Here is a 72,089-nt window from a genome sequence, read left to right as displayed (position 1 = left end):
GGCTGCTGATCAGCAACAGTAAAGCTCTGGCGGCTGTATGATCAGTTTAAAGCTAGTCGAAGTAATTGTAAGCATTTCATTAGGAATAGATATTTACAGTATATGTCATTTCCCAGTAATGTGCACAGCTAATGTGGAACTGCACACTCACACCTGCCTCCAAATATCAACCTAGAATTCGCCTTCTTTTAGCATCTTCTCTACAAATGACCCTATATTAAAATGATCATCAGTTGCCACACCTAGAACCAGGCCAAGTTGTATTGGTGCCCATGATATGGCCATACGACCCCATTCACTAGTCGCTCACTTGCAGCAGGTTTCTTACCTCCTCTCCACGTTGATGGTTATCATCCCCACAATGGTTGCTAGATCACTGCCTCCCAATAAAACTCAAGCAATATGTATCAAGAAGGTGATAATTCCACCTAATTGCATAATTCTATAGCTGCAATACATTTCATTGGAGTTGTTATTGTTTTGTCTTAGAGTAGTTCGACACATTGCAACCCTGATTTGCTATTGTAAGAGCTTGAACGGGGTGTCCACTAACACTGAAATAAGGGGTCTAATGGCTCTAAAATGCAACCTATGCTAAAGGAAAACCCAAGTCAAAGCAACTGGGGGTGCCAATTTGTTAGGTACTTTGCACAGGCTGACCCAGACATCGCTGCACCTCTTTAGACTTGAGTAGCACAGATGTGGCTCTGAAAGTCTAACTTATTCACAAGATATTCCTGGGTAGGAAGGGGAACATGGTGCTGGCTGACCTGCCCAATATCCACCCATACTCTTTCCACTACTTACACCTCTTTTTTATGCTGTTTCTTATGTCCCCTGTTTTGTATATTTGTGTCCAGTGTCAATAACGTTTATTGCAGGTGGAGCTGGAGCATTGGTCATGGCAAAAAAACTGAATAGGGAGAGCTGCCATGACAGGTAGAGAGTAGGCTGAGAGTCCTGGCTCTCTCCAGCAGAATTCTGCACTGAGATCCATTTCTCAAAAGAGCAAACAGATTTTTTAATATTCAATTTTGAAATCTGACATGGGGCTAGACATATTGTCAATTTGCCAGCTGTCCCATGTCATGTGACTTGTGCCTGCACGTTAGGAGAGAAATGCTTTCTGGCAGGCTGCTGTTTTTCCTTCTCAATGTAACTGAATGTGTCTCAGTGGGACATGGGTTTTTACTATTGAGTGTTGTTCTTAGATCTACCAGGCAGCTGTTATCTTGTGTTAGGGAGCTCTTATCTGGTTACCTTCCCATTGTTCTTTTGTTTGGCTACTGGGGGGGGGAGGGAGGGGGTGATATCACTCCAACTTGCAGTACAGCAGTAAAGAGTGATTGAAGTTTATCAGAGCACAAGTCACATGACTTGGGGCAGCTGGGAAATTGACAAAATGTCTAGCCCCATGTCAGATTTCAAAATTGAATATAAAAAAATCTGTTTGCTCTTTTGAGAAATGGATTTCAGTGCAGAATTCTGCTGGAGCAGCACTATTAACTGATTCATTTTGAACAATTTTTTTTTTCCCATGACAGTATCCCTTTAATGACTTTTCTTTCAGGACCAGTGAAGAAGATAAAGAAATTGCTGCTGCAAAGGCGGAATGGCTAACCCTGAGAAATGGGTTAAGACTGTCACCACAAAAAAGAGAATTTGAGGATTTGGGTAACCTGTAGCCCTTCATTTGATTTTAAAGTAGAGCTAGTAGGCTGTCGGGAGTGCTGGGAGTTGTAGGGAGTGCTAGGAGTTCTACAACAGCTGAGAGGCCTTAGGAGATACATACAAAGCATCATCACACCTGCACTGACATTCATTTTATAGATCTATATTTGGTGTGTGCCCCCTGTTACAGTGGTAAAAGGAGTTTTAAGCCCACAGGCTGGGTAATGTAAAAAGTAAAAGTGTCACTGTTGCCATCCTACTCCACTTCCACTCTAAATACTGTATTAACTGCTGTGTCACACTCTTCCTACCTACCTACCTGCTCAGAGTATTCCCTTATCCCCTAAAGTCAGCTGAATATGGAGGATACACTAAACTGGCCGTGGTAATACCAGGCTCCTATTCACTAGCCATGCTTGTGGCCCCATTTTATATGAATCCATTATGATCCAGTAACTTACATGTGAATATTGAAAGTAGCAAATCTTCTTTCCTTAACTAGTGCACAGTCATTACCACTAGATGGCAATATACCCTTGTGTTTGCTAATCATTTGTATATTGTGGATGCAGAATCAATAAAGGTTGCATATACAGTATCCGTTTATAGATTACTAGCCACAACACAGAGGTCCACACCAAACAATGTAAAAGAAAATGCAAAATAAGCAAAAAATATTATTATATATGTAAAATGTGAGTAAACCGCTTACTAGTGCTTTTTTTTTTTTCAAAAATGACTTTTCCCCTTAGCATCTGTTGCAAACTGTAACGTCCTGAATGTTACATTGATCCTGTAGGGTATAGTCAGGGCAGAAGAGGCAACTATCTAGAGAATTATGGGATTCCCCTATTTTCAGGTGACTTATTTCTGTCCAGTTTACCCAGAGTCCTCTTTTGTGGGAAGAGTAGGACTGGACTCCACATTCCATCTCACTGGTCAGTGGCATCTCTTCATAGGCAACATGTGGAGTGAAGCAGCAGGCAAAATATTTGTATGTGAAAGTGGAATATGAAGGGGTCAAGGTTGCCAAATTGACTAGAGCCAGCATTGACTAGAGACCATAGCTCATGTGCCTTAAATCTGAACTCTGGATATGTTACTAACATTTTTAACCTAGAGGCAACATTCAGACAGTAATGTTTATTATAACTAGAATACACAACGTTTCAGCTGAACTACACTACAGAAACCCTGGCCGATGCTCCTATCAGCAGAAAACTCCACCGGCCCGGGGTTATTCCAGTGAGCACCATAGAGCGATCCTCTTCCGGCTTCTTCTTTCTTCAAATATCCGAGGGCAGGCGCATGCTCTGTTGAACGAAATAGCCAACTTTCTAGTTAAAGTTCAGCCTTTCGTTCTACTGAGCATGCGCAGCCATGCAAAAAAGGAGGAAGACCGGTGGAGTTTTCTGCTGATAGGAGCACCGGCCCAGGGTTTCAGGTAAGTCAATACAGTCACTTGGGGGTGCCTAACATTTGGCACCCCCAAGTGCAACACACCTTTCCTTCTCCTTTAAGCTAAAAGAAAAAATATATATTATATATGCTATACATTTTATGCAAAGACCATGGCACCAGTATCTTAGAAAATGAAAAGATTTTTTTAATATTACGTCTCATTTTTGTTTTTGTTGGGTGCAGGGAATGATCACTCATGTGAGCCCACATGGTTATTGGTTGCTAAATTGAAGGATTAAGGTGCAGCAGGTGAACAAAATGCAGAAAGTGGAATGCAGATCCGTGGTACTCATAAGCAGTGTGCTGAGTTTAACATGGTCTGGCAGTTCATTTGTCACTGTAATGCTACTGTAAGTATTTCTTGTATGTTCTTAAATGTCAATCCTACCTCCCAACTGTCCCCTTTTTCACGGGGACAGTCCCGGTTTTGACAGCTCAACCCGAAGTCTCAGGATTGTTACTGAAATGTCCCAACTTTCTCTTTGATCTCCTGCACTGAACAACCAGAAAAAGATACAACGTTTCTAACTTTATTGGCTTTTGGCAGAGAGCCCAGAATAGTGGCAGGTGCACTTTTGTTACAATTTAAGATAAGCAAAGAAACAATTGTAACTATGTAATATAATCAGGTCTTTTGGGGAAAAAAATGTGACTTGCCGCTTAAAGGGCAATTCACCTTCATTAGCAAAACTGTAATTACACATAGAACCTGACCCTAAACTCCCCAGAAATGTGATCAAACTTTCCATAACCTGCCAAATTTTGTAAAATGGTAATTAGGGGGTGTGGGCATAACATGGGTGTGGCCAAAAATGTTGCTGACTTGCACACAGAAAACCTTTTGTCCCTCTTTCTAGTTTAAAAATGTTGGGAGGTATGTAATATAGTTTGTGTGTAAGAACAGTACAAACTAGTGTGGACCTTAATGTGGCAGTTTGCTATATATGAGATTATCCAATGGCATATACTACTAGTAAAGTTTTTTTATCAAAGGATAAGATTTATGTGAAACAGTGTTTTACATATGGTGATTTGATCTAGACAGGATCAGACTGGACCGGTGGGACACAGGGAACTAGGGATGCACCAAATCCACTATTTTGGATTCGGCCGAACCCCCGAATACTTCGCGAAAGATTCGGCCGAATAACGAACCTAATCAGAATCCTAATTTGCCTATGCATTTTTTACTTCCTTGTTTTGTAACAAAAAGTCACAGATTTCCCTCCCTGTCCCTAATTTGCATATACAAATCAGGATTTGGTTCAGCCGGGCAGAAGGATTTGGCCGAATCCGAATTCTGCTGAAACAGGCCGAATCACGAACCGAATCCTGGATTCGATGCATCCCTAGAAAAAACACAGTGGGCCCGCTGACCCATACCTGGCTATTTTTCTGATGGCCTGATCAAAGATACCATAAATCTATGCACATATTCTCTTGTATAAATCCCAAATTTAAAGGATTGTGGTCCTTATGTGGGTGTAGACTATTTTTATTGCATTATAAGCACTTTATTTTTATGTTGATGCTTGGTAAATCACATGGGCATTATTCTGCACAAGGAACATTATTTATATGCAGTTTTAATTACCGGTACATGGGCACTCTTACATGGAACGCTCATCGAACAACGTTTAGGGCTCTTACTGACGAGCGGTTGAAGCTGCGCTCCCCTGCATTCCGTTTTTCCTGCGTCAGCCTCAGGGGAGCGCAGGAATAGACGCATTTAGCTTTTTTCAATGGGGCTGTACATGCGCCTGTGTGAGTACAGCCTGTTGCTTTTGAATCTGAGCTGCATGCGGAGGATCAATTGTAAACTCACTGAACAACAAAGAAAAAAAGAGAAAAGAACCCCTCTTCTATCAGGTACCCCAATGGTCCGTTTCTATTGATCAATTTCCAAATTTAACAATTTAATTTCCTTATCCTCTTTAAATTACCCCAAATTCACCCCAACTAAGTTTATACTTAGTCAATTAAAGTGCAATTGTTATTAATTCAATTCATTAAAAATATTAATTGAATTCCATGATTAAAACGTATAAATTAAGGTGCTAATCCATTAAGTTCATGTAAAGGCAGATTAAATTAATTCTAATTAATTATCTGCCTCCCATTAAATAAATCACCATTAATTGGAATGAAAGTGAACAACTCCTAAAGTGCGTTAGTGTTAAGTTACGATAAATTAATTGTTAAAAATACGTAAATTGCAAGTGCATTTGTCCACCATCCAGGACTTATTACAATTAATTGGTGTTCGATAGAAATTGATAAGAGACCAAAATTAATTAACAGGATAAATCAATTCCCCAGCAGCTCAAACCAGATGTAAAAGAATGAAAATAAGAGGAGGTGGAGTTGTCCCAAAACGTTCTACCTAATATTTTTCTATCCCTGGGACACCACAAAGCAAAGAAAGGCAGGAAAACCAGGACTGGGGTCTCGATTTTTAACATCTGCCTTTACATGAACTTAATGAATTAGCACCTTCATTTTTCAGTTTTAATCATGGAATTCAATTAATATTTTTAATAAATTGAATTAATAACAATTGCACTTTAATAGTATAAACTTAGTTGGGGTAAATTTAGGGTAATTTAAAGAGGATAAGGAAATTAAATTGTTAAATTTGTAAATTGATCAATAGAAACGGACCTTTGGGGTACCTGATAGAAGAGGGGTTTTTTTTTTCTTTGTTGTTATAAAGCTATACTGATTCAATCAGACCTCGTCTTCTATTGAGGGGATAAATCATAATTAAGGGTATCTTCTCATTTATCAAACTCACTGAACAGTTATGTCCCATGTGGCCTCCCTTAAAGTTGCTGACTAACTCGGAGTTAGAGAGCTGCAAAGCAGGAAGTAGTGTTCTGGCTATTATGTTACACATCCAGTCACTCCAGCCTTTATACATTTTTGGCTAACTAACTATATTAGAAACATTTTTTATTTTGCATAGCCTATCTATTTACCTAGTTTTTTTTTACACTGAACTGTTCCTTTAAGGCCAACAGCTTTTTAATGAGTGCGACAAAGATATTTCCACAAAGAATAATCATTTACCCTTGAGTTAAACAAGCTGAATGTTTATTTGTATTTGAACTAAAGTAATGGTACTGATGCAAAACCTAGAGAAATATACAATGACAAAAGTAACACAATCACAAAACAAGATCATGAAGAACAAAGTGCAAAAAAAGCCGCAAGCCATTTACAGGGGCTCCTTTAAGCTTACGAGGCAGCACAGATAATCACAGTCATGAACCAGAATTCAACAGTATTTCTTTTTTCAAAGATCAATCAAAACAATTGTTTTTGTTGGGTTTTTTCTTTTTTTATGGGGATGTGAAATATACAATTTTCACGCAAATATCAAAAAGCAGTTACCAGTGGTAATTATATAAAACTAACATGTAACGTGGTATTTTTTTTTTTTTTAGTTTTTTTGTTCGTTTGAATATAAAAAGTGCACAAACACCCTTATTAAGGCACAGACATCTGCTATACAAATCATTTTACCTTTCCATTATAGAAGCTTCTAAGTTACAAATAATGACATTCATTGTACAAACGATTGTCTTTCTGGAGAGTGGAGAAGAAGGAAGTGGAGAAGAAGGAAGTGGAGAAGAAGTAAGTTCACCTCACAGCGACATTTGCTTTCAGAGTTATACCTGCTGAGATTTGGCTTGGCAAAATGGAGGCGCAATCTATCAAAGACCCCCAAAGGTTAAACCTCAAGAGTGACTGACTGTCAATAGGTGTCATGGTTTTCTGTGGATCTGATCACATGGAATATATGTAATACTATGAATTATAACTACAGGCACCTGTTTGTAACCAACCTCATGCAATGAAATTGACCACAATTCATATATTTATCCCTGTATTAATATTATAAAAATGGTTTTCCAGCTTGTGGGAATACCCTTTCCTGCAGGCTTTCAGATTTAATTGAACTCCCTGTGGCTTTTAGAAGATGGAAGAGGTTGTTGTTGGATATTCTTAGCCAAAGAGATGATAATGTAATGCCCATGCATACCTGATCAGATACCAGGCCAATTTTAATTGGCCATACATATACTTAGACCAGTGATCCCCAACCAGTAGCTCGTGAGTAACATGTTGCTCTCCAACCCCTTGGATGTTGCTCTCAGTGTCCTCAAAGCAGGTGATTATTTTTTAATTCCTGGCTTGGAAGCAAGTTTTAATTCCATAAAAACTAAGTAGAGAGCCAAGTAGAGCCTCCTTTAGGCTGCCAATTCACATAGGGGCTACCATATAGCCAATTACAGCCCTTATTTGGCACCCAAGGGACTTTTTTATGCTTGTCTTGCTCCCCAACTATTTTTACATTTGAATGTGGCTCATGGGTAAAAAAGGTTGGGGACCCCTGACTTAGACCATTGTATGATAGAAAGTTGTTAAGCTGGCCATACACGGCCAATAAAAGCTGCCGACAGACCAAGGGATATATTTATCAAAAAGTGAAGTTAGAGATCGACACAGTCCTTTGTTTCAATGGGATTTTTAAAACAGTATTCATCAATGGGTGAAAATGAAAGTTCATCCTTTGATAAATGCGCCTTTCAAAATCCCATAGAAATTAATGGAGAGCGGTGGAATTTCACTCTAGCGGATTGTGGCGATCGCTAACTTCACTCCCCCAAGTCAGCAGCTTATTGGCCCGTGTGTGGGGCTCTTCGACGGGCTTCCCCGATCGATATCAGATAGTCAGTCAGATGTTGATCTGTCAGGGGTAAAAATCCGGTTGGATCTCGGCTGCATCTGTTCGTTGATGTGGTCCTGCAAAATGACCGCCTGTATTGCCTGCATTATGATCCGCATATTGAGGAGAGAAATTGGCAAACGAGCAGATGTCTGTGTATGGCCACCTTAAGGGCAGAGACACACACACTCAGATTCAGGAGATTTAGTTGCCAGGTGTTAAATCGCCCTCTTCTTTGGGGGCGTAATCTCCCCGAACTGCCTCCAGCTGGCTAGAATCAAAATCAGCAGCGGGATGGCACTCAGAGCGTTCTGTTTTTTCGGAAAAACGAAGCACACCGATTGCCATCCCGCCGGCGACTTAGATTCTAGCCGGTGGGAAGCAGTTCGGGGAGATTAGTCGCCCCAGAGAAGAGGCGATTGTTCGCTGGGCGACTAAATCTCCCTAAATCTGAGTGTGTGTGTCTGCCCTCAGTGTACAGTGGCCAGACAATCCAGAACAATAAGTATGTGTCATGGGTACTAGTTCATAGATTGGGTAAGTTTGAAAATCTCATCTGCTGATACACCATGTTGTGCAGTATATGATGTATTGGTGGATGAGGAAGCAAAGACTTGGCTGTCTGAATGGAACAACTGTATAGAAGTCAAACTACCTGTGGGCCCCCTGTATGATGTCCATGTTCAGCTGCATACTGTACTGTGTCTGCAGAGTATGGCCTTTTTCGACAGACTAGAATCTGATGTTGCGTTTAATATTAATAAAAAAAAAGTGACAACTGCAACATTTTCTAGGTGGTCTGCCATGCATAAGTGCTGGAAAATGTATTCATTTCCATTTTGCAGCCCTTTACCTGAATCGGCAGAAAAGACCCAAGTCAAGGGCTCTGAAAAAGGTCAATCCTTATAAAAAGCTGAAAATGTTTAAAAAAAATGCTACTATTTTGGGCTGCATTCCTTACACTATTCGGCCCTCCCAAATCTACTGCTTTTATTAGGATACAGAAACACATTGATTTATGCCTTGATTCCGTCTTTATAAAATTCGATTGCTTTAGATCTCCAGCATAGAGAGAGAAAACCATTAAGAAGAGGTGATTAAATCTACAGAGTATATAGCTCTATAAGGCACCATTGTTGTGCCAATTTTAGTTAAAAAGAAAATCCTGAGGTCTTTCCAGAAAAGCCTTATGAGCTGGAGTTCCTGATATCTTCACCGCAATTCCTTAAAGTTCCGATGCGTTCCAGAATACAATGCACTGTATATAACATTTCCAAAAGCAACAACGTGATCACAAAAGGAAATCTGTTTTTGAAAGGATCCAATATGGCAATAATACTAAAACAACAAAGTACAACAGAACTGAATGTCAGCTTTTCACATAAGGTGACTCCATTAAAGTCAGTGCTGTGTTACTAAACATATCACAACTTGTAATGTGTTCTTCTTCAAAAACAACAGGCTACCAGGACATTGTTTAAGCAAAAAACTTATATTATTCCATAATAACCCTGTGATTATAATGTTGGGGGAAATGAGGGAGATCAATAAATAATTTAAATATATTTTACAAGTAGATTTCCTTCACTAAGATCCACATTAAACACCATATAACATTTACATTGCTAGCGAACCAAAAGTCACCTCCTGTGCTGCCATATATCTAATATTTGCCTAAAGTTCCTCAAATTTGCCAGATTTTTGGAAAGCTGTTTTTACAGCCAATCCAGACTTACCATTTAGAGAGAGACACGCTCAGATTCGGGGAAATTTAGTTGCCTGGCAATAAATTTGCCTCTTCTTCGAGAGACTAATCTTCCCGAACTGCCTCCCGATCTAAATCGCCAGTGGGATGGCACTGGGATCGCTTTGTTTTCCAAAGTCACCCGAAGTTTCCTCGTGAGGCGACATCGGAAAACAAAGCGCACCGATTGCCATCCTGCCGGTGATTTACATTCTAGCCGGCAGGAGACTGTTCTAGGAGATTAGTCGCACCAAAGAAGAGAAGATTTATGGTTGGAAAAGTCCCAAGTATAGCAGCAGCAACAGAAAACAATTCCCTACATACTTTCATAAATTGCACGGCTATCATAAAGCGATGACAGTAAAAGTATTTACCCTTCACTAAGTGAAATTCAGCAGACACAGTATAGCCCCTATTTAAAAGCTGGTTAACATTTACCATTCTCCTTTATAGACGTTTATAAATGTTTGGTTATTGGAGCATAGTTTTGTCATTATCTAACCTATTTAATATATCCATATCCAGTGGAATAAAATGATGGAGCGGATTCTATAGTATAGAGTTAACACATGTTTTTTTCGCTCTGCTTGCTTAAGGCAATGCATGGCCCAAACTTCCTATTTTTGTTGTTTTTTTTAAAATTCTATAGACACTAAAACCAATGGTGAATATTCCTCAATGCTCTTTGATTTTGTCGTGGGTTTGAAAACTGCCAATTATCTTCCAGAGAGGACTCCCATTCGGCCAGCAGAACGTAACAGAGAGGGATAAGATAGCTTCCTTTATTAAAGGAGAAGGAAAGTCGTTTCACATCTGGGGGTGCCAAATGCTAGGCACCCCTAAGTGAATGTATTTACTTACCCGAAACCCCAGCGAACACCACGGAGCGTTCCAGCTTCTTTTTTCTTCAAATTTCCCGTGGCAGACGCATGCGCAGTAGAATTAAATAGGCGGCTTTTTAGTTAAAGTTCGGCTTTTCACTCTACTGCGCAGCCGCAAAAGCAAGAAGAAGACGGAAAAGGATTGCTCCGTGGTGCTCACTGGAATAATCCCGACCCGGTGCAGTTTTCTGCTGATAGGATCACCGGCTCAGGGTTTCAGGTAAGTCAATCCATTCACTTGGGGATGCCTAACATTTGGCACCCCCAAGTGTGAAATGATTTTCCTTCTCCTTTAAGCTGCCGTCTTGCACTGCAGCCTCATTCTGCTAACCTCAATTCACATTCTTCAAATCTCTTCTTTTCCGTGTTCACTTGCTGCACCAACCACCCCTAGACCTTCTTGCCTGAAAAAGCCACAGAACTAGACTCACCGAGGTTTCTATTAAAACATCAACTACAGACTACACAAGAACACAGAGCTACCTACCAATGTTCCTACTGAGACACATGAACAACAAGAAGTCTCATTTACACCATAACTATTAAAATGTCCCTCGGAATTACAATATTATCTTGAAAAAGAGGTTCTCAATATTCTGGCCAAGAAAGGGCATATGTCCTATTAGATTGGGCTGGGGGGCCTTCTTCTCTTCTCAAACCAAGGCCAATTAAAACCTGGATACACAAACCAGCCTGAAATGGCCTATAAATCATTTTAATACAACTGCTGTAAAGCCTCTGTACAGGCTGCAGTTCATTTGGAATGAAGGATGGGAATAATATCAGCCTCAAAGTAGCCCAGAGCAAAAACTATACAAAAAATCAACTGCCAGCTGAGTTCTTTTCTATTATTTCTTAGGATTAAAATTTACACTGTGCATATAAAAATAGCAAATGACATTACTGAAGGGAAATCACAGCAATATGGAAAGCTGTATTGTGGGTAACAGAGGGGTGTATCAATTTAAACCTGTATTTCAAATGAACGTAATCATTAAATGAATAAACTATCTATATATATATAAATATACAGGATATATGGTATTGTTTATGAGCTACAATATTTTTTTCGCAAAGAGAATGGGGGTCATTTATAAACTTTGCGCAGGGCAGATTGGTTCGCAAAGTGAATATATTTGCCCTGCTCATGGTTATATTTATAAAGCTGAATAAGAGGGTGCAAACAGAATTGCAAATTTTTTGTTCACAATGCGAATGTCGAAAGGGGCTTTATAAATATGTCACAATTCGCAAATCTTTCTGTGCACACACTGTGACTCAATTATGCCACAACTTTGGTGGCGGATAAAATATTCTCAAAACAGTTTTGCAAACTGCAAATTTATGTTACTGTCAACGCTATTTTCGCGCACAACAACCTCGCACATTGGGTGCGCTCACACAAACTCCTGTCTCATTTGTGCACCATTTGTGAAAATTTATTCACACTGCGAATTTGCAAAAACCGGAAAGACGGGCAGAGCAGTGCAATATATTGCGTTCATGCACAATACAACCATTTGCGAAAAATATGCACTGCGCAAACTTTATAAATGACCTCCAATGTGTTTTTAGGGTATTGACAACTGCTTGAGGTGATAATTATGAGTGGAATAAGCCCCTCACCAGAAACAGAACCACTAGAATAAATGCTAGTGCAGCACATCACCAACCTCTCTATACAAGCTGTGTGTGCCAAGCGTTGCTGACAACAACCATCACCTCGCAATGGACCTGGCTCTCTATACATTTATCATTTTACAGAATACTATTTATCAAATTACATTTTAATGTTGGTGCAAGTATTGGAGATGACGATGGCCCCAGGTGCAAAGGGTCTGTTGGGAAAAGTCTTTAGCAACTTTGCTTACTTTTTCAGTTCTCAGTTTGGGGAAAAGAATATTTTGGACTTGTTGAAACCCTGAGAAAATGCACCAGGTTGGGTCAAGTGCTCACACACTTGGATATTTACTAAAACAGCCCCAATACGAGACAGGCGAGGAGAATTCAGTAGGTAGTACAGACTTAAAGCCTTACATTAAATTCCAAAGCCAAATTAAAAAGTATGGTTTCCATGAGGGGACAATCCCTGATTTAACATTTTTAGAAAAGTCTCATAAAAAAAGTCCAAGAGGCCCCTGTTGAAAGGGTAAATGTTTAAGGACGGTACGTTTTGATGACATCTTTTATAACTCTACGGCAAATGGGGCAGCAGGCATTAATCTGCTTCTTGAGCTTCAAACCGCAGCTACTGCAGAGGCACATGTGACCACAGGTGTAGATGACAGTTTCAACCTCTTTGTCAAAGCAAACTGCACATTCTCCAACTTTGTTTCCTTGTGGTTCTGGAGGGGCAAAGACTGGTGACACGGGAGGACTCAATGGGGAACTTGGAGCCGTCACTGAAAGAAATAAATTACAATATGTTACAAACACCATAATATTCTATAACTATCCTCAAAGATAATTTCATCCTGAAGAGTACATGCTAAAAATTCATTAGGCAAATACAAGAATTCATCTGCACTCAATCTATTAACATATATTTAAGACAATGAGACATTATGTGCCTTACAATGAATTACTTAAGCAACAGAGTTTATTTAAAACTAAATTAAAAAAAAATATATATATAAAAAAAATTATATATATATATATATATATATATATATATATATATAAAATATTGCCCTTTTACATCTCTTGCCTTGAACCACCATTTCGTGATGGTCTGTGTGCTGCCTCAGAGATCACCTGACCAGAAATACTGCAGCTCTAACTGTAACAGGAAGAAGTGTGGAAAGAAAATACAGAACTCTGTCTGTTAATTGGCTCATGTGACCTGATATATGTGGTATGTTTGTGTGCACCGTGAATCCTAGGATCCTAGAGGGCGGCCCTTATATTTTAAAATTGCTATTTCCTATTTATGATTACCCAATGGCACATACTACTAGAAAAGTATATTATTATGAAAATGGTTTATTTACATGAAGCAGGATTTTACATATGAGCTGTTTTATGCAATATCTTTTTATAGAGACCTACAATGTTCGGGGGGCGGGGGGTATAGTTTTCCTTTAAGCTACAAAAAAATGCCTTACCCTTTAAATACATCAATTCCTATTTTATTTAAAGGGTAAGGCATTTTTTGGTAGCTTAAGGCACAAAATGTCTCAATGTCTTAAATATATTGTTAATGGGGTTGAGTGCAGAGGACTTCTTGTATTTGTCTAAATATATATATGTACATAGTATAAATAAATCCTTCAACATTCTTTTAAAAATGACCTTAAATGTTATCCTTCGTTATCCTAAATAGATTTTTTCCTATTTAATTTTACGATACTTACATGGTCATAGAATTCTGACATAAAAACACACTGTTGGGATCACTATGGACCACGAAACATGTGTAATGATCTATTGTAACTGCTATAAACTTACCTAAGGAAGACTCAGATGCAGAAGAGGACCTGTTCACACTGAAGGCCAAATCTGAATCACTGTCATAAGGGGAACCACTTGGTGATCCAGAGGGAGACAGAACACTGGACTGAACAGTACCTGAAAGCAATAAAAGTATTGTTTAATCATTTATTTTTATACAACATACAAGAAACTAGCTAGTCTGAAAATGATGCGAACATACACAATTCTATTTGTAATATATGCTTTCTCAGTTCAGGTCAATTGAACACCCACATTATTTCCTGTAATTAAAATATACAGGCAAACAACCCAAAACTGAGCCAGAACCCCAACAAGAAATTGACCCCTGAAGCTAATCTAAAGCTTAATGCTTTTTATTAAAACCTGTAAACATCTTTATACCCCTTTATAATAATTTGCAGATCCAACAAAAAGTTTTTTCTGAAACGTCTCTACATAAATATTTAAATTATACATAAATCTACATAAATGTATTTTACATAAATTATGAGGCAGATTTATCAAAAGTCGAATAGTAAATTCTAATTCAAATTTTTGAGTTTAAAAATGTACACATTGGATTTTAATCCCCCTATTCAAATGTGAGATTTATCACAACTCGACCATGGAAACAGTCCTAATTAGTGATGGGCGAATTTGTCCCGTTTCGCTTCGCCATGAATTTTGCAAATTTTCCGTGAAATGGACAAAAAATTTGCGAATTTATTCGGCGAAATGGCCAAATTCGCCATGAATTTGTGCCTGGCTAATAAATTCGCCCATCACTAGTCCTAATTTGAATATCCGCCTCCAATGGCAGATGTCCGTTGAGCCATTTGGAAATGTTAATAGTCTTCCTGACATTCAAGGTTTTTTTGGGGAGAAAATTTTGATTTGTATGAATCGAATACGATTCAAATCGTCTGATTGAATATTAGCTATTCATAGCTATTCAACTTTTTTCTTAAATAACCTCCCAGTGAGTATGTTTTTAATTAATTCGAAATTCAACCTTTGATAAATGGGCCTCCCCATATACACATACATTTATCTGAAAGATTGTATGATGTCACCATTAATGTGTCATGATGCCTTTTTTTATCATATACAGAACGGAGTTATATAATATTTGGAAATATCTATGGTTATATGGTGGTTAGCTGACAATTTGGTCTTGGTCCTAAATAAAAACATTGACTACATAAACACACTAAGGTGCAAAAGTTGAAACAGGTCTAATGACACTTATTGACCAATCACCACATAGCAGTTATTGGTCTAAGGAACACTGAACATATTTTTGTAAAATAAACGTCTGTCTTCCAAGCTGTTACATGAATAAATGTGTATAATGCTGCCTTTGCATGTTACTAACACAAAGAATTGAGTTTGTTCCCACAGAAGCCATGAACAATACCTAAATCACAAGCCCCCTCCACTTAGCAGAATTCAGAACGGCAAATATTATCCCACAAATAAAAATAACTCAGAGTCAGGAGACACTTTAAAAGGTCTTGGGAAATGCACTTGGTCTCATGGTTCGCGATGCAGAGAGGAAACTGCAAAACCACAAGAGCAGTCCCATGGTGGCCTAAAGGCAAACACATTCAAAGAAATGCTCCAGAGCCAGGAGAAGTCAAATGTCATCTTCTACAAACTGCTACTTGCAAAGAGTGAGGAACAACTGAAACTGAAATTTGGATGCCAGACCTAAACTTTAAACCAGACTATAGCTTTACTACTCACTGAAATTACATATATGTGATTATGATACGGATGATGTTGATCAAAGCCAACCCTATTCTCATACAGTTGTTTATAGCTAATTGCAAAGGAATTAAAAATGTCACAAATTTGATTTTAAATCAGCAGATCTGCATAATTATCATATAGGAGTTTAGATAAACGACACAGGCAATTGGCTTCTTATAACGCTTTAGAATGAATGGGAAGCACCTGGGTAGTACTGGGCGAATAAATTTGGCAAGTGCAAATTTGCGGCAAATTTCCAAGTTTCGCCGCCAGTGAATAAATTTGTGAAACTCCCGTGAAAATTTGCTGGCGTCAAAAAGATTTGGACGCGCGTCGGAAACCGTTGCGTGTCAACACTATTCGGACACCCATTGACTTAAACGACTGTGTCAAAATTGACTCGGGCGTCTAAATTTACGAGGGGGTCAAAATTCGAGTTTCACAGAAAACGGGAGAAATTCACCCATCCGTAACCCTGGGGCAATTGTTTTACATCTTATTACTTCTGCTTTTCCTAAGAAAGCAACAACAGTATGGCCCATTAACAGTATTTACCATAGATGTCCAATATACAACCACAGTACACTTTATTAATCTCTAAATATCTTGCCAAGTGTATGGTTTATGGTGGAGCAATTATAAACAATACACAATAAAATAATCTACAAATAAAAAATAACCAAAATGTTATGTGCAATCTAGATAATATGATAAGATGAATTTATTACATACCCACTATTTTTATCTGGTTGATAATTCCTTGAATAGTGAAGAACATCCATAGAGGTTGTGAGGTGTCTACACACATCAGCATTCCACGATTGTTTCCATTTATGCCGTGATGAACTTCACCGCTGGGTAGAAGTGAAAAACTATGGATATCCCAATTTCCCAGTGTGTACAGCCCCTGGTGAACTACCCAATACTCCTTTCTGTCCAATAGATAATCGGGGTTAGCTGGGAGATCATAGGTCCGTAATGTGCTTGGATCACATGACGTAATACCAAAAGAGAAGGAGCTATAGTAAGGCAGAGGCAGTTGACTAGTTTCAGTGAAGAGTGTCTCACCAATATGGACTGGCCGCTCTGTGAATACTATAGTCCTATTACTCTCCTGCCAGTTGGTAAATGCCACCGTTCTGTCTGGAGAGAGTGTGATGTCAGCACCCCGAGTAGGATGAAAATGAAGTTCCATGTCCAACAGTGTGGGAATACCCTGTCGTTGCCTTCTGTTTGGGCAACATGGTATAGAATGATTATCTGTTGGTGCTGGTAAACGACCCAAGTTCAGGTTAGCAATTTTGGCTACCACCTGGTTGTTCTCCAGTTCATTGTTGTTGAAGTTAGCAGAATCATGGCTGGTCTGAGGCACGCAAGTACTAAGTCGGGGGCTGCTGAGGCGACTAGGCGCCATCGTATCGGCAAACATGCTATCTGTAGGAGACACAAAATATAAATCAGTCATTGTTTATAGGGTTGTATCTCATTTTGGGCATGAGTACTGCCATTCCCTGAGAAAAAAAAACCATATAAATAAGCCTTACTGCCAATACAAAGTTTCACTGGCGGTTGTGTCAAGTTACAACATTGTACTGTAAATACTGTTCATCGGATGTTTACTAAAATCTGAAATTTCGCACTATTTTCTGAAAACCACTTCGACCAAACTCCAGTGCACATTTTTATCAATAAATTTACTCGAAAAAAAATCTGGTACGGGAAAAGACTTGATAAAATCGCGAACAATCAGAATCGCACAATTCTTTCAGATTTGACTAATTTTTTAGGATTATTGATCCTTTTGTGTATGACAAACCTAATTTCAATACCGGCTCTTCTATGCTGTTGAATGTACAGAAATATCCTTATAATACACAAAAGCCATGAATATCTTGTAAATTATATCCTTATAAATGGTGAGTTCTGATGTCATCAGTTATAAATGGTGAATTCTGATGTCATTTCTGTCACATGACTGACTGAAACTTGTGTATTATAATAAATAATAAATAAAGTACCCCCAGTTGCAAAATATGAGGATATTAGAAGTTATCTCGGAGTTCCATGACCTGGAACCTTCGGCCTCGTATTTTTATATAGTCATTAAACTCCTCGGTAACTTATAATATCCTTATATTTTACAAGAGGGGGTACTTTATTCACTATATAATACACAAAAGCCATGAATATCCTGTAAATTATATCCTCATAAACGGTGACTAGTGATGTCATCAGTTATAAACGGTGAGTAGTGATGTCATTTTTGTCACAACTCACTAAAACTTGTGTATTATAATAAATTAAGTACCCCTTCCATAACACATAACAACATAACTGACTCCTTATTTTCCCTAAAAAGGTAAATACAAAATAAAAAATAAAATCTGTCAAGCACAATGGCAACCCCCACTTATAAGTATAAATGGAAAATATATTTTCAACCAATGTCGAATCCTCACAGCTGCTGCATGTCAGCAATGTCTGTTATGAAAGTCTGCCTTTGGGCTTGCAGCCACTCCAGGCTTTTGTAATAAACAATAAGTATGTGAGCACATGATTTAGTGTTGACTTGAGTTGTAGGTGTTTCAACGCTCTGGGGCCTGATAACATATGAAGCAATGCTGAATATCATTTCATATGTCTAACTGGGAAGAGGCTGCCTCAAATCACAGAGCTAGGGGATGAAGTCATGTTTAGTGAACATTTCCCCTGGTCTGTTTTTGTTTAATCTTCCCTAAAATCAAAGCAGATTTTGGTTTGTTTTCTCATGCTTCCTAGAGATTAATGCAAATTCTAACGGGTGACTACAAACGATTCATGATTGAAGTTGATTTTCCCTTAAATATGAGGTTATTGTTTATATTGTGCCTCTCTGTATCACCATGGAGGTTACAGACCCTGTCAACTGGCTGGATTTTTTGACTTGTCTTGTGTTTTTGCAGCCCTGGTGGTGGAGGAAAAATTGTGGTCAGGATGTATCAGGTCATGGGCAAAAATAACCCTCATTTTGTTCCTAGACTCTTCACAATTCACAAAAGTGGAGAAAGTCCATTTTGGAGTAAAAGTGGTGGTAAACTGGTATAAAATACTTTCTCCATATTCACAAACAGAAATCCGCCTAAATTTCTTCCTTTTAGTGAAGGAAAGACAGTTTACAGACACTTTTATGAATGTGTCTTTTAAACGACATAAAAATTATAAACAACATTTTCTCCCGACATTTTAAAAATGCTCAGTAAAGCTCAGTATAACTCAATTCTAAGATAACTTGCTTTGCTTTGGATCAGCCAATCTTTATTTCAAAACTCTTGTAGGTGCCCCATTGGGGAGTTATCAGCATATTAATAGGGATTAGCATTTTATAGTCAGGACACAAGTTTCTATCTAACCCTATAGGTGTAAAAGACTCCTTAACAAAACAAGTAAAACACTGATTAAACAAAAAATGCGCTTTATACAATTTTATATGTAAAATGTTTTTAGCAAAACTTGTGTAGTTTTACTAGTTTTAGCTTAATGAATGAGGCAATATTAGCAACTTGAGTGAATGTATTATCTAAAGGAAAAGTAACTTTTTTAGTTTTAGCAGCAGTTAGACACTTGACTTAAGGTAATAAAACATTTTTGATACAAATCCCAATAATAGGCAAAATAGCATTTTTTGTATTTGCACCCCTCCTCTGCAACTCTCTCCCACGGTCTGTCCGACTTTCGTGGCGCTATATAAATACATGTTAATAATAATAATAATAATATATTTTGTTGCAGAAGTGGAATTACACAAACAATGCTCCAATGCTCTCATGTTTTACTTTATATACAGGAGAAATCTAATAATATTTATATGGATTAGATATCCATAGCACCCTACATGGAGAAAATAGAACATGTTAAACCATGCCCTTTATTTAATTTAGTAACAGTTATGACCAGCAATGCAACATACACTACACTTCCCCACAACTTCCACTTCACTTACCCCAAAACCTTCATTTTAGTATGAGAAATGGATCTGTCAAATATAAATAGGTTTGGATATATTTGCCATTTTTATAGGTCGGCAGGTCCCATTCGCTAAAATGTAGAATATAGTTTTCCATGCTGTTAGAATCAATTAAAAAGCAAATGTGATTAGCATGCCCAGAGAAAGAGGATGGCTAGGATTCATATGAAAAGGAGGAGGATTTTTTGTGATCCATTTTCTTGAAGAGGTAGAATGTAATGAAAAAACATCAGGGAAGTTAATCAGTTAGACCAGAGTGAATCAGGGGCAGGGTATGCCGAGTCCCCTATTTCTTTTTCCCATTCGCTGCCTTTTATGGCCAGGAATTCTCTTAGATTTATAACAAGGCAGGGATGTTTTTTTAACAAAGGGCCCATAGCGCTGCACTTAAAATATCACACCATCAACAAAGAAAATAACACAGAAAAATAAAACAAAGTGATATACAAAGGATGTTTGTACTCTTAAATTACTTTATATGCCAGATCTTCTGGTGAGCTGCATAAAATTCTGCTCCCCCAGAGAACATGTAGAAAGCGTTCTCGTACTAGAAAAGGGGATGTTCCAATCTCACAGGATATAAACAGAGCATGACACAAAGATAGACCAAATCCTGTGAACTTTAATACGGAAGGCTCTGTTCTTCATCAAATACTTGTAGTACATTTCCAATACTTATATGAGTGGTTTCTGCAGCAGTTGGAATTGTATGGAATTTTTTGAAGCACAAATCTTTGCGGAATCTATGGCGTGCCAGGGGCAGCTTCATTGGACAATACTTTTCTCCAAACACTAAATATTAGTAATAATGACATTGCTTCCTTGGACAAAGACATTCTGCACGGATATCAGCACAATCTTCTTAAACCCAGTAGGGGGGGCTGTTTTCTCCGTTATGCCATTGTATGTAAATACAAATAGGCAGAGGTACAAGGACTCATTTACTAGCTGGATGGCAATGTACAAAATGCTAAATTGGCATAATGCATTATTCATTTCAATTGTATTTTTTCCTAGAATTGCAGCATCCTTGTGTGAACTCCAAATATATTGCAAGTAGGCATCATCTCTATTTCTATTTAAAGGTATGGGACCAGCTAGCTGGAAACCCGTCTCCCATAGACTCCATTTTATCCAGATAATCCAAATTTTAAAAAATAATTTCCCTTTTTTGTCCTGTAAATAATAGAACAGTACAGTAACTAATATATAATTAATTTTTATTAGTGATGCACCGAATCCAGTATTTTGGATTTGGCCGAACCCCAAATCCTTTGCCAAAGATTTTGGCAAATACCTAACAGAATCCGAATTTGTATATGCATATTAGGGGTGGGAAGGGGCAAACATTTTTTACTTCCTTGTTTTGTGACAAAAAGTTTTTCCCCTCCCCACTCCTAATTTGCATATGCAAATTAGGATTCGGATTAAGTTCGGCCGGGCCGAAGAATCCTGCTGAAAAAGGCCGAATCCCGAACCGAATCCTGGATTCGGTGCATTCCTAATTTGTATTAGAGGTAAAATCAGCCTATTGGTTTATTGAATTTTTAAATTATTGTAGGCTTAAGGTATGAAGATCCAAATTATGGAAAGATACGTTATTCGGTAAGCATTCTGGATAACAGATGCCATACCTGTATATAGAGCGCTCCTTTCTGCAAGTGGGTAAGCAGGGTGCTTTAGTATGGTAAATGGTGCCGGCTTCACAACAATGCCAAATACATTTAAATGTAATAGACAGGTAGGCACTCCAAAAAGTAGCTGGCTAAAAACCTACTTTATTATATAGCAGGGCATGGGTGCACATTACCCACTTTAAAGGAGAAGGAAAGGTTAAAACTAAGTAAGCCTTATCAGAAAGGTCCATCTTAATATACCAGTAAACCCCCAAAGTAGTGCTGCTCTTAGCCCCCTGTCAAAAGAAATACTGCATTTCTTTCCTTCTATTGTGTACTCATGGGCTTCTGTATCAGACTTCCTGCCTTCAGCTTAAACCTCATTGCCCTGGGCAAGAGCATGCTCAGTTTGCTCCACCCCCTTCTCTGCTGTAATCTGAGCCCAGAGCAGGGAGAGACTCAGGCAGGAAGTGATGTCACACCACGTTAATACTACAGCTCCTATCCTAAACAAACAGAGAGTTTCTAGAGCTTTTTACTCAGGTATGGTATAACATTCTACAGAATAAATATAGCATTCTAGCTTGCACTATTGCAGCTAATCTATTGGCAATAAAATGCCTCCGTAGCTTTCCTTCTCCTTTAATGGCAAGTGCCAAACAAAATAAGATAGAAACAAGAATGCAGTTTATAACTATAGTGCAATAACCTATAGGCGCATCATAGTTCTGTCCTATATTTATCAATTTATATTTATTGGGTTCACTATCGCACATTCCATTTATGCACTTGGAACCCCGGACGTTGATACTGAAAAGCAGGTGTAAACACCAGGGCTCCTTTTGCATGTCATTCACATTAGCTACCACTATAGCTTATATTTCAGTTAGGTGCAGAAAGAGTGTAATTAAATGCTATTAAACACAGTGCAAAAATGTTTGTTTTATGAATTGAAAAACTTGAAAACTTACACCACAATGCAGTTTGGGAAATGAGGTCATGTGCCATGCCATAATATTTCGTTGACTATTTATGGCAAATTAATGTAAATAAATATATAAAATATAGTTTTTCCCCTTACATGCAATGAATACTTATTTCACGGTTATTTTACTTCATTAATAAATCACAAGATTTTCTAGAACTAAGGGCCTTATTTGTACGCTGTATTTTATTTTAAAAAAAGTTCTAGACGCTAGAATCCACGATTTCACCTTAATTTATCATTAATAAAAAAAGCATGATTTAATTGATCGGGGAAAACTCTTTAAAATCGAGCAATAATCTGAATTGTACAATTTTTTCTGATTTTTTTCCTGAAAAGCCAGAAATAGTCAGATTTTTGGGCTAATTTCAGCGCAGGCCACAGAAACTTCCAAATAGGATAGCAACCTCTCCCATTGACTTATATACAACCTCGGCAGGTCTGAGATGCCGGATTTTCAAATTCAGCCTTTTTTTTTCAGATTAATTCAAGCATTGAGCTTGAATAAATCCCCAAAAATGTGGGGTTTTTTTCAACTAAAAATTTTAAAATAAACCTAGATTTTTTTGTTTTTTGCAGTCAGACTTTAATAAAAAAAAAACCTAAATCTTTATATATTGTTGCCCTACACACAGAAATGTTTTGTATATAGCGAATCCCTCTCCTGGAGAGCTTGCAATCTAATTTTAGGAGCACGAGGCCCTGAAAGGTTAATGACCTGTCAAAGGTCAGAGACAGCGAGTGGAAAGAGGAACTGAATATAGTGTTTAACCCACACATCCCAAAGGCTGATAGACGGAAGTCTCAGCAGATTTTGCCATAAGAGGTAATACGATGAGCTAATGCTTTTGTAAAAATACAAATTGATATGACAAAGGGGCCTGAGAATTTCTGGAAGTGCCAGTAATCTCAAGGAGTGCACAGGCCGACTCCAGAGGCACAGAGCATCCAGGAATGATAACCATGACACTAAAGTGGGTTTTGGGATTAAGCGCTTTCACCTGACCTCTTAAGACTTCATGACACTCAAGTGAGAAGACACATATAACATCACCAAGTTGACTATTTTCAGCCCCTGTGTCATTGCAGCTAAAATCTCAGACGGCAAAACTCAAACCTGTGTTTCTCAAAAGACATGACAGTTTTCTGTAGGCATTTTTAATCCATCAGCAAAACAAGCAGACTGCCAGCCTCACAAATCAAAAGAACAGCATGATGTGCATGACATTTCATTGCAGGATAATAACCGAGAGGTGGGAAAGGCAGAGGGTCTTTGAACATAACAATAAGCATCACCCGCAATTGTCAGGGACTTGGTAAATGTCAGGCCAACAGCATTGATTTCTGGGGCACAGGGTGAACATTAAATATATGTGAAAAAAAGAGTAAAATAGGTTTCAAAACAAAACAGAAAACAAACCCAAAGTTTTTCTTTAAAATGTCAGCAGTTCGAACAAAATTAAAAAGTTTGTAACAGTTTCTTCGGGTTACTAACTGTCTATAAGTATTTAGCAAAATATTAGGGGACTGGGCATGTTGCAATTTTTCATCCGTGTATTCATTTCTTTATATAACTGGAAGCAGCCATGATTGTTCTGATGAGGCAACCTTTATCAAAGGCTTTAATGAAACAAGTGACCTGTTGGGGATTGATTTTTAAATGAGCAATGGACATATGCACGGTTGCCAGAAAGCTCCAGGCATTAAAATTTACATATGCACTGCCTAATGGGTCCTGAATATCTCACATTTAGCAACGGTCAATTTCAGATTCATGTGAATTTTTTATTTAATTCGAATATACTCATAATTCGACTGGGAAGGTTATTTAAGAAAAAATTTGAATGTCTGATATTTGATTGAATGGTTCTGACCTGAAAATTCAACTCATATTCGATACGTACAAATCGAGTTTTTCTCCAAAAAACCCTCAAATGTCAGGAAGGTTATGAATGGAGGTGGCAAATATTCGAATTAGGACTGTTTCCATGGTCAGGATGTGATAAAGCTTGCATTCGAATTTACATTTGAATAGGGGGATTAAAATTTGCACGTGTGAATTTTGACACTCGAAAATTCGAATTTACTGTTCGACCCTTGATAAATCTTCCCCAATTTGCCTAAAAAGATATGGCAAAGATAAAGAGTAGAACTAACAGTATAGCAGCACTGAACCATTAAAGGAGAAGGAAAGGCTTCGTGCACTTGGGGGTGCCAAGTGAATGTATTTACTTAGCTGAAACCGGGGGTTATTCCAGTGAGCGATCCTCTTCCGGGTTCTTCTTTCTTCAAATTTCCCGGGGCAGATGCATGCGCAGTTGAACGAAAAAGGCGACTTTTTAGTTAAAGTTCGGCTTTTTGTTCTACTGCGCATGTGCAGCCGCACATAGGTAAACAAAAGAGAAGCTCTCCGTGGTGCTCACTGGTATAACCCGGGGGCAGACAGTTTTCTGCTAATAGGAGAACCAGAACAGGGTTTCAGGTAAGTAAATACAATCACTTGGGGGTGCCTTTTGGCCATTTGGCAACCCTAAGTGGAAGAAGGCTTTCCTTCTCCTTTAAAGTCCAGTTATGGGATACCTTATCCCAGAAAGCTCTGAATTATAGGAATGCCATCTCACACGGACTATATTTTAATCAAATAATTTTTAAATTAAATAATTATTAAATTAGAGTTTTTAAAAATGATTTCCTTTTTCTCTGTAATAATAAACCAGTACCTTGTACTTGATCCCAACTGAGATATAGGTCATCATTATTAGAGGCAAAACAATCCTATTCGGTTTAATGAATGATTTTTAGCAGACTTAAGGAATGGAGATCCAAATTATGGAAAAAATCTTTATCTGGTACATTCCAGATAATAGATCCTATACCTATGCAATATTCACATGTAAAATTGTATTTATTATTTCATCCCCAGAGATCTCATCCGTTAGATATGTGACATGACCCATTAAACTGCACATAAACAAACTACAAAGTATGTATGATAGATTAATACAGGTTCAGAATATTCTTTCTCTGCATTTATCTCTTGATGCGTCAATGCTAGTTTTGATTTATTTGTTTAAAATACGACTGGACATCTCTCATACAGGGAGAAGGTGAGTCATAAACAAAGTACAGAAAATGAAGTAATAAGGAAGTCAGAAGCAATAAGAAGTAGAGAAAAGGCCCTGTAGAAAGTTAATAGTCCTTCAGAAAATATAAAATCAGGGCGATCAAAGTAACATTGCTACACGTAAAAGCAGTTAATTTCTAAAAGAAACATCAGCTGCAAACCTCAAACCAAAAAAATAACTGTTCATCCAGGCTTTTCACTCTCTAAGGGGTCAACCGTCAACCAAGATGAAAGCCAAAATGCATCAGCCTTTTATTTCAATGAGGTAATTTGTTGACCCTATTTTTCTTAGTGGTTGGAAGTTTCCAAGATCTTTAAAATGAATTAGAACACTCCTTTAGTCGCTGATAAGATGGGATGCTGGTGTTTCTCTGGAGGGTCAAGTGCTGGACTTTCTAAAAACCTTGCTCGATAACACAGGAATGCAATGTAAGAGGCACTAAAGAGTCTCTTGTGGGAGATACAAGATATACAGTAGGCAGCATCAATGACGGCCAGTGGAAAAGGGGGTTAACATGAGATCCATGATGAACAGTACACAGTTGGCAAGAGGTAATGCTTCACAAGATAAAAGGAAGCCTTATTCAATCTACTTTGCCTCTAGCCATTGAAGTAAACAGCTCAGTCACAGAACCTCATGCAAGACACAAGTAGCTAATGGCAGGGCACTTAAAATAGTTTGCTCTCTTAATTTACTGTGATGTATATAACTGAGGAATACAAGCCTCTAAGTGTATACAGGAGGATTACTTAATTTCACAAAAAAAGTGTAAGTCTTGTTGAAATAAAAAAACATCAAGAGATGAACAATAAGGACCAAATTAAATTGATGACATGCACCTTAAGAACAGGAATGTCTCACTACAAACAAGCACTATATGCTTATTTTGCACGGCACCTTAACCCACCTTCCCATAGCCCAAGGGTCATACACAAGGGTCTAGCTAAACTGAGAGACTAAAGGATGTCATGGCTTATAACCAGATTGGTCTGATTTTGTGTGGCCTGTACAGAGTGTCAGACTGGAGGGTAAATTGTGGCACAAGAAGCATGCAACACTTATTAGTCAGCTACACTGACATGTTCACTAGCAATTACAGGAATATGCCAGTATCACTTCAATACATTATTAGTATACATTTTTAGAAATGTTATAGATAATGCAATATAAATAAAATATGATTAATGGAAACATGCCACTTTGGTCATATAATAAGCTATATAGACAAGACCACACTAGCACACGAGACATGTGTGTGCAGGGCAAGCCCTTGCAAAAGTTTTACTGCGGTGGTGCAACGTTTCGGGGCTCCGCCCCTTTGTCAAGCATAATACATACAGGTGTGGATGAACATTTTAAGGGCAAACCAATTAGGAGGTTGCCGTATCCTCCAATCACTGTGCACCGAGCAAAGCCAAATATCTGCACAACGGGTGTGCGAGAGTCTACTCCAATTGAAGTCATATAATAAGCTATACATTGTTGTCTTACTGTAACCAAACATAATGTGTAATAAATGAGGAAATAGACCCGTGAGACCGAAACAATGTATCTTGCATTTGCAAACGAGACAGAAAAACAAATATGATTTACCTAGTAGCTGAACTTCTTGAGTGATCCCATATACATCAATCAATGCCCAGATAGGACTGGAGACTTTCACCCCACAATGAAATAATATGGGCTCCTCATCATTCACACTGTAGAAGACTCTTCCATGTCGGTCAACCCAAAATGCCAGGATATTATCCCGCTGAGCAAACCTTTCGGGCAAAGCTTTGGCCCAGTACCCAGGTCGGGTGACTAAATCAGGACAAGCATATTTTGGTATATCTTCTAACTTCATTTGCGCTGGGTCATGTATAGTAAACCCAAAACGAAGTGCCCCACTCCAACCATGGTGTACAGATACCAGCTTCAGGCGGACCTTTTCATACAAGTGAATTGGCCGACTAGTAAAAGTTATTCCATTACAAAAGCTGTTGCGTCGGATGGCTTTCCTTCCGTAAGTGTCCAAGCGGATATTTTTGCCCTTGGCTTGGCAGTGGAAACGTGGAGACTCTGTTCGTGAGAGGACAAGTCTTCTCTCCTGGCCACAGTGAAGAAATGTGTAGCAAGGCCGATTGGCCCCTGCCCGGCTATGATGGCTGGTGTCTGTAACAGAAAACAATAAAAAAAAAAACCTTTAGCGTTATACAAAAACAAACATGTGAAGCTATTTATGCCTTCAGATTATAATGCATTCATCAAAAAATATTGCTGGTGTCACTCTGATTTAGAATTTTTTGTTTTTGAGCAGCAGATCTCAAATAACAGTTAACAGTGCAGGGGGCAGATCTTGATCCAATAAATCCAAAGCACTACAAACTAAAGGTGGCCATACATGGGCCGATAAAAGCTGCCGACAGACAGTCGTCATCTTATTGGCCCGTGTATGGGGCTCTCCGACGGCCTCTCTGATCGATATGTGGACGAAAGTCGGGCAGATGTCGATCGGACAAGACTACAAATCCCGCTGGATCGTGTCCGCATTTGTTCGTTGATAAGGTCCCACAATCTGACCGCCTGTTACTCTTCATTATGATCCGATCGTTGGGCCCTAGGGCCCACGATCGGATCAGCACCAAATAGCCCACGTCAAGGTGGGCATATTGGGGAGAGATCCGCTCGTTTGGCGACATTGCCAAACAAGCATATCTCTCAGTGTATGGCCACTTTAACACGTTAAAGTCCAATTAGGGGATTAGGTAGAGGCCCTGGCCTAGTCACTCGCCAGTAATATACAATTTGTAAAAGATTGATACCAATACCTTGTCTGCTACAAATGGAGGGTTCCCAATCTTTATTCCATGGTGCTCATGACACTTCACAGTGATCAAAGTTTCGGGACCGCATGGCCCTAGTGATCAATGAGGAAGGGCCATGCGGTCCCGAAACGTTTGATCACCGTGAAGTGTCATGAACACCATGGAATAAAGATTGGGAACCCCCCATTTGTAGCAGACAAGGTATTGGCGTCAATCTTTTTCAAATTGTATATTACTGGCGAGTGGCTAGGCCTAATCCCCTAATTGGACTTTCATTAACATGTTAAAGTGGCCATACACTGAGAGATATGCTCGTTTGGCAATGAGCACCATGGAATAAAGATTGGGAACCCCTCACCTTAACATGTTAGCATGGTCAGCCAATGTGGAACTTCAGGAAAAAAATGCACATTTCCAGGTAATTGAAACTGAACAAAAAATATATATATTCTAAACTATTATGATACAGATATATTTTATTTCAAACAAGATTGAGATTCTGTCGTAGTCATAATAAAAACCATGCATACATACATGAGTACACAGTATTTATTGCAGGCTTACGATAGGAAACCACAAGCACCTTTGGTTTCTTTTAATTCAAAGAAAGTTTTCTTTGAATTTCTAAAATCTTGGTTTAACAGAGCATATCATTGTATATGCTCTTTATCTTTATTATTTAAAGGAGAAGGTAAGGTAATTTTTATTACCTATCTTTAACTGTTGCCTGATCGCACCCCTCCTGAACCGCTATAGTGTCACCAGCCAATTCGCTTTCCTGAACTTACACTGTGCAGCGAAGTTTTTCCCCGTTACTGAGTTTGCGGCCGACATGTTGGCCATGTACGCGTCACATCCTTCGTCTCCTCGTTAAAAGTGCACACGCGCAAAATTGATTCCTCCCTCGTGACCTCTCGTGTCATGCATGCAACGTCACCCACACACCACCTGACCTGCTTAGCATCGATCGCATGGGGGAAGTAAGGCAATAATGTGTGCATGCGCAGGGCTTGCACATGTATGAGCCCTGATAGTGCCGTTTTTTTTAGCGGGGGGGGGATGTCTTCTGTATTCCATGCACCTAGCAAAATGTTTTACATCGACCTCTGAATGCAGCTAATGGGGAAGACATACAGAGCCACGATTATTGTAAGTAGTTCTCCTTTTTGTGGCCAATATATAGACATTTGTTTTTTACCTTTCCTTCTCCTTTAAAATATTTTTTATCACATTGTGAAAATTGTCAAAATTATATCATCACTGATAAATCAGGTTAAAGTGCATTGCATTTAAAGGGTGTGCCGTTCTGACAGGTGTATTACATTTGAGTGTAAGTGGCCTGTTCAGTGTCGGACTGGGGTGCCAGGGGCCCACCAGTCAACCTTAGAGCGTGGGCCCACTTCCCAAATTATTATTCCTCCTCTTCTCAATCAACCTTTTTATTCTCTTAGTCTTTTCATCTCTAATAGTATTTTATCTCTACATACTATACTCTATTCTTCCATTATTATGCCCTTTAAAGAAATAGGGAATGACCATGAAATAGGCCAAATGGTTAGAAGCAAGAGGCCCACTGACACCTGGGTCCACCGGGAGTTTTCCTGGTATCCCTGTGGGCCAGTCCAACACTGGGCCTGTTTCTCAGAATGCACCCCATCTGACATAGCCAAAGTGCAGGTGGCATGTAGCAGCAAAGCAGTAGAAGCTCAAATGTGCTACAGTCAAAAACCAACCAATAGTCAGTGTAAGGCCTGTGAGAGTGTGGAAAAATATCTATGAAATTAGTTACTGGAAAGAGGGGAACAGATTTCTTTCCCACCCTACCCTGCTGCCAATCCAAATGGTTATTTGGAAATATGCTGAGACTGTTTCCCTTTATTATTATTCGTGAGTTTGTTTCCAATCATGGGACTGTCTGGCAGAAACTATAGAGACAACAGGTAATTTAAATTTGTCCCATTGGACATTACGTGAGGTCCCCCTGCCTTTCCTTCCTTCCTCTGGTGCCCCACTATTGTAAATGTTTAACCCTTTTATTCAGTGAACTATAGGAAGACTGAAATCACTGGGATGGCAGATGTTTACTTCTGAAGTATGATAAAGGGTGCTGAGATGGCTTCTCAAATCAGTTGATTTTCTGCATACAACTAAAAATGCCAGGTAAATCCTTGGACTGAAACATCGGTGCTGTTGTTGATTATAAACCTCTGCTAAACATTAAAACTAAATGTATAATGACTATACACCTGCAAATGGGTTACATACCATACATGTAATTATTCTTCACACATTTATATATGCACGAAGAGCAGCTTCTAAAACATGCACAATGTTTGCCCTTTTCTAGCAGACAACAGAAACCAAGCAGTTAAATGTGGCCAATTTGGTGCAGTTATAATGATGATTGCCAATGTTATATAAGAAAGGCTGTGCCTTTCTTATATAACATTCTATCTATCTATCTATCTATCTATCTATCTATCTATCGCTATATCTATCTATCTCTATGTCTGTCTATCTGTCTGTCTGTCTATCTATCTATCCAGCTATCATCTGTCTATCTATATAGCCATTATCTATATATCTATCTATCTATCCATCCATCCATCATCTATCTATCCATCCATCTATCATCTATCTATACATCCATTTATCATATATCTATCTATCTATCTATCCATCCATCTATAAATCTATCCATCTATAAAGCCATCATCTATCTATCCATCATCTATCTATCATCAATCCATCATCAATCCATCATCAATCCATCATCTATCCATCAATCTATCTATCTATCTATCTATCTATCTATCTATCTATCTATCTATCTATCTATCTATCTATCTATCTATCTATCTAACAATATGTATGGACATATATATGAGAATATTCCCCAGAGCATAATTCACATAAAGCTGTTATATTCTATGTACTTTATCTTGCAGGCAATATACTGTATCTTCAGAAAGTCTCTTCTAAAAAGAAAAAGTGGAATAAAAAGCGAGTTTGCTCTAGAGAAAAAGATATATCAGCATTGCACTGTCCATGGTCTGTCTGTGAGTTGCCATGTTTATTCCAGGCTTGATTGTGTGCCTACTGAAGTGTGAGGGGAAACAAGAGGGATAAAGGCATGCGTAAGAAGAAAAAGATGAAGAAAACACATGAATAGAAATGAGAAACAAAGGGTAAGTATAAAACCTTATTTAAATTTCAAATATATGAAAACTGCTTGAACTCTTTCCTTTGCACAATCATTTATCTCCTTGTCAGGCTGAATGGAGTCCTCACACAGAAGCCATTTCTCTCTGTCCTGTCTCATTGCTAGGTGCCATGACTATTTTAACTGGAAGATTTATTCTCTGCTGTCAAACACACGATTATTTTGGTGCGGAAGGTTTCAGTGTTATTCGGGGTACACAGGGGGTAAGGGCTGTGTAAGGTCAGTTGGTGATGACGGTATTTTTAGATCTCCTCACATGACTGAAAATGGATGGGGACAGAAAAAGTCTAGGGGGTGGAGCCAAACTGCACTATTTCTAAACTTGTTCTGCAAAGCTCCATGCAATTCAGTTACAGTGGGAGCTCTGGGCTTCTAATAAGGTCACATCAATTCGACAGGGTAAAAATACTTTACTTGCTGTGTGTTTGTTGCGTGCAAACAATTCCCTCTGAACAGGGAACTGCTACAGCATGTACAGTGTGTACAGCACCACAATCACTCAACATCTCGTCTCCACAAGTAAACGCAGAATAAAGTAGCGCAGGTCACAGAAATTGTGAGCAGAAACTGTTAATAATAAATTAAAATGCAAATCTACAGAATTTTTAAGGGGAAATAGTTTCTCAAAATGGGTTTGTTGCAGATTTATACCTACGATAGGTGGGGTTGATGCATAAACTGAGAAAGATGGCTTGTGATCTGCTTCATGCATTTTTAGAGAGGGTATAGGGCTAAAACATCAATTCATTCCTACCATCCTTCACTTACAGTTGCATATATCTAATTTTGATGACTGGTGTCAATTAATTGTCCACCATGTTCAATTATACTTTTGTCTTTGATCCCTAATAATAAAGAAAAACTCCTAGATTAGCTAGGCCCTTATTCATAACATGAGCTAAATGGTTTATTCCTCATAAACCATGAGACATAAACTATTGTCTCGCCTTAGCCTTACAGTATGTCGAATGATAACATTTCTCCATGTGCAGAAAGTCTCCATACCAGTCTCTGCTGTCTGCTCTTGTCCTGAATAGAATAGGCCTGTTATAGTTGGCGACAGGGGTGGGTTCTAAGTTAAAAACATGCAAATGTGATTTTTTTTGGGTTCAAATCCAGCTTTTATGAGCAGCTACAGACATTATCCAATAATGTGAATGTCAGGCAGCATGAAAAGTAATTGGGTGTAGTGATGGGCGAATAAATTCGGCAGGCGTGAATTTGCGGGGAATCTCCGCATTTGGCTGCCGGTGAATAAATTTGCGAAACTGCAGCGAAAATTTGCCAGCGTCCACAAAATTTGGATGCTTGTCTGAATAGTTGCTCGCATCAAAATTATTCGGACACCCATTGACTTTAATGTGGGCGGCAAAATTGACGCGGGCATCAAAATTTGCGTTTCAGGACAAATTTGCGCATTACTAATTGGGTGCTTCTTCTGACAGCTGACACCACCAGTGGAAACCCATAATATGTCCTTAGTTTCAGTGTTTTGACTTTTGTGACAAAAACAACAGTAATTGTCAAATCAATTAAAATTACAAATCCCAACAGTTACAGTGATGGTGCATACAAGTGCACTTGTGAGTGTTAGGGTGCATGGCTTGGGTGATTTTGGCTTATGTGGCCCCAGTGGCAATCAGCATAGTTATGTGCAAGTCTCATTGCCCCCAAATGATTGGTTTCTGAGTTACAGAGTGGGGAAAAATTATTAAATTGTTTTTGTTCAAAGAGGAAGGAAGAAATAAAGAGTTTACGCTTTACCATGCAAGCTAAATAATTATTTGCATATGATATGATCAGGCACCGATAAAAGTTTTAGTTTGTAGATATGTAAAATTAAGACAGCAAAGTCGTAATATCAGATGGCATTTCAAGGGGAATTGTTTGAGTTTTTTCTGAATGCAATTATAAGGAGAAAGAGAAATGTCAGCAAATGGAATAGCAGCTTAATCTCTAATACGGCACAACAGGTTTTATCTACAGCGATAAGTGAACAATGGACAGCTTTACTGCGTTCTTTCGTCTGTTGTTGAAATGAACTAACTTGTTTTCTCTGATAATGTTCTCAAAGAAAATGCATACGATGTCAATGGCAGCCGGGTCAAAAAATTGCGGGTGGCATATCTTTCCGTTTGCTAGTGGCACTGAGCTTGATCACAAACCAGTCTGTGGCTTAATAAAACTATGTGAGTGCTATATCTCCAAAGATGCCCATGTAGCTCCCCATCTTTGCTGCAGACAAACCTAAGACAAACCTAATTTTTTGCTTGTAAATTTGCGACAATCCCTAAGCTTAGCTTCTCAACAGCTGCTCACAGCACAAGGAGCATTTGAGTGTCACAGATGGGTACAACAGGTTCAGTATGTAAAATTTTACATTTTTAACATATTCATTTTTAGAGTTTGGTTCTCCTTTAACCTGTCTGCAGGTGTGTTTTTTTTAAGAAATAGGCCAACTATGCACGCGAAATGTTTTCCTTTAGTCAGCTACTGACTTTATAACTGCTATTCTATGTAATAGATGCACGGCATATGGATTTAATAAAAAAAACTGCAATCTTTCCTTTCTGTTTTCACTCCAGCTCAAATAAATAATTAACACAGGCCATAGGAAAGGACAGGATGTTGTTTAATACAATTATCACATTCTGGTTTAGCTTTTCCCAGCAAATAATAAAGGGAAATATTAAATGAGACTAAAACAAGTCCTTGCTTGTTCTCACAATCTCGACATACTTGTAGTGAATTAATATTGCCGTGCTGATAAGATTGCAGAAGTATAGATTTTCCTTTACTAAGTACCAGTTAGTAGACGTGGTCTCTGATAAGAAGTAGATTAAAGAGATTTCAACAACATTTACTTTATATGTGAACAGATTTACAAGGAAGCATTGAGTTTAGAAGCTATTATAGCACATAATGTGAACATCTTATAGGGACTTATATATAATAGCTGAATATCACCCAATTCAAAAGAAGTAGGATAAAATGCATATACTGTACAACTATCTCCTAAAAATAAATGGCAGCAGTGACTTATTGAGCAATTTTAGAGTTTGCACCACATCACACGCAATTTTAGAGCTTTAGCACCACACTTTTGGCCTACTGGAATATGAAACTTTAAATGTGCCCTGTGTACCATTACACGAGACAGTAACACAAAGGGGTTATTCACTAAACTTTGAATGCAAAAATCATGAAAAATTCGTGATTTTTTAATAAAATCTGACTTTTAAAAAAATCACAAATTTTTCTGAATTTATTAAAGTGGACCTGTCACCCAGACAAAAAAATCTGTGTAATAAAAGTCCTTTTCAAATTAAACATGCAATCCAATTTCTATTTTTTATTAAAGCATTCATAGCTGGTGTAAGCACATTTAAAAATCTCAGCTGTCAATCAAATATTGTCTGCCCCTCCTCTATGCCATGGGCATAGAGGCGGGGCAGACAATTACTTTCACTTTCCATTCAGCACTTCCTAGATGTCACTGCTCTCCCCACATTCCACCTTTCTCTTTACCATTTAATTGTGTAGCCAGGGCATGGGGATGGACATCGGGTCCCCCATTCTGGTGCACAAACAAGATTCTGAGATGTTGCAAGGCTTGTCTTAATAACAGTGTCCACAAAATGGCTGCTGCCTGCTTGTTATAATTGTGAATTCCCAGACTGAAGGAAACAAGATTCAAATAATTTATATAGTGTAATTAAAGTTAATTTTGCTTGACTAATGTGATAAAATAGGATTTGGAATAATTTTTTTGGGTGACGGGTCCCCTTTAAACCCCGAAGATGGAAAAGTCCGAAACAGAAAATCCGGAATCTCAGACCTGTCGAACTTGCATATAAATCAATGGGAGAAGTACCAATGATTTTTTGATGTGCGCTGGGTTTCCTGCAATACCCCCTAAGTTTTTGTCATTTTTTTCAAAATCTTGAAAATCTGTTGAAAAATCCGTAAAAAACGTGAAAATCTTTTTTTGTGGGGAAAATGTAATTATAAATAAGCGTAGAAAACCCAAGCAGATTTGATCTGAGTTTGTAGCAGAAAATATTGAGATAAATTCGGACTTTGATGAATAACCCCATAAACTATGTTATTGTTTGATTAGAAACAAGGCATTTCAGGGTAAGGACACACGAGGAGATTCGGTCGCCTGGCGACTAATTGCCTCGTCTTCTATCACCCTGAACTGCCTCAGCGTGTTTTCCCATAGGCTATAATGAAAAGTCGCCTGCGCTAAAGCACACGCGGTGATGCATTTTCTATAGTTGCCTCACTGAGGCAACTTCGGGCGACTATGGAAAACACAAAGGATTTCAGGGGGTTCGTCCGAATCCAAAAAAGTGGATTCGGTGCATCCCTAGAAGTTTTACCTCCATTCCGGCAAGTTTGGACTAATCTTAGAGGTAAGATGCAGCAGAATGGCCACTGATACAGAAATCACATCTAATTTAACAGAAGTCATGCTAATACACATGGTTTTTAGTTAGCTGGCCTAAGAAGTTACATTCGATTTCCCAAGAACTGGTCTAACTGCAATCAAAGCAAACGTCCTATTCATTAGGCTTGGACAAGGTCCAATCAACTTTCTTGTGGTGATTGAGAATCCTATAGCTTCCGTATGGTTGCAGCCAAAATAGTGAGTATCAGCTGCCAATCTCCAATGAGGGCCACATACCAACACTGGGAAATGGAATGATCAATAGGCAGCAACTATGTCCCCTCGCAAAATCAGCCTAGCTGATGAAAATTAGTAGAGTACATTCAAATTCAGAAAGTTGCATCTGCTGGTGTTTTGGTAACCATTCACTTGGGTGCTTATTTATTAACCTTTAAGGAATTTTTATGGCCCCCAGCCTGCTCCAGGGGACCTCAGAGTTCTTCATCTGACATCATTAAATATAATCAATCTTGCAAATCTGGTAAATAGGATATTTGTCATCTACACTAGGAAAGTAAGATGGCACTTAATCTGTATCCAGCCTGCAAACATATAAATGAACAGGCAGATCAATGAGGACAGTTTATGTAGTAGCATAACATACATACAACATATCAATTAGCAGGGTGCCACAGATCGTAAAGTTGATGCATTTCAATGAAAAAAATAAATAAATGATCCTTGAAACTTAAAACAAAGGCCCATGATCCAATTGTCACAATCCGTCAATTTGGGTAAAGTCTCACCAATCTGTTGTAGTACAGTTTGCTAATAAGTATTGGTTCAATGTCCATCAAGAACTAGGTCAAACGGGCTTTAACATGTAGTATGGTCAAAAACTGGCCAGACCATCATATGCTGATGTGTTAAAGATACTAAGAACGTATTTATGACATTCCAAACATCAATTCTCTGAAAACGTAAACAATTGAATAAAATTCAAATGTTACCAAAGGAGCCATGACATGTAAATTAATGACTATTATTTATAGGCAACGCAAAGTACAGCAGGTTCCATATTACATCTTTACTCATGTGTCTAAAGTAGAACATACATATTTATGAATATTGCTAGGTAGACTATGTGGTAATATAAAATAGATACCATATTAACTAGTTTTCTTTACTGATCTACATGAATATTTATGGAAAAAAAATCACAAAAAATGACGATACCAACTAGAAGATTCAAAATTGGACCTTCTATGGAACAAATACAAAACCAACAGTTGCTTTTTGGTTTATGCAAATACTGCTCTACATAAATACTTTCCAGGCTGCAAGTCTTAAGCATAAAACCAGATGTGTCTTAATTTGGTATAATGCCAATAAATGTATTGCAAGCCTAGTTTATGACAAAATTGCAAATATACATGGATACATATGTTAATCGGATTAGCCTGTATTTATTTAGTCAGCTACTATTCTTTTTCTAAACTGTTTCTTATACAAAATATGTCGCTGGAAATGGAAAGAAAATGTGTTTATGCATTATCACCTTTTTCACATTCAATTCCAGCATTCAAAATCCTCCCAGCATCGACTGCACTGAACCTCTACGGGCTCCTGTGTATAGAAGGGAGCAGCGTAAACTGGGAAGGAATGACTAACTGAATACTTGTGGTCAATCCCAGTTAATCAGCCAAAATACCCTAAAGACACAGACAAACAAAAAGCAGTATTGTCTGGGAGGTGATATGTACAAGAGGAAAACAGAGGAAGGAATATAAAAATGTACTTGGCCTCTGGATTATGGCTTCCACATGGAAAGTCCCATTAAGGAACAGATCTCTTCTTCACATTATAACTAAATAGGTTGCATTGTGCCAATAACACCAACACAAGGATAACAATATTAGAGTGGTGGGTGTGAAAATGGAACAATGGAAAATGCTGCTTGTAAAGCTGAACATGATCCACCCTTCTAATAGAAAAACTGTATGCGGTATATCAAGAAAAGCAGTTATGTCATAAATTTTCACCACAACTACTCTGTAGCCACAAACAGGACTGTACACTGTTGATTTTACCAAAAGCATCAGACATGAGAGTTAAGGTCCCCATAGACGTAAAGATTTTTCTTTGGTGAATGACCGCTTTAGTGAAATCCGACCAATCCATCAAATTATCGTGCGGTTAGTGGGAATTGAACGATCGTACGTCTTACGATTTTTCCTCTGACATCGTCAGGAAATCTATCAAACAATTTTTATCGGTCCCAGTGCAATCTATCTATGTTTGCAGGGCCAAGCAGGGAGCTACCTTCAGTTTTCCTAGCAATATCTCCTGAAATGGTCTTTTTAGTTGATGGACAAATCGTATATTTAAACGATCATTTCGAGATAATCGTGGTCTCACAATAACGAAAAGATCTTTTAAAGATCTTTACATCTATGGCCAGCTTTAGTTGTAGACCACATGTAAGGACAACAATAGCCTGTTAACATTACTGATAGTATTCTTATTGGATGAGCTTTTCAAATATCAGATAGCATAGAGATGTGTCTAAGTTGATTCAACTGTCAAACCCTAGGGTTCAATTTAGTTGTTGCTAAGAGGACCAAAGGGATTGAAAACACCCCTTTCAGTCATTGTTCCAAAATTATCTATGGCATTATATACATTTTCACTAGGGATGCCATGACATGACATGGGGCAGCTGGGAAATTGACAAAATGTCTAGCCCCATGTCAGAATTCAAAATTGAATATAAAAAAATCTGTTTGCTCTTTTGAGAAATGGATTTCAGTGCAGAATTCTGCTGGAGCAGCACTATTAACTGATTCATTTTGAAAAAAAATTTTTTTCCCATGACAGTATCCCTTTAAGGTATGAAGCTCCAAATTGTAGAAACATCTGTAATCCAAAAAGCCCCAGGTCCCGAGCATTCTGGATAACATACCTGTATCTGTAATGGAACCTTCCTTCTGAAGTTCATGGTTGTAGTGGCATGCAGAAGAGTGGTAGAGAATGTGCCCTATATGAGTCCTTACCATGTATAGTTGTTAGAATAAACAAAAAAACAAACTCTAAGGGGGTTATTTACTAAACTTCGAATGCAAAAATGACGAAAAATTTCGTAATATTTTTTTTATAAAATTGGACTTTTAAAAAATCGGAATTTATTAAACCCCGAGGATGGAAAAGTCTGAATCAGAAAATCCGGCATCTCAGACCTGTTGAGGTTGCATATAAATCAATGGTAGAAGTCCCAATGATTTTTTGATAGGCGCTGGGTTTCGTGCAATACCCCGAAGTTTTCGGTGTTTCGGTTATTTTTTTTCCCTGCAAAGCAAAATTTCGGAAAAATGTAATAATAAATAAGTGCAAAAAAATCAGAGCGGATTTGATCGGAGTTTGTAGCAGAAAATATCGAGATAAATTCGGACTTCGATAAATAACCCCCTAAATATATGTTTTTAAAGAAATGTCCCCATGTCTCTCTTTCCATTTAAATAAGTGAAAAAATTGCTTATGGTCTTGGAAGCAAAAGAGCTGACTAACCCAGTCTGGGCAACACTTATGGCAAGAAGCCTCTATTCAGACTTTCTGGAATCTTATATAACAAATAATCTCTTTTAATTACTACTGCTAAGATGAACAATACCTTACACTGTGCATAATCAATGTTACCGAACACAGTGAAATCCTGGCAGTAATGAAAACTAGAATATTCTCTTTTTAATGATTGCTTATAATTAGCAACAGTCTTCACGTGGAATTAGTCCATAGGCAAACAAGAATATTCAAGGACCTGTAGCTCAAAAAATAAAAACTATTTAACAAACTACTTGTATACTATATATATATTTTCCTTGAAGGAGAAGCCCTGGTTTTTATTGCAGTAAAGCTTGTCATACACTGGCTTTTACCTCTTGAATAATCCGCTGCTTACTCACCTGATGGGTCGACATAGGCCCTATGGTGATCATATAGTTGGCTGGAGGTTAAAACATAATAAACTGCATATTCACTGGAGGTGCTAAAATGTTAGCCACCCCCCATTGATTATAATCGCTACCCTGATACCACAGACCAGTGCTCCTGTTTGTTAAAAACTACACAGGCCCGGGGTATTTTGTAGAAGCTCCTTGCCGCCATCTTCCTTTCTTCTCTCTTTTTAACCAGCCTAAGGCTGTAATGAACACCATATTTTTATTATCTACGACCTTGTTTAATCAAATGAACAATACTTGGATCAATTAAAATGGTACACCAGTAGATTGCTTCAACTAAATATGTATTAAGGGGAATACTTGATTTTCACTTTCCTCAAAGGCCTTGATCCTGCGGTATCTCAGGAAATTTTATTGCCAAAGTAACCAAGTTCATATGTTTTGCTATTTCCTAAGATAACATGCCATCAACACAAAAAGATAAAGCTCCATAAATATTTATATAACCTTTACTTTTGTTATATCTAAAGATTAACTTTGCAAATATATTATATAAAGGCAGGCTGGTAGTTTTTTTTCATTCATGGCATATAAAATGATATAATGTCATTATGCAACTGGAGCTTAAAGGAAAGAATGCAGTGCTCTCCTTGCTCAATACATCTTACTCACATTATAACCTTATATAACCTGAAAGCCACCTGAGAGTCATATCAGGCATTACGGAACACCTTAGCTCAATGTATTCTTATAATACACTGGATGGAAAAAATCATCCACACTGCAGAGAAAGGGATTTTTATTCCAGACAACAGCACTAAGATCTTTTAGATTTTAAAGAAGAACAGGGTCCAGATGCAGTGCATCAGAAATACGTCAAAATTCCTGCCACTGGAGCCTTTTACAATAACTAATGATGACTATTTTCTGGAAGAAGCTGCGAGCATGGGAAATTCTCTATACAGTATCCGAATACATTAACAAAAGTGTCCGGTTTTCCTTTTGGTAAGAGAGAAAAAATGTGTTTAAAGGAGAACTAAAGCTTAACTATAGAAGTAGGCTAGAAATGCTGAATATTATGCTTTGGGGTTCTGTACCACCCCAAGGAAACCACAGCCTTTAACCAGGGAAGATCTGAGTCTCCAAAGATGCCCCAGTAGCTCCCCATCTTCTTTTCTACTGATTTACTGCACGTGCTCTGTGCTGCTGTCAGTTAATGAGCTTAGGGACCCACTCACAATATACAGTATATACAGAATATAAATGTCACCATATAAGGCTGATTAGTAATTAATACAGATAATTACTACATGGCAGCACAGAAACCAGTACAACTAGCATCAGAATTTCATAATCAGCCCTGTAGCATCAGCTTATATTAAAGGCAAATTTTCTGCTTGATAAATTGTGACCCCTAAGCTTAGCTGTTCAGAGCCAACTGAGCATGTGAGTGTCGCAGACACTTTCCAAGATGGTGGCCCCATTTGACAAGTTTGAAGTCCTGGATTATTGCTGCTATTGAGAAGCTGAAACTTTACGCTAGTGCATTGGCATTTTTAGCTTCAGTTCTGGCTGAGATATACCAATATATCAATAAAAATGCAGTCTCATTTCCCGTCCTGTTGTGTACTTGAAATTCATAAACCCTAGTATATTGAGTATAACCAAACAGCACATAGCATGGTAATATATTCAATAAGCATGTCTTAAAGAGAAGGCTGTAATGAAATAAAAGTTAACTGATCCCAAAACCAGACAAACTTACTGACTTTAATTATGTGGACTCTTATGTTTGTGACCTTCTGCCAGGCCAAATAAGACTCAACATATTAGTATTATTACTAAAAATGTTATTATTAAATTGGGAGGTTTCACTCACACGCTTTGGTTTTCCTGCCAGTAGCTTTCTGGATACAAGCCGATGGAAAGCTATACACCAGGCCAACATAAAGTAACCACAGACTTGAGACTAAATATCAGAGAAGATTTATTTAGTCAACATTTTGACCTGGCTTGCAGCACTGTCCAGCTGTTAGCCAAGGGGTTGGATGGGCTGCCAAGGGTTTTTAAGACCCAATAGATTTCCCATGTAGGACATTATGATTTTAAGATGATCTGGTACACAGACATGTGCTACATGAAAATAGTTAGCCCAATACAAGTCCCAAAAGCCTAAATAGTGGCATTTTGGGCTCCTTCCAACATTATTATTAAAAATTTATATGTAACAATCTTAGCAGTTGCTAGAAACAATGGAGGAGCTGAGCCCAGAGACTGGGTGGGGTATTGCATTTTGAATTACACTTGAAAGACCAAACTAGCCTTGCATTGATTACTCCAAAGTCACATTTCACCAATTTCAAGAGGATCTTGCGATATCATTTTTATTTTGTCTGTAAGTCTTCAAGGACAAAGGGCATTTTAACTGTAACTGTCCTGTGATGGAGAACTTTGGAACAAAAGGATTTTCAATCATAATTTTCTCATTTCCATGTGCTGTGGGTGGGTATCACCCAGCAAATAGAAGCAGTGGGCTCTACTATGAAAGGTCTCTCCAATCTTGTCCAAAAACACAATCTGTTCCGAATACCACTTACTTGATTCACTTCATTGGCTGCTCCCAAGCCAAATCCTATCCAGCGACTTTGTATAGAAGAAGCACACCTATACATCAGTAATTGCCTTTTAATCTACTTGTTGCAGCTAAAATAGCACAAGCTTTTGGGGTGTGCCCCCTTCCTCAGGTGAAGGGGGCACTCCCTGAAAGCTTGTGCTATTTTTACTGCAATAAATGGAGAGACCTTTCATACTTTTTACTGCAATAAATGGATCAAAAGGCAACTGCCGATGTATAGGTGTGCTCCTTCCTTACAAAGTCGCTCTCCAATCTTGTACCATGGACCTACAACGGCAGAGAAACCGAGCAGTAGCTTGTGTGAGGACATAGCGGCCACTTATAAGTATTGAACAGTAAATTGATTAATTTTTGAATGACAGAATTTTACCTTTCACGTTTCGTTTTTTTTTTTTAACTGGGGCTTTGCTGCTGTTGCTGCTGTTTATACTCTATTACCCTGGCATTTCTGAACACCCAAACCGTTTGCCGTCAAGGAGATTCTGTATTTACATATTACAATATCTTGTTCATCAGATAAAGTATTTTTGGTAGAATTGCTTTGCAAAACGAATAATCTTCCCTTCTTATATTAATGATACATTTTCTGAGTCACGAATGAGCCAAATACCCAAGGCATAATAAATGATTACACATTATGTTCACTGGCAAGGAGATGGAACATGTAACCAGTATTCCTTGTACAACAGTCATAGCATTCCTAAACTTTCTTATCCACTCATATAATGGTACGTTTCTTTATGACCATGCTTTTAGAGAGCTTCACGTGCAATCCAGCTGCAAGTCATATACTGCATGGCTAGTGCCACATGGAGACTTTTATAGTGCAATGTGACAAGATCAGCTGATGCTTGCTTTGTTAAATAAAATTGAATTTGAGGTATGGGAATTCTATAAGGCTGTAGGCGAAAATGGGAACATGCTGATGTAATCTACTTTCACAAAAGAAGGTCCATAAATTGGCAGTGACTTACAAGCTCAACTGAAGATAGAATGGCCGGCTTCGTGCATGGATACTGCCTGTGTTTCATTGGGCGTGTCACACAGCAGTTAATTACAATGGAAAAAGTGTTCCGCTGGACGTTATTCTAGTAGAACTGGCCAATGCAGTGATTTAGACCCATAGGTTAAACTGTAATATTTAACAGAAATCAGACTTGGAAAATAATCAACACAATAATCCCCATAATGGCTGATGATGTGCAAATAGGAATAATCCAGAAAAACAAACAAAACAAAACAAAAAAAAAAAAGAATTTTGCGGACCTGTCTATTATAAACTGAAAAAATAAGACAATAAAAATGTGTCTGCTCCATATGATCCAAGACCCCAGCAAAGGCTAAAATTCTTGCAGCATGTTTCCTATATTCTTCATCTGCCTGAGAATAAGTACCATCTGTTCTCTAGACTCCCACTTCTGCCATTCAGGCAGCGTAAAGCTCAGTAATAGGAACATGTCATTGTCATAGTGAGTACTGTATACATTCTGAATGGCAGCCAATTCTCTGCAAAGGCTTACTCGGTGTACTTGTATATTGGATTGCTTGGATGGAGATTAAAGAAATACTGCCGTTTAACTACTTCCTGTTTTTCACGACAAAAAGAAATTGCTGCAACCTTCACAGATTCAAAGGTAAATGCTTCCATACCTTGATAGCCACATGACCGCTCTTATTAAAGGGATATCATCATCAAAATGTAGTGTAGAAAGCATTTGGAGTACAGCACACTGGTTGGTACAATGGCTTACGCTTGGGTTCTATAATTCTGGCATGCAGAATGCAAACTAAAGACCAAATGGGCATATTCTTTGCCAGTGTATTTCAGTTGCCAGTGCAGAGCTACAAACTGCAACTCCTGCCTCCCATTTACAGGAACAGGAGCTATTCTGCATGAAAATGCTCAACAGCCATTTTCCCAATCAGTGGAGTAACTAGTTGTTACTGGGCCCCATAGCAAATTCAATTTAGGGCCCCAAAATATTTATAAGTTGGCCTATTTTACCAAGATATATTAAAATTGCTAATTAATAAGGGTCTCACTGGGCCCCCTACACTCCTGGGCCCCCCTGCAACCGCAGGGTCTGCTTCCTCTATAGTTACGCCCCTGTTCCCAATCATGTTTACTTTAGGTGACTGTGGTTCAGGCAGAATGTGCAAATGAAGTGATGGCAGTATGCACAGGCCAAGGTCATTTACAAATTCTCAGGAACCCACTGAGGCAAACGATTTCCTTGTCAAATATTTGCCCCCCCCCCCCCCAGGCAAATATATTGGATTCTCTGGTGGCATTTTACCAATAATATTGCTTTTTGGTTGCATTTGCACAAAGCAAGCCAAGTGTATGCAGAAGAACTGAAAAAAAGAGTGTAGGAGTGATTAATAATATTTTTTATGTTTACGCATGTGGTGCATTTAACATAAGCCACTGAGGATGGATATATTTGGAAAAACCTCATAGTGTATAATTTAAAATGTACTTTTGAACAGTACCTTGTCCGGTTGTATATGTACATAAAATACCAACGACTGAGTCAGTGTGAAGAAAGCTATTCCTGTCACTGGTATTTATATACAAAACCATCTTCTGACAGCAGCCAGAGATTAAGAGATCATACTAAACCCCGGCGCCAAATGCCGCTTGGAATTTAATTTAATTACGGATTGTGATTGTTAATTGCTTGAATGCATTACTGCAGCAGTTAATCAGAAAGTGAAAATATGTTTAACTTGAGCCATGAAGAGTTCTTGTTAAATGTAATCTCAGTAAGGTATGGGACCTGTTATCCAGAATTCTTGGGACCTGGATAAGGGTTATTTCTGTAAGTCTACTAAAATAATCATTTAAACATTAAATAACCCAATAGGATTGTTTTGCCTAAAATAAGGATTCATTATATCTTAGTTATGCACAAGTACAAGGTCGTTTTTTTTTTATTACAGATAAAAATGGAAATTTAATTTCATTTATTTATAATTATTTGCTTTTAATGGCATCTATGGGAGACGGCCTTCCCGTAATTTAGAGCTTTCTGGATAACAGGTTTCCAGATAATAGATCCCATACCTGTATATGTGTCATGTAGGACCTATTTACCACCACATAAATAGAGAAACAATTTTACTGTAAACAGATTATTAGTTATTTATATTATAAAGTGTAATGAAAAACATGTTTCACTTTATCACTTTAGTGACCACTTTATCATTTTAGTGACACAAAGAATTTTTTGTAATATATGTGGCTATTAAACATCACTTCAGAGTTCCATGATGAGTATAAAAGCACTTAGTCTCATGCCTTCACATGGTTATTGAACTCCTCGGTGACTTCTTACTTCTTTATGCTGTAATCTTACAATAAGGTATACGTTATTTTCTGTTATTACTTAATTAAAAAAAATCATTTCAAAATATGGCCAGAATTAGGAAAAGTTGCTTGCCATTATAATCAAAGGGGAGCTACTCTGCTTCTGGCACGTGGGTGCCATTTTTGGTTGGATGTGAGAATGTTTCTGCTTTTGGGCAACAACTCTTCTTAAAGTGTTTGTATAGCAGCTCAAAACAAACAAGCTTAAAACATTTTCCTAGTTTAAATATAAGGATCATTCAGGTCTGGAAAATCATGAGTAAAGCAGTAGGTTTAAGACCAATATTTTGGAAAGAATAAGACTACACAAAACCAGGTTGACAATCCTCCTGACCCTGGAGAAAATTATCCCTGCATATTGTTGCACACAAAATGCAAGAGAATCTGGCAATTTAAAAAAAAAAAAAAACCCACATAATATTCTGTTGTTTTAGTCCAGCCTGAATCTGTACAATGAATGTTTCCAGCACAATTGAAGAAGTCTGTTTTTAACAACAATGAAAATGAGGCAGTATATGCTCATAGCTAATTTTCCTTAAACGAAAAAATATGTGCTCTACAAGCCCCCTCCATTTCCCCACGCTAATCTGCACGTATAAATAAATATGAACCCTCTATGTGGAATATTACAGCCTCATTCCCATCACTTACATTTACCATACAGTCTGTGTTTGTATCCTGTTACACTTAAAAGGAGTATTTCAGATACTCCATAATGCACTTATAAGTCAAACCGAAATGTTAACGTAGAAAACTGGAACTGCTTGGGCAGTTTCGTTATTAGGGTTAGAATGAACAATCTGAGCATAACGTGAGAATAAAGATTATCTTTCCAGAGAGAATTTCATTGTAGTGCTTCCTAGAGGAACAGAAGACTTCTAGGGAGAACCATGGCCATCCAAGTAGACCTTGCCAGTCTTCAGACATGTTCCATTCATGTGAGTGGGGAACAAGTTGTCTATGATACAAGGAAGCTGAACACCCATAAAATTAGCAGAGGTATTTAATGCAGACTGTCCTGATTTACATCATACCAGGCAACTTTTTATTATTAATCAGATATAAAAATTGTGGAGTTTTTATTTTTAAAGGACTACAATTTTAAAGCAGGAACCCTGTTTCTACAGGTATGCATACACTTTTGACAGTGAGCATTTGGATTTTTTAGGCATTCAGGTTTAATGAGATGAGATGGCAAGCCTAAGTATACAGTGTGAACATAGGACAGCTAAGGACGGCTGCTCGATGAGAAAGGCAGGGTGGCACAAATCCAACACAAATTTATTGGCTGGCCTTGTTCAAACAGCACAGGACAAAGAGATTTTTGGCAGATGCTTTCCTGCATGTAACTTTCCACGAGGGTGGCCTCTCAATAATTTACCCATGTCCTGCCCTTTTCCGTCTGTCAGTATATTCATTCTTTATTCTGCTGCCTGGTTCACATGCCAGGCAAGAGCTTGAAAGGCTGAGCAAACAATCTCATGGTGACAAGAGTAAGCAATCTATTAGCAATACCAGGCGATCCCTCGCCTTGGCACAAGCTGCACATCTGATGGGCTGTGAACCAACGGGTATAATAAATACACTCTGCCAAACAGTGACTGAAAAAAGTCAATGTGCCATTAAGTGGATATTGCAGATGCTGTATAAATTATTCTAACATCACCATTTCTACTTCAACAGTTTGAGGTTAAGGGTTTATTCAGCTTAGGTTCAATTCTTGGAATAGATTTCCAAAAGACTTTTGGCAGAGAATAGGAACTTCTGCAATATCAAGCCACAATCAATCTCATGAGATGTACAAAAGCACACAGACATTGGAACCAAATGCAGCTGGTGTCAGTCAATAGCCCTGAGTGACAATGGCCTAAGTAAATCAGTCTTAATGGCTGTATTACAAACTCCTTCATATGCGGCCAAGCAGGGAGGTTTTTCAAAACAAAATGTGTGAGACAACATAAAACAGATAGTGATCTTCACCAATGGAAGTACAATACAGATACAACACCAATATACCATTGTATGCATGGATGGGATGCTAGTGTTAGCAATATATTGCATGTATTCTACATAGTGGCTGTCCATGCTGAGACCATGTATTGCGACCATAACAAGAGAAACTACAGGGATGTCAAAAACGGCTAAAAAGTCAGTATTCAAAAATAAAGCATCATTATCAATAAAGTATAAAATATATGGACATTAGAATCCCAAAAAGGGCCCAACATAGCTCATACATCCCTGGTGCCTATTATTAAGTTTTGGGGGGTCACGAAACAAAATTGATAAAGAAACTTGTCTAAATGAAGACTTAAGAGTGGGATACATAAGAGCCAATAAAGCTTCCAGAATAGGAACGTATATGTTCAGACTTACAGAACTTATCTATTTATCTAGCCGGCTACAGCAATTGTCAATCACGTTATCTACAGTTATTACAGAAAATAGGTGGTTTGGTTGTGTTGTAGGCTTGACAATACAGATACAGTGTTGGCATGTAGAAAAAATAATGGAATCCTGTTGCAGACCAGTTATTGTGGGGTAGGTCTTGGGATTCGGATTGCTCCCAGGCATGGTAATGGTTGTGTATCTCCAGTACAAAACCTTTGGGGTGCAGATCTTCAGCTAACAGATTTTTTGCGGTAACATGACGATAATTAGCCACTTAATTTGGTTGCCTATCTCCAGTATAGAACCTTTAGGGTACATATCTTCTGCTAACAGATTTATGCGGTAACATGGTGATAATTAGCCCTGTTATTTTTCACACTTCCTGTCCTTCTCTCGTATCTAAGCAATACCACGTCTTATTATTAGATTATAAATCTAGGCAGAGCTTCATAACTTCAAAAAAACATAAAATATCAAATACATAAGTAAATTAAATAAATGAAAACAAACATCATATAAAATATTTTCTTACATGAAAGTATCTTTCTGATTGTAATTAACCAACCAAGACAAATAAACGACTTGGTAGTCACATGGTTACTAGCCTGATGCATTGACGAGAAAAGATTTCTTTTTTTTCTCTGCTTATATCATCCCTGTACATATAATCTTTCATTTTTTCATCCTGCAGCACACAAACGTGTTAGACCATTGTTCTGTATCCCTGTATCTCCAATAGCAACAAGATTGAGCAATTCATACGCTGGAGCAGGAAAAAAAAAAGTGATAGCTGGCAAAACCTGAATTTCTACATTATGTCGGCACCACCTTGAAGTAGTAGCCCCCATACTGGGGTGTGGGATTTTCTGCAGGCCTAAAGGGAAATCGTGTTTGCTTTACTAGGAGCCATGCTATAAGAACAGGCTTGTCAGAAGAATTTGTTAGAAAACCTAGACTAAAGTATAGGAATTTTAATAAATAGATATGAACTAGGAGAAACAAAATCTATGAAGATATAGAAGAAGAAGAATATACACACTTGATATACCTCATATAGTCTTATGTGTAGCACCATGGGTTCTGGAGGAACGTTATTTTGTTTCTACTATGTACTGTATTACTGTATATGGCTGAAATGACAATAAAATCCACTTGATTTGACTTGACTTGACTGCAAGACAGATTTATTCTTATATACATTCTATTCGTTAGGGTTTTTGTCCTAGACTCTCTGAAAACAGAAAAGGTTGGAATTCTTCTGAAGGAACTTTTAATGGCTCTGTTGTTTTGACTGGCCTCCCTGTATTCAGCCTCTGGATCCACAACCCCAAATTTCCAGATGAATGGGCGTTTGGCCACTTTGTTGCATGTATAAAAGCAGCTTTCGCTTTATTATACAAGTGTAGAATAGGTTTCAATATTTGTAGGGGGAAATACTTTACTTTACTGTATAACAGCAACGTATGAATGCCATGAGGGAGATACTCTAAATCTCCATGCACATATCAACGTAACTTCGAAAATTCTGTGGTATTACTGTATACACTGTGGTGAATACAAATAATGTAAGCAAGGACATTTAACAACATATTTGCTTTTTTTTTAAATAAAAGGCTTGAATTACTTATTTTTCTGCCTGCATGGTTAGATTGTTTCCTTTTCCTCAAAGCAAGTCACCTCATGGTTTCTATAGATTTCCTCATAAAGACTTTCATTTGAATGCTTCTAGATCTATATAGAATTAAACAGAACGTTTGTACAATGTTCTACAAAGTCAACTGTTTGTGGTGAGAAGGTCTATGCAAGTGACAGCAAAGAATGGCAATAGCCTGACCAACATATCTCCATAGTATGGCTGCCGGTTTCAGGAGGAATTATGCGGAATTTAAAAAAAAATGCAGCAGCTCAGGATGTCGACAGTTTCCTTGCTATATCCCAAATGATGCTTTGGAAAAAAATGTTTAGATTTAAAAAGAAAAGGAAGGGGCTCATCCCATTGCACACTGGGTTTCATGGAGAATGAACCTGGCACTGAGAATGATGAAGGATCAAAGGCTTAACATTATATGCATGTTCTAAATATACCAACGCCTTTCCCTACGGCAACAAAGAGAGGAAAAGCATATTATGTGTCATTGCTGCTTTTATTTACTTTTAAATCGAGATGGCCTACATTTTTTTAATTTAAGTCAGTTAAGGTGGGGTTGTTGGCAAAAGCAAACTCACATATAGTAGGAATAGCCAGTCTATCTCTGTGAAAAATAGAGATTAGGCAAGTAGTAATACTCAAAAACGTATTTTCTTTGGAGGGGGGGTGATGTCATAATGGATAACAGTAGGTTTTTCTTATTTGCTGTAGACATCATAAATATATTGAACTGCTCTTGCTGATATAAGCAGCATGGCTTTCCACTAATATGGGGCAAAATCTAAACATTAAGGGAAGGAATGTCCTATGCCACCAATGAACTATGCCCTCGTAAGGATGGGATGACATTCCTTTACTGATTCTGCATATGCACACAAGCTCCTTTTAGCCATATTGTTGATTTTGCCCTTGGTTACTGTTTCTATGTGTGGCCTGGAGCATCCACCCCGCAGTAACACCACTCATAAAAACCACATACCTCTGCTTGATGGTATGCACACACCATACACTGTTTTTGTGGCCATGCCAATATACAATGCTGTTACTTTATTGAGTAAACCATTTATTTTGCATATAAATTGCATCATACCAGTGTCATTTTAATGCAGTGAGAACATTACATTTTCACGTTATTTACATTTAACGAAAGTAAACGGAATAAAATGAAATCTATATATAAACTTGATTGTGTTCTATTTTGGACATGCTCTGCTTGAAAATCCAAAATAGGAGAGAACCATCAAAACCTAAGCTAACCAATGTACACCGAAGCACAACACAGTATGTATTTCAAAGCAAATGGCAGATGTGAACGAGTGGCTACACAACGGTTGCCTTCATTGCTCTACCATATGCATTTGCAGCTGTCACTAAACATGTTATATATATCTAACCACGCACAATGTCACAAAGGGCATCTTTTGAACAGGCTTCTCAGGTTGAAGTACAAAACTGGTCATTTTGGAAATGGACACTGACAATTTATTTTTAGGAACCAAAGTGCAGCACATGGAGAACCTTCTCTTGCACTTAAGCAGAACACAACCTTCTTTGATAAGAAGAGCTGTGCCTATGAAGATGAATTGGCTAAAAAAAAGTAATTGGATTAAAAGTGAAGGGGTTAACAGGGTAAATACATTCTGAGAGGATCCAATTGGAACGTCATGTCCCTTAAGCTCTCCATAGATGCGACAATTCTTCTTGCCGAACGACCGATTTTAGGGAAGCCCGACCAATCCTTCGAAATTATCGTGCGGTTAGTGGGATTCGAACGATCGTACATCTTACGATTTTTCTGCCGACATCTGTCGGGAAATTGATCGGCCAGGTCAAAAAATCTTTGTCGGTCCTAGTGCAATCTATCTATGTTTGCAGGGCCAAGCAGGCAGCTCCCCTTTGTTTTCCTGGCAAATTGGTCTTTTTAGTTGATGGTAAATTCGTACGATCGTACGATCGTTCTGAGAAGATCTTGGTCTCACGATCAGGATCTGATCTTTTAAAAATCTCAACATCTATGGCCAGCTTTAGTCAATGCTTATTGTTAATAGAGTAGATACTGAAGGAAGCTATTTCTTTGGTTCTTGAAAGGATGAACCAGCAGAGATTGGGAAAAGGCTTTTGATATAGTCTTACAACATTTATTTTCAGTGTGAAATATGACTTTATATATGTCTTAATGTTTATGCACCATTGGAAAGTTTTACCATTTTCAAAGTTTTGACAAAAAGTCTGTTTAGAAAAATCTTTGTATGTCTTAAGGAACGACTGTATGTGCTCATTGTTTCCATATATCATAACCATCACACGATGACTAAACCTGCTCTGGCATAGAGTACTAGATAATGTACTGTTTATAATACACTTGAACTATCAACAATGCCACCAGTCCTACAAGGGGAACCACCCTCTCATAACAAAGCCGTGCTATTCTTTTATACGCCTTATATAGCACAAAGGAAGGATTGCAGCTGGTCATTGTTTTGTGATGCATACACTAGGAAAGGTCACATCTTGTTTTCTTCTAAACATGTGCCTAACCAAGGTATTAATGAGTAAGTCTTCACAAGAAAACCTGAAAGAATTTTTAATTGTTGTGTAACATACCATGTACAGCTTGTATGGTGTTATTGTTAGACATGCTGCTAGTCAGCCTTTGCCAGTTCACAAACAAAATAAGTAGAGCCCCATATTTTAAAGGGGTCACATTTGAAAACTAAACACTGTTGAGTTTTACTGGACAAAATCCTAAAACCGAAGTTCTTCTTTAAATAATCTAGAACCCTCATTTCTCGAATTCTCAGGGCACCAGAAAAAAGTGGTGTAAAATCCCGGAAAATGTATTATGCATTATATATTGGTGGAACCACAAAAACAGTGTAAAATAAAGGGAAAACTTAAAATTAAGGGATGCAAAATTGAGGTTTCACTGTATAGGAGGCCACCAAGACATAAGAATCTACATGCAAAATGGACCAGATGGCTCTCTTACCCAATGTAGAGCCAAACTGTATACTTTTAACCTTAATTAAACATTGGTTTTTTCAAAGTAATGAAATCAAGATAATCAGTTTATTTCTTATTATGACTCTAATTTAAACCAGGTAGTATCTACTGGTCTATTTTATATATCTTGGGCTCTTGGAAAATAAATAAATTCTTTCAGAGTTAAAAGGAATACATAGCCAATTTGTTGTTTCCTCTGGAAACTGTTCTTTAGAAAAATAACACAACATAAATGTTACTTGCTGCAAATAAGTCCACATTCAAAGGGTAAGACCCTCATCAAATAATGCACTTATTGATGTAAAGTTTGCTGTATGCAACCAATAGCATAGCTTACACTTTTTGAAAAGTAAACATAATTTTAAGCAACTTTGCAATATACATCAATTAAAAAATATGCAGACTTTTCAGGATTTTTAATTGGTTTGGATCAGTTCCCTAAGCCTAGCCCCCTGCTCTCCTGCCCCAGCTATTTGTGCCTACCTAACCAGCTTTGTATTTGTAATATCCCTGAATCCAGCCACCTGAGGCACATGGCATGATCCCTGACTAGGGACTGCTGGTGAAGGCCAACTGTGTATGCTCGGGGAGGTTATAAGTGAATGCTGCACCATCAGAGAGTTGGGATATAGACAAGAAGAGGGATCCATAAGAAAGAGGGCTATAAGAATGTTGTTCTTGGATTGATGTTTGTACAGTGGCCGACCCAGCTAAAGTATATGCAGGGAGTCTTGCATACACCCGACATATAATTCACACTTACATACAGAGGCCATTCCAGTAATGTACTGTGGTTTGCTTGGCCTTTATTTGCATTTAGCTTTAATAAACCACCTGCCCCAATCCCCTCTGGTGTGTGTTGTCTACTGCAGAGCACAGAAAGGTAAAATAAATACTATCTTAAGAAAAAACATCATCTGTCTTGTAGCATGTAATAAGTAAATGTATATGTTTCAAATTACATACAAATTCAACTTAAGAACAAACCTACAGACCCTATCTCGTATGTAACCCGGGGACTGCCTGTAGTGGGATTTAGCTGCATTTAAGCACAGGTCCAGTCAGGGAGGCACGCATGCTGACCGGCCGCGTCACTCCCTTCAGGTTCGCCCTCCCCTCATGTACGCTCACAAACAGGCACAGGACTGCAGACAAGCGGAACTCACTTAGCCGGACTAGGGGTAGGCAGCAGTGAAAGGAATGTGCCTGTCACCCCCCAAACTTAGCACCCTAAGCACGTGCCTACCCTGCCTACCCCTAGTTCAGCAGATGTTAAAAAGTATCTTTTTGGGGGCAGATGTAGCATTGCCTTAGGGCAGCCAGGCATGTAATGAAAAATCTAAGGATATTTCATGCAAGGGAGATGCAAGTCTAGCAAACAAGGTGTTAAAGGCTACAGAAGGGATTCCCGGATAAATCATTGCAGATGAACGGGATGAATCTCAGATTAACTTCAAATTTACACAGCCATAAAACACTTTATTCACCACACTTAAAAGAAGAAGTGGAATTTCTGAGGCATGTTAAAAAATATACTTCTTTTATGGAGAAAGTCAACTAAGCAAGGGAAGTTCCTAAGAACAGAACATCAAGTTTCTGATCTAAGGTTTGAGACACACAGACACAGCGCCGGATTTAACTTTTGCGCGCCCCTAGGCCGCGCGGTCCGACCAGGCGGCCGCGCGGTCCTAGCGCCCGCCTTCCCAGCGCAAAAAACGCCGGCGCAGCTGGTGCAGTTGAACGGCGGCTGGGCGGCATGCCGCCCCTATTTCTTTGCCGCCCTAGGCCTGGGCCTATGCGGCCTTGCCGCAAATCCGGGCCTGCACGGACAGATTCGGGGAGATTTAGTCGCCCGGCGACTAATCGCCTCTCCTTCTGGGGGACAATCTCCCCGAACTGCCTTTGCGTGTCTTCCTGTCCGCTATAATGAAAAGTTGCCTGCGCTAAAGCACACGCACCGCTTTGTTTTCTGAAGTCGCCCGAAGTTTCCTCGTGATTTGTCCGAAGTTTCCTCGGATTTGTCTGGGAAAGAAAAATCTTAACGTCTATGGACACCTTTTAGAGCCTACCCACAAACCATAGTTTGCAGGAGTCACCAATCAGATGACTTTTGTAGAGAACAACTTCCTCTACATGATGCTTCATAATGGTGACTTTAGGGTACACTACATAGTGATCTTTTTGTGTACTTCCACGCATAGGTTGTATGCTATTTCTCATACACATCAACACCCAGATATGTCTTGTGTACACATATGCAGTGAGTTACCCTGCCTATACTGAGTTACCACCTCATGCCTTTAATACTGGTGCATATAAAATGCACATTCTGTAATGCTTATAAGAAGACAGTTGAGATAAATGGCTGCTTTGTGTAATCTCCAGAATACAGGGAATTGATCCATAAAAAGCAATGCTGCATGCAGACTGTACAAGCATCTGTAATAATGGGCACATTGAGGCAACCCAAAATCTCTATAGAAATTATCTTGGCAAGTGAACAATTGTTGTTGCAGAAGGGCAATAGTAGAGCATATAGATACAGGTCAGGGTTAGTCTGAACACGCTTTATGATTTGCACATGCTATTGATGATTGTTTATGGGCTTATTACAGTTAAAGGGGTTGTTCACCTTCCAAACACTTTTGTCAGTTGAGTTTGATACATAAGTTCACCACAGACAAAGACTTTTTTCAATTGCTTCCCCAAAACTGAAGTTTAAAGTTTAATGTTCCTGTCTCTGGGGTTTGAGTCTGACAGCTCCGTGATCCAGGAGCATCTGAACTGTTACAATTTGCTACATTTAGTTGATACAATTAGTTGATACATTTCTCAGCAGCATCTGTGGAATATTAGCAACTATTGTATCAATTCTAACAGCTGCCTTTAATGACCCCAGTAACCATGCATTGATTTGAATAAGAGACTGGAATATGAATAGGAGAGGCCTGGATAGAAAGTCAGAGTAATAAAAATAGCAATAACAATACATTTGTAGCCTTACAGAGCATTTGTGTTTTTTTTTTTAGATAGGGTCAGTGACCTCCATTTGAAACCTGGAAAGAGTCTGAAAAAGAAGGCAAATAATAAAAAAAAAACTAACAAATAAATAATGAAGACCAATTGAAAAGTTGCTTTGAATTTTACATTCTATAACATACTAAAAGTCAACTTGAAGGTGACCCACCCCTTTAAGGGAGAACTAAATCCTACCCTATCATAAGCCCCCCTAAGTTTACAGGCATTGCCCCCCTCCCATCCCTTAAATGAAGAGAAGTGCAGCAGAGTTCCTGGCCGTAATCTTCAGGATATTCGCATATTCTTCGGGTCTCTTCGCCGTCACAAAACCTACCGGCGCATGCGCAGTTGGGCCAAGTCAGGAATCAGCTTCAACTGGGAATACGCAAATTGGCGATGAGACCCGAAGACTACACAAAGATCCGCAAGAGCTGTTTCTCTGCATTTAAGGGTGAGCATTTTTTAAAGGGGTTTTTCTTACACTAAAGCACATCGCGGAGAGGGAGGGAGAGGTGGGCAATGCCTTGAAGCTTACGGGGGCTTGTGGTGGTGGGGGGTTTAGTTCTCCTTTAAAGAATTGTCATTGTCCCCCTCCCAGAACTGGTTTAGAAGGTGAAAAATTAAACTTTACACTTCAATATTAGAAAAACAGTCACAGATAGAAAATAGACAACAATTGGAAGAAGTGTTTATTTCTGGTGAACTATCTGAAACCAACTGAACTGAAACAATTAACAGTGGCTTCTAGCACAAATCTTGAGTGAATGCAATACTAAACAAACTCACAGTATGTATTTTTTATCCAGAGGGGAGGGAGGATAATATTTCTAGGCTTTGTATTGCATTAGACTTCATTGTGAAGTCATTTAAACCCCACAATGACTTTGTTTATTGATACACAAATACCAATCTGAATGCTATGAGAGGGGTGTTCTGCTTAAACAGAAACACATGTGAAAGATGTTATTATATATTATTGCTTCAAGTAATCACGGGGATTTTTACAAATATTCTATACAAAAAAAGAATCTGGATAAAGTCTTATGCGATAATACTGACTAAACCACACTAAATGAATTATGCCAAAAAATGCTCAAACATTGGCCTTAGCAGAGATATTAATGTTTCCAGTTGTTAATGCATTAAACAGCCAGGCCAACATGTAATGTATAGTAAGAAAGGACGCTGAGAAAGAAAACACAAACAACCTAGTAGAAGAGAAGGAGAAACAACACATTCATGGGGAATGTAATATGTTTCATTAGAGCAAAAAACATTTACAAAGAACATTGTGGATGTTAGCGATCATGTTTGCGTCCTTTTTGACCGATGATGACTTACTTGCAAAGTCTGCTAGCAAATGGCTTTTGCAAACATTCCCAATGTATGTTATACAATTTCTCATATTTTGCAACTAAGTATTTAACGAAACTCCAGAGCAAGTGTTAACGCTAACCTTCATGTAGTGATATAATATTCGCCAGTGAATGATTTTACAATGCGAGCAGCGCTAAATAATAAACATTGCTTGCGATTTTTAATTACGTCCCCACTTGGACAGAGTTCACCAACTGATTTACAGGTACGGGATCCGTTATCCGGAAACCTGTTTTCCAAAAAACTCCAAATTACGGAATGACCGTCTCCCATAGACTCCTTTTTATCCAAATTATCCAAATTTAAGAAATGATTTACTTTTTTCTGTAATAATAAAACAATAGCTTGTACTTGATCCAAACTTAGATTTAATTAATCCTTATTGGAAGCAACACCAACCTATTGGGTTTATTTAATGTTTACATGATTTTCTAATAGACTTAAGGTATGAAGATACAGAAAGATCCACTATCCGGAAATCACCAGGTCCCGAGCATCCTGGATAACAGATCTCATACCTATATATGCTTACAAAAAATCCTATAGGAATGAATAGAAAGTTGGTGTTTTTTTTTCTAATCTGTCCCAAATCATCATCATCATTATATATATATATATATATATATATATATATATATATATATATATATATATATATATATATATATATATATGGTAAAAATGGCAAAAAAAGGTGTTTACATTTTAGTCTACAAGACCTCAGATGCCTTAGCAATAACATGTACTGTCACATTAGCAAATGTGTGTATTTTTCTATGAATTTCATATTTTATATTATTGCATTACAAAATCAAAACCAATAAAACACATTAGGAGTTGACTTTTAAAAACAAGCTTGATCAATGTAACCTGACTTATAATGCACACTAAGGAGCTAGAAAAAAAAACTAGAAAAACATACAATACTTAGATTGTAACCTCTACGGGATAGGGACCTCCTTCTTTTGTCTCTTTTTTTTCTCCTATTAATACAGTATATGGTATATATGCATAAGCAGCACTATATAATTTAAATATACATATATAAATATGATCTGTATGACTCTCACATACAGCTTATATTACAAGGAGAGAGCTCATTTTCCATATTGGGCTTTGGGAGCAGTTCCACTTAGTCTGGAGACACATGGGAATTATGCCAATGCATGATCATCTGTGTATCAAAAGCAGCTTTATATACACATACATATCAGTATATTCCCACAAGGTTTATTGCTATGTAATGTTCCTGTAAGATAGTAAGGGAACATATCTTCCTCCAGGCACTTCCTCATATCACAAAAGAGGAATGTGTCCTCATGTGATGCAAACACTTCTACATATGGCCAATGTGGTCAAAACAATAGCGCTACAGAAATAGGGTACTGTTAAATATGACATACTGCCCCTGAAAATGTGTTTTGTCTCAATAAAATGGAAAAGACATAGGGCACTACTTTGAAACAACTGGGGTCATCTACAATGCAGGAGACAGTGCACTAATTGCAGAAGAAGGCCACAATCAGCCAATTGTTTATACGTTGCAGGCTGCATCCTGCAATATATAACTTGCCACAGGCCTCTGTGCTCCTTCTCAGAGACCTGTAGCATGTCCTTGGATTGAGAGACAGTTCCTGCTTTCCCTTTCAGGAATCCCAGCTGGTAGTAATAACTAGCTGGTACTGTCAGGACTGGACAGTATGTTGTTAATACTGGTTCTTATGAATGTAGAATGTGGCATGACTACAGTATAACAACAACTAGAGTAACAAGGAAAAATGCAGCGTTCAAGCCATTTTTATCCAATTACAGGCAATAAAAAGATATCCATTAAAAGGCTCTAAAGGTTTGAGAAATAGCAAATATCCCATACAAAGCATTCATTAAAGCAACATTATCCCAAGTAGCGCATCAGGATTTGTAACCTCTGTAGGTCTAGTTGTGCTTCTCTTTCTTTTGCCCTTGGTCATGTTTTGTATCACTCACTTAGCTTCCTTTATTGAGCTTTTCAGCTAGAAAATGTTCATCTTTTTGAAAGATGGTCTGTGTTTATCCAACAAGTCAGACAAATAAATGTCTTTATCTTGCCCAATGACAAAAGACAGGTTATTTTTAAACGTTTGTTCTAAAATGCACTCATTTTTGGTTCTGAGTGCTGTTCAGTTGGGCATTTTAACAGATACAGTATCTGGTTCTTAGGGTCAGTGACTAAAAAAGAAATAGGAGAGGAACTGAACACAGAATGTGTAATTGATAAGGGTCTAAAAAAAGTCAGAGGATTTATTTTTAATTGCCCTAGGTCTAAACAGGCTAAAACAAGAGCCCTTTCTCTTCTCTTTTTCTCTTCTGTTTCACGAAAATGAAAATTTAATATTAGCTTTATCACACTGAAATAAGAAACTTTCTGAATACAATCAATTAAAAATTCTGTACTGTTAATGAAATAATCAAGTTTATCTTCACTATTCCTCTATCAGCATCTGTTTCTCCTCATTCTGTCTTCATTCAGGAGTTGGGTGTTAGACGAATGATCCAATATATCTTATTGGGGGGCTCCTTTTGCCTAGAAGATGTATTAGAGCTCACTCTATTAAAATCACCAGAAATCCTGTCTCTCTACATGCAGAATTTGTGCAAAAGGCAGTTATTTTGTTAGATTTTGTTTGTACTGGAATCAGTTATTTGAGTGAGCTCTAATACATCTGCTAGGAAACAAGTCCCCCTATAAGATATATTGGATCATTCATCTGACACCCAACTGCTGCATGAAGACAGAATAAAGAGAAATGGATGCTGAGAGAGGAATAGTAAATATAAACTTGAATATTTCATAAACAATGCAGAATTGATTATATTTAGAAAGTTTCTTATTTCAGTAGGATGAAGCTTTTATTAAATTTTCATTTTTCCCCTTTAAGTTGAAAACTGAGACAGAGGAAGTTGAAAACTGGCACAAAGGACAACTTGGACTACATGGGGGGGTGTCTTCTGCCATTGTTCAGCCATTGGCCATTTTTAATTGATCAGCATTTTTACGATAGGGTCACCCTTACAGTACTACTAATGGCCTGTTGTAAGTGGCACTGTGTTACCTTACAATGTTCAAGAAGCAGAACCAGATTATATTTATTAGCAAATGTACCTACTAGGTTCTACTGCTAAAATTCCTATGGAAATATATGTTTCTTAATAATCAATATATATTTATATTCACAAAAAAAGACACACAAAAAAACAGAAGATTCCCATGCCCAGTAAAGCAAGCGCACAATCCAGTACCACGTCTACTTCATTTAAAGGAGACATATAGGATGAGTGAAAAAAACTAATTTTGTACGCAATATTTGGTGTTGCTTTTACATGGTGCTACAAATTAATATTATCTTGAAAAATAGCCCCTTTATTGGAGCTCCCTATAGATGTTCTCTGTTCCCTGTCTGTCGTTCAAATGAGGGGTGGGCATGTCCTAACCGTCCCTACCAGTACGAGAAGGACAGCCAATCACAGCCTGCAGTCACACAAGCACAGACAGGCTTCAGTTTCCTATCAGGTCCTGCTAGCTGCTGATTGGTTCATGTCCTACAGTGCAGTGAGCTGAGAGCCACCAGCTCCCCTGCACAGCCTGGGAATTCAGAGAGCAGGAAGTGGAAGAGAAGGGAGGAATTATTAGGGTTTTGCAGAAATATTTAATAAATCAGCCTGAAATACTACTTTTTTAAGCACAATTCTTCTATGTCTAAATGAGTATAATGGTACATTCCTATTTTTACACAAAATGTCTCCTTTAAAACACAATATCTTCTATTTTTGGGACCTTTGGAGCACCTGTGCATCTTCTATTGGTTGCAATACCATAAAATGCAATTTTGTTTTTGATGATGAGCTCTGCAAGATTTGGTCTGAATCAGTCATGGGCAATATACGACCTGCAAGATATTGTTGAGGGACAACTCTCAGAACCCAGAGGGATGCTGGGAATTATTCATAACTTCTGGAGAACCAGAGGTTGCATGTATATGGTATAACATTGTCCCTCTATCAACAAGAAATTTTGTTGATCTATGTTTGGTGCTGTGCTAATTCAAATAAATGCCCTTGAAACTGCAGGCACCTGAATGGTTAAATTCTTGCTTTCAGGGAGTCTTGGCCCAATACAAGGGGTTAGCAGGGGAAAAGCAGAAAAGAGCAGACATTCGGCTGAAGGGTCAGCTGACAACTCCAAGTATCCTTGCACAAAGACAATCTGCCAGAGGCTTTCATTATGTGGCTGCTTTTCAGAGCAGATGCCTCTTTCTTTAATGTGCAAGTGCATTTTATAAAATTCAAAAAGTCACGTGTTCCCTGGAGCACTGAACTTCTGCAGAAACAACTCAAGGATGTTTGACGTTGTCATGCACAGTTACCTTAAATCAACAAAATATCTTGAGACAGACCAAAACAACCAACATTTAAAACAAAATACTCATATATATATATTTCATGTATGTACATAGGGGTCATTTTCCATTTGCTTCCATTAAGTCAGAAAAAACACGTTATTTATATAATAAAATCTCTCCTCTGCATATTTTAATGGAAGCCCCCACAGCGCCCTGCCTCAGCAAAGACATTCAACATAGGTAGCTATTTTAAAGAAACAGTAAAATCAAAAAATTAAAGTGTTTTAAAGGAATGACAATATAATGTAGTTATCCTGCAGTGGTAAAATTGGTGTGTTTGCTTCAGAAACCCTACTACTACAAGCTGCTATGTAGACATGGCAGCAACCATTGAAGCACAGGATACACAGCAGATAACAGATACGTTCTGAAGAATCCCATTGTATACTACAGAACTTGTTATCTGTTGTGTATCCTGTGCATTTTCTCCTTTTTCAGTTTTAAATGGCTGACCCTTGGCTACACAGCAATTTGTTTATATAATTTATAGAAGAGTTTCTGAAGCAAACACACTATTTGTACCAGTGCAGCACAACAGTACATTACATGTTCATTACTTTAAAACATTTTTATTTTTTGGTGCTACTGTTCCTTTAACATTCCTGTGTAACTAAAATCACTACATGTGCTATTGTGTGGTTGCCTAAGGGCCACAGGATACGTCAGTAGTAGAAGCTATCTGGCAGCCCCCGTTCTTAAGCATAAATAGAAATATGCAGATAATACATATCTTTGGGGACACAGGGATTTTCTGTATTTTACTACTAAGATCACATAAACTCGATTCATATAAACATTCTTGGGTGGGGGTTCAAAGCTTTTTAAAGCTGGTGTGTTGCTACAGAAAGATACTTACAGCCACGGTAATAATTTGACGCTATTTTAAGCATACATCACTGGCTTATTAGTGCCTATTGTAATTACTTATACCCTGTGTCCCTAAGAGCATTAGAACAGAAGCCTAGAACTCAGGTCTTCTCTCTAATAAGCCATTCATAAAAGGTTTTCTTAATTACACTATGACAGAGTGTTGATACCAAAGGTGAAGAGGGACCTGCTTGTGAACGTATACAATATTACAACATTTAAGGGCCACTAAAGGTAGTTATTCCTTAATGTACTGTTTTGTGCATTATTTAAGAAGCGTTATTTAAGGAACAATTCATCAAAGTATTTTCGCATGCGCTAATAGACATATCGCAAGCATTAATCCTACATTTCTGCACAACGGTATTCTAATTGCATTGTGATACTTATAGAATTAATCCTAGCACAGTGATCCCCAACCAGTAGCTCGTGAGCAACATGTTGCTCTCCAACCCCTTGGAAGGTGCTCTCAAACCAGGTGCTTATTTTTGAATTTCAGGCTTGGAAGTTAGTTTTAAATGCATAAAAACCAAATATAGTGCCAAGCAGAGCCTTCTGTAGGCTGCCAGTCCACATAGGGGATATCAAATAGCCAATCACAGTCCTTATTTGGCACCCCAAGGAACTTTTTCATGCTTGTGTTGCTCCCCAACTCTATTTACATTTGAATGTGGCTCACGGGTAAAAAAAGGTTGGGAACCCCTGCATAGCAGAAGTAGAAGTCTCTTTTTACAGTATTCTAGTCATTCCTTTCCCTGGGAAACTTAATATAATATGACACAGAACGCAGTGCATTCTGGACTTGCCCAAGGTATCATGAAAATGTGTAAGTGGCGGTAGGTAAGGTTCCAGTTCCTCATAAAGGTCTTTAATTGCTGCCCTACAGCTCCTCACTACATCTTTCTCTGTTAATCCATCTGATGTTGTTTAGTAATGCCTACTTCTTGGAGGTGTTACATTTCACAGTAATTATCGCACAATTTTATGCTTTTATCGCTTAAAAGATGCTAGTGAATAATGCTTTAGGATTAATTCTATAAGTATCACAATGCAATTAGAATACCGTTGTGCAGAAATGTAGGATTAATGCTTGCGATATGTCTATTAGCGCATGCGAAAATACTTTGATGAATTGTTCCTTAAATAACGCTTCTTAAATAATGCACAAAACAGTACATTAAGGAATAACTACCTTTAGTAGCCTACAGAAGGCTCTGCTTGGCACTATATTTGGTTTTTATGCATTTAAAACTAACTTCCAAGCCTGAAATTCAAAAATAAGCACCTGGTTTGAGAGCACCTTCCAAGGGGTTGGAGAGCAACATGTTGCTCACGAGCTACTGGTTGGGGATCACTGTGCTAGTGGTATCCCGAATGTCTATAATGCTATAGATTGCACTAATGACGTGTGACTATATCAAATGCCCTAAAATATCGCACATGCTATAAAATACAACACAATTCAGCTAAAATGAACGTAAAAATATTACTTCTTAAAGTAAACTTTAAGTGAATCGATCGTTAATTCTAAATATATAAGAAGTGATACATTTTTTATGCCATGCTATAAATAACACTCAATTTATCGACCTTTAGTGAATCAGCCCCAATATTTTTTCTTATTTCACAAGGGCTTGTTAAAGTATATTTTTAAATTGCAGAATATAAAGCCGCCTATTTTGTGCACAATACATTCCCTCCATGAGAGCTGCCATACTGCCTGTTTCTTCAAAGGCTTTCTCCAAAGACAGCCAAAAACAACATCCTTTTGGTCATATATACAAGATTCTGGGTTTTTTTGGCACTCCAAAAAGAGAATGCTTTAAGCCAAGTTTACAAAGGCTCCCAGTCTTATGCACAATAGGTATTATAAAAGGTATTATAAAATAAAATCTTCTCATGCACCTTGCTGTCTATTAGGGGAAATCAATTAAAGAGTAGTTCCTCTTTAGTACAGTACTAAGTGCAATCCAGATATTATCGTTTGCCCTGTAATTATGTCTGGAACATGCAACTCGTTATCTGGAAGTCTATGCCTTGATTCAATTTAGGCATCTCAGCTGTTCCCCTTGTACCACTTGTGTACCAAGTGTTGGACAAAGACAGCTGAGTTGCTCTTGCATCTGTTCCCTCTCCAGCCTTCCAGGCACACAGCTAATTCTTACAGAATGAAATGTTGTCCAAAGCAGATGCCGTCCCCTACTTAATAGCATTTCCGAGATGAAGATCTCTGCTCTGTGGTGCTCTACCATGAAGTTCTATCTGATAAATGTTCCAGACATGGATCCTAGCATATTTTCCATGATGTTTAATGTAAGTAGAATTAGTTCAACAAAAAAGTAATGACATACTGTATGTTCTGCTGCAGCTTCATAAAACCTTACAAAACCATTAAAAATTCACCCAGCAGCCATAAAATAGGTTGTGTGCCTTTCTAAAGTAAATACAATGTATGCTCATATTACCCTGACATGTTTATGTATCCATTTTTATAACATGTACTCATGTAAAAGGTGACAACTCCCACACCTTTCACTGAGATGAGTTACTTTTTAACCTCAGCAGAAAGATACAATAATCTGTTCTCTAACACGCAGGAATGTCCAAGGTATAGCTCTCATAGCCATCTGTTGTGGTGGTGGGACCCTGTGAAAAGGCTTTATGACTGTCCAACCTAGTTCTAGATCTACAACTGCCAGCCAAAGAGTGTTATACTTCAACAAAAATAATAGATGCAAGTTGGCCAATGATATTGAGATATTGAGTGTTTGTGCTGTCTTGTCCTACTATACCTGAAATCCCACAGTCACAGTACCTTCCAGAGACTATTATACTCCCTAATACTATAGTAACCATCTCACCCTACAATACCTGCTATCCCAAAGTTAAGGTCCAATCACAGTTGTTATCCAAACTGCTAATATAGGCACCACCTTTCCCTATTATACCTGCTATCCCACAGAAACAGTCTCTCCCCCCCCCAGAGATTATTATCCCCACTGCTACTATAGGCACCATCTCTCCCTACTATACCTGCTATCCCACAACCAGTCCCTTCCCAGAGACTATTATGCCACTGCTACTATAGGCACCATCACTCCCTACTATACCTGATATTCCACAGCCACACTCCCTTCGGAGAGACTATTATCTCACTGTTACTATGGGCTATCTCACTGTTACTATTTGGCTATTGTTAAACCACAACTTTCAGAAGCCACAGGATCTGATTGGGAAGGTCTGTACTTGAAGAGCAAGTAAAAATAAGCACAAAAGTCAATGGCAGATATCCCTTTTACAACTGGAAGATGTTTTTTGCCTTCATGATTTTCCAGGGTTTTGGGCTGTTTGACTCTGGTTTCCATAAAAAATCCAAAAAACGTGTGGTTTTCACCACAAGTCAAATTTATATTTTTAAAATAATGAGAAGAATATTTTTATAAATACTCCCCATAATGTATGGTTTGTAACATAAATGAAATAGAGTAAAAAAAAACTATCCATAACTCCTAAATTCTACCATTTTATAAATCACTGGGCAATAATCTATTCAAAGGCATAAATCATGTGATGTTCTATCTTGTCTCGTGGTTGCATGCCACGGATATACTTTATCTAGCTATGTGCATCCAGTTCAAAAATCAATTCTTAAAAGGAAATGGGAATTTTAAGGTCCATATGAAGGCATGTAATAAAATAACTTTAGTTCCTATAAAGTCAAATTCTCAGGCTGGCGGGGCATTGTACAATTTATGCTCCACTGAATAGTACTGAAGAGTATTAAGACCTTAGTGACCAATGAATGAACAAATAAATTGCCATAATTCTCTAACTGGAGAAAAAAAAACTTATTGAGAGAGGCACAAGTGCAAGACCACAGCAACCAATCATAACTAGCTCTGACCTAGTTTACGGCAGTTATATAAATGAAAGCAAACACCTGATTGGTTGTTATGGGTTAATGCACCAGTGCAATGTTACTCCTGCCTTTGTTAAATTCCCCAATACATTTCTCCCAAACAATACCAAATACACTCCATAAAATCACAGTCTCTAACTGTGTGATGTGCAAAGTGTATCCCTGTGCAAAACACCTGCCATTCAATATGAACTAAAGTCCTACAAATGGCAGCAGCAGGTAGTGACTGCTATGACTGGGCGATACTGGGAACCTATATAATTACAATCACAAAAGCAAAATGAATAGAGGGAATTGCTGCCACATGATTTACACAATAGGGACTTTCCCTACATTCTTCAATAACAAGAAAACTCGAGATGGAACTCAATTGGGATAAAAGGATCATAAAGGAAAAGTGAAATAAAAACCAGAGCCCCGGCAGGGTGAGTTGAGCTATTTTCCTGTAATCGTAATGAGCATGTGCATTTTACTATTTGTCTGGAGATTGCATGAAACACCTGTTCATTACTCCTGATAGAGACACGATTTCAACCAGTGCTCTGAGTTACAAAGCAACACACCAGGCTACACGGAAACAGCCGTTGAGAAAAACAACAAAAAAAGTTTAAATAATGCCACTCTCACCCCTGAACGGTTCTTTATAAAATGAATAATGTATCTCCCAACTCAGGAACTACCCAGCCCTCCAGGTAGAAAGAAGAGGACAACTGCCAGGCTGCAGGAAAGGTTTCTTTTCGCAGGAACTAAATGTATAATGTGCAGAACCCCATGAAATCTCTTTCTCACAATATTCTACTTGGACTCGCTGCAGCTCAGTAGCCCCCCACTCCAGAACTGCAGGCTTACAAACCAGAACTGGCCCCTAAAAGGTTTAATTTTAAGCCTCTTGTGCTTACACATATTGCCACAACGAATATATTGCAAAAAATCTATTTACCACTTAATTGTATCAACTGCTGCCCTCTGCTGTTGTTGGACTACAATTCCCAGCATCCCATGACAGTCTTTGGCAGTTAGGGGTTGCTGGTAGTTGATGTTTATCTGGCGTTTAAGGCGGTTATTTACTAAAATCCTAATTTATCTCCTAATTCAAATAAAAAAAAGCTTGACCAAAATCCCATGCCGATTTCGCCTTATTTATTTATAAAATAACTCAAATAAATCGGATCGGTAAAAAAACTGATAAAATGGAATGGAAACCTGAATAGTACGATTTCTTCTGACTTTTTCCTCTCATATCTCTCAATTTTTTTGGGGTCTTTGCCCTGAAAATTCAGAAGTTATCGGGTTAGGCTTAAACCCAATACAGACCACAATAACTTCCGATTGGGATATGCATATCTCCCATTGATTTTGGATTCAGGCTGTTTGCAGCATTGGGGTATAATAAATCTCGAAAAATGAGAGTTGTTTTCTCCCATGGAAATTTTGAGTTTCTGCCCCAAAAAGCCTAATTTGAGGTTTAGTAAATAACACATTAAGTTTAACACCCCAAGTAAAGTCAAAACTAATAGAGAACAGATATAAAGATATAAGTAGCTCACCAATAGATCTAGCTGGAAATGTAGATAAAAACAGACTGAAAATGTACACTGGTTATGTATTGCTATAGCTAGGCAATACTGCAATGGTACCTGTGTACTGACAGACAATGAGCCATACAGTTACATAGAGAAGATATAAAGACAACATATTTAGTTCAAAATGTACATGAATGAATAGAAAGAGTAGATAGATAGATAGATAGAAAGATAGATAGATCGCTAAGGGGGGAGAAAGAGATAGATGATAGCTAAATAGATAGATAAATGACAGATGATAGGGAGAGGGGAGACAGAGATAGATGATAGACAGATAGATGACAGATGATAGATAGATGATAGATAGATTTAGAGATACTGTACATAGATGCCAACTTATCCAGCACCATGGGATGTTACTCACATGTGCAATGATACAAGCAGTGATACCCCAGCAACAGTGCTTACAGAATGCATTTTAGGACATCCTGCAGCGAAATACCTGTCCTTCCTGCAATGTCCTATGCCTTCGGAATGGCGCATTGGTTACTTTTACCGTCACTCATCGTCCAAATCTGCAGTCACACCTCCGTCATCTACCCTCCCTTCTCAGCCATCAGTCATATGAACTCCACCCTCAGCCCTCCATCCTCCTCCCTCAAGTCATCTGTCTTCCACCCTCATTCCTCTGCCTTCCGCCCTCAGTCCTCTTCTTTCAGTCATCTTCCTTCTGCCCTCTCTCACCACTTTAGAAACTTATGGATAAGACTGTCGGCTGAAAAGAGAGATCTGAGGGGGGAGTGCTGAGGAAAGAGGGTGGAGGGCTCAGAAGCGAGGGTGGAAGGAAGAGGACTAAAAGGAAGAGGACTGAGGGTGGAAGGCAGAGGACAGAGGGCGGAGGATGGAGGGCGGAGTTCTGACTGACAGCTGAGAAGGGAGGGTAGATGACGGAGGTGTGATTGCAGATTTGGACGATGAGTGACGGAAAAAGCAACCGATTCAGCATTCCGAAGGCATAGGACATCGCAGGAAGGAGATGTATTTCACTGCAGGATGTCCTAAAATGCGTTCTGTAGCAATACTACTACTCTGAATCGTACCCTGTAATAGCACCTGGTGACTTGTACACGATTCATCCCTAGCCCTCCATTCATCTCCAAAGTATTATAAGAAACTACAGGTTTTGGAAAGATATGGATTAAATAAAGAATGTAAGTGTTGGTCATTATTTTCACAAGGCAGGAGACACGGTGACGGGCAAACTTTACCATGGCACAATGGGCTGCCCTGAGAAGCCTGGGCATGTATCACATGGGCACCTGTACCTGAGCTATTGTGCCCTGCTGAATGGAGCTGTAGCCAATCAATAGCTGCCTGGCAATTATCACATACCAGTAGGGTCTTGTTCCAATGAAACAGGGTATCGGCATGACAGGCTGGTGATCACTCAATACATGAAACAGGTGCCTAAAAGCATTCTTTCATCCAATGCAATGGCTTTATACTGCCACTCTTTTACTGCCACTCTTATATTGTTATACTGCCACTCTTATACTGTTGCACTGCCACTGTTATCTGCCAGTTACCCGCATGGTGACACTCCTACACTGAGCAGGGTGCCAGGTTGGCTAGTACTAGCCGTTGCTCACCTGGTAAGGTTTTGTGCGCCGTGTTCCCCATGCTCCAATCTGATGCCAATGGCTACAGCAGCTGGAAGGTGTCACACTACCCAGTTTCGGGCACTGAAGGTCCATTTAATCCTGTGCTCTCAGGTATATGATGCTGGCCGCTCCCACTGTGTGTTAGCACGATGCGCTGATAAGTCCGGGGCTGCCGAGCAGCAGCCTTGTCTCAGTCTCCCTCCTCACGGCACAGCAGCCCCAAGCCGTCTAACTACAGCCACAGCCTGAGCGGCTCAAGCACTACGGGGCGGGACTTGGAAATCCGGATACGCCCCTCGTAAAGCGTGACACGCCCATCACTCAACTCTGCCTGACTCTCTCAAGCTCTGTCATTATGAGTAAAAGAGGTTTAGCGGGGGAGTGGGGCTGCGTGTGTGTGTCAGCTGCGGGGTCGAGTATGGGGGAACTCAAACATACATATATGTATACATAAGACTTTATAAATGTATATGTCCATGGAAATACGTTGCGATACTCGTTACACTTTACAGAATAAATTCCCAGCTCACGTTTTAAACGCAAACATGGCGCCTTTTGAGTTTCCTCCTCAGCGCAAAAGTTTTGACATGAAAAAGTCTTTATTTTCGGAGCCTTGTAGCGTGACATTATTTGGGGATTATAATATCATGGTCCCATTGGCCTCCAAGTCAGTTTTCACAGCCAGGGCTCAAATGATAAGAGTATCAAAATACCTCAGAACTACCACTCATCAGTGGGCCCTCATGTGGCTAAACTTTTAGCCTATTTCATGGTCAATCCCTATTTCAATGAGAACAAAAAGGCTTAATAGATAGAATAATAGATCATAGTTAGGGTTGCCACCTGGATGGTATTTTACCGGCCTGGCTTATTAAAGGTGAACTAAACCCTTAATTTAAAAAAACCCTACCCCCTAACCTACATAGACCCCTTCCCTGCTTCCACCAGCCTAGCTGTTACCCCTGGTAAATGCCCCTAACCCTTTACTTACCCCTCTGTGGAGATTCAGGGCATCGGAGTTCACAGGCGCCATCTTCTTCACTTCGAGTCTTCTTCCGGCGATTTGGGCAATTTCTGTGACTTTCGATACATGCGCAGTTGTTGTGAAATGGATGATTGCTCCAACTGCGCATGTGCCAATGTGCCGCTCTCTTCCCGAAGATTACCGGAGTGAAGAAGATGGCGCCCGTGAACTCTGATGCCCTGAATCTCCACAGAGGGGTAAGTAAAGAGTAAGGGGCATTTACCAGGGATAACAGCTAGGCTGGGGGGAGCAAGGAGGGGATCTATGTAGGGTAGTTCTTTTTTAAATTAAGGGTTTAGTTCTCCTTTAATAAGTAAAGACATCAATGAATATAGGAAGGCCGGTATTTTTTATAGAAAAAGTGGCAACCCCTAATTATGGTATGTAAAGAGAACAGACTAAGAAAATAGTAGTTGAGTGAGGAGAGGAAGAATAATAGCACTGAGAGCCGGCCCCTGGTCCGGATTGGATTGGGCCGGCAGGACACCGGTAAAAGACCCACTGGCCTCCGGATATCTGGGCCCAGATCCGCTCCCTGCACTCCCTCCATGAAGCAGGTCGCGCTGATACACTAAAAAGAGGTACGCCCCTCGGCCCCCTTAGTCCGACGCTGCCCTGGTCTAAGTTTTTTGAGTGGGCCCCTGGTGTCCCAGTCTGACACTTACTAAGTTATTATGCACCACTTACTGAGAAGACACTATAGAAGTCTTTTTGGAACAGTGGTCACAAGTCAAAGCACACTGACAGAGAAAAGAGCACACATAAAACATAGTTTTAGAAAACTATGGCCTGAGGGATTGCCATATGATTATATCAGCACCCCTGTGATCCAGTCTCCACTCCATAAAAATCTGTATGACATGACTCATGAGCGTTACAGAAATGGAATTTATGGCAGCCTGCTGTTCAGTAACTACTTGTTTCCAAGGCCAAACTACAGTGTGCAAACCACATAGTAAGAATCACAAAACCTATACCCTTGAGCAATGGAAAAACTCTTATGAGTGCTCTTTCACCCTTTTCTGACATCTAGACATGTTTACAAAAGAAAAAGCATGCCTTCAACACACAATGTGTCTTGCCAACTGTTTAAAATTCTGATGGATCCATAATGATACGGGCAGCCATCACATGGGGGTCTTTAGGTCCAATGACTACATTTCATGGACGAATAATGACCAAGGAATTAGAGGTTGATTCACAGAAACAGGTGCACCCTGTGGTCAAAACACTGTTCCCTCATGATTTTCCAATTTTTATAGATGATCATGCTGATAAATTCAAGTGTAGTCTCAAGAACTGAAGAGAGAAGTGATTTGATTCCCATAATCTGCAATCACCAGATCTAAACATCACAGACCATCCACCTTTATAAGAGGATCACAGACTGCAAATAGATTTTTTTGATAGAATAAATTTCCTTTGTTTCTCAA

At 38.5% G+C, this 72,089-nt stretch overlaps 1 protein-coding gene across 1 annotated transcript; it reads right to left on the bottom strand.

Moving 5' to 3' along the window:
- Positions 1–12,258: 12,258 nt before the first annotated feature.
- On the bottom strand, positions 12,259–69,890 carry neurl1b.S (neuralized E3 ubiquitin protein ligase 1B S homeolog). Its single transcript, XM_018256141.2, has 5 exons — positions 69,621–69,890; positions 26,996–27,556; positions 16,406–17,107; positions 13,937–14,056; positions 12,259–12,891 (listed from the first exon to the last, which is right to left on the bottom strand). The coding sequence occupies exons 1-5, from the start codon at positions 69,649–69,651 to the stop codon at positions 12,647–12,649; spliced, it is 1,659 nt and encodes a 552-aa protein (XP_018111630.1). The 5' UTR covers positions 69,652–69,890; the 3' UTR covers positions 12,259–12,646.
- Between the last annotated feature and the right edge of the window lie 2,199 nt (positions 69,891–72,089).

Source organism: Xenopus laevis, chromosome 3S (assembly GCF_017654675.1).
Source record: "Xenopus laevis strain J_2021 chromosome 3S, Xenopus_laevis_v10.1, whole genome shotgun sequence".
Taxonomy (NCBI): domain Eukaryota; kingdom Metazoa; phylum Chordata; class Amphibia; order Anura; family Pipidae; genus Xenopus; species Xenopus laevis.
This window is presented reverse-complemented; position numbering and strand designations above follow the sequence as displayed.

Bases quoted from the DNA above. Each gene is read 5' to 3' on its own strand.
- neurl1b.S (XM_018256141.2), bottom strand. From the start codon at position 69,651: ATGGGGAACACGGCGCACAAAACCTTACCAG. The intron at 27,557-69,620 runs GTGAGCAACGGC...TTTCTGTTACAG, and splicing joins GGCGCACAAAACCTTACCAG to ACACCAGCCATCATAGCCGG. The intron at 12,892-13,936 runs GTAAGTTTATAG...TATTTCTTTCAG, and splicing joins TGCATCTGAGTCTTCCTTAG to TGACGGCTCCAAGTTCCCCA.